The sequence below is a fragment of the Dendrobates tinctorius genome, unplaced genomic scaffold, assembly GCF_039654945.1.
Source record: "Dendrobates tinctorius isolate UK_male_01 unplaced genomic scaffold, ASM3965494v1 ptg000034l, whole genome shotgun sequence".
NCBI classification, from domain to species: domain Eukaryota; kingdom Metazoa; phylum Chordata; class Amphibia; order Anura; family Dendrobatidae; genus Dendrobates; species Dendrobates tinctorius.
The window spans coordinates 2,882,151-2,954,239 of NW_027361702.1; the positions used below are offsets into that span (position 1 = coordinate 2,882,151).

At 45.7% G+C, this 72,089-nt stretch overlaps 1 protein-coding gene across 1 annotated transcript; it reads left to right on the top strand.

The window, feature by feature from the left end:
• Window positions 1-624: 624 nt before the first annotated feature.
• Window positions 625-57,803, top strand: LOC141087484 (adrenodoxin-like). Its single transcript, XM_073573035.1, has 4 exons — window positions 625-846; window positions 52,899-53,026; window positions 53,156-53,285; window positions 57,383-57,803. Exons 1-4 carry the CDS (start codon window positions 683-685, stop codon window positions 57,498-57,500), a joined length of 540 nt encoding a protein of 179 aa, XP_073429136.1. The 5' UTR covers window positions 625-682; the 3' UTR covers window positions 57,501-57,803.
• Window positions 57,804-72,089: the final 14,286 nt, after the last annotated feature.

Consider the following 72,089-nt stretch of genomic DNA (forward strand, 5'->3'; position numbering starts at 1 on the left):
ACTGATATTTGTGCCACCTGAGTGTGGCTCAGTATCAAAGCAGTTTCAAAGCACAGGAGGCCTTCACCGATCCCTCACCCACCTCGTCTTACTTTGACGTTCAATTGAAAGCTGTGAATGCTGTCTCAGACCCCGATACCTCATGCCTGGCTGAGTGCTGCAGTGATATGCTACAGTTTGTACTGTGGATGAATTGGGGCCACTTTCCTAGTGTCTGTCTGTCCCTCATTTGATGAGTCTTGGCAGCATTTGGGGCCATTATAAGGTGTTGTGTATGCGTTTTTTGCCTCCCATTGACTTTAATGACGTTCGACTATGTTCGGCTAATATTGGCTAATATTGCAAATTTGGAGATCGTAATCTGAACTGAACATTGAAATATTCACTCATCTCTACTAATTACCCAATAACTTTGTACACTGTGTGTGTATAATATATATATATATATAATTTCTGTATGTCTGTATGTACACCCATATATAAAATCCAGTCTGTTTGATTTTTAGATTAGCATTATTTTACTGAAAAGTGTAATAGTGTGTAAGTTTGTATGCTAGATGGATGTATCCTACATGAAGTCACACCCATAGTGGGATGACCCAGTCTGACAAGTATTTGCTAGTCTTTATAGCTGAGCTTTCATTCGGTTGTAGAAACAATTTGCAGTCAGGATTTCTGCCCTATGATCATGGCTCGCTCAGTCTCAACACTCTTGAGGACCTTTTATAGCCGAATTCATGTTCCTATGTGTTGTAAGAGTTATATATCAACGCAGGCACTGTCCAAGAACTACACAAGGAGCTTCACTACTTCTGCCAAATATCAGGATGCAAAGTCAAACCCTGGGTAAGACTCTTCTGTAATGACTGGGAAAACTTTTCCGAATGCAATTGTAGCATTCTCCTTTGTGTTGTCTTTTTCTGCTTATTAGTTTTAATACTTTTGCTGAATGCCAAGATGCAAAGTACAAACTGAATCAATAATCAAGAATCAATACTGTAATGACTCGGAAAACTGCGCAGAAGAGTTTGTATCACTCCCCTGGCTTTTCCTTTTTATGGTCATTATATATATCTACTGCATGTTGTTGTGCTCTTTTTAGTAAGGTATACCAAGACAAACATTTCTGTATTTTTAACTTAGGGCTCATACTCACTTGCGAAACTCACACAATTCTCGCGCGAGCCTCTCGCATGAAAACCTGGCACTGCCACCGGCACTGGGACCGGAGCGTCGGCTGCATAGAAATACATGTAGCCCCATGCTTCGGTCCGAATGCCGGTGGCAGTGCCAGGTTTTCATGCGAGAGACTCGCGCGAGAATTGTGCGTGTCTCTTGCAAGCGAGTATGAGCCCTAATACAGATTATTTCTTTACACACTGGGCTTTTTAGTATTATGGGATGTTTTGAAAGAGACAAAAATTGATCCAAGGAAGTAATGAAGGATAAATATGTTGATGCATAAAAATTCCTGTCTATGAGCTTTTTAAGATGTCATACTAAATATAATTTAATTTAGTGGTTATTTTCATCCTCTATGATGAATATTGTTGGAAAATTGCTTCTAAACACAAGCACTTTACTAACTTACATCTTTTTTATTGATTTTCCTAAACACATGGCCTGCCGAGATACAAAAAGAGCACAATCTGCGCCAACCAACACAATTAGTACTAGTCAAAACAAACGCAACAAAAAAAAAGTATGTTGGACGAGGTCAGATGTTGCATCAGAAAGGGTTAAAATTTCCCTTTGTCTCCATGATCATTACAATCATGCTTTGTATTGCTTATGGGTTATTTCTAGCAGCAGTGAGCAAACATCAGCAGTGCAAACTGTCACATCTGTGTCTGAACATACTACTGCACCCCCTGTCCTAGTCACGAGACAACGGCAGTGTGTAACTGCTGAGAATACTGTACTTGTCCCTTTCTTGTTCTCCTGTGTTTTCCTGCAGTAAGGATAATGCATAATGGTAGGATTATGTGTGAAAGTTGTGCTGTGGTCGGTTGGCGACTGAAACCCTATCGACAATCCTTATAACGATCATGTGTACTGTAGTCCTACCCTAAAGGTACAGCGCGGTGGCTCAGTAGTTAGCACTGTTACCTTCTGGTACGGACTGGGGCTGAAATTCAGCCCTGGCATTTGAAATCACATAGTCCCATGCTGTCCCCGTTCATGAGCACCAGATGGGGGAAGGCAAGATTTACTATAAGACCAACATTTCTAATGACTTCCGTGGGTTGCCGCAGTAACTGACGGAGTCAGTGACTTTGTGCTCTGTCACAACTCTTAACAGTATGGGGATCTTGAGAACACCGATTCTGTTAACTACATAGCAGACAAGGCGGCCCATGACCAAACAGGCTCTTCTGGCATTTGCCAGAATTGTCAGATGGCCAGTCCGGCCCTGGTTACCTTGCATCGCTGGCGTCCTGGATTCCAATCCCACCAAGGACAACATTTGCAAGGAGTTTGTATGTTCTTCATGAGTTTTCTCTGGGTGCTTTAGTTTCCTCCAAGACAAGCTGATAGGGAATTTTTCCTTGTGAACTCCAATTACCGTATATTGCCATATAAGTAATAAAAATAAAGTTTCAGCTTCAACACTGAGCACCACCTGGCACTTTTAAACACTGCGAAATTGTTGAAGGTCCTCCTCCTAGGTATTTGATGACTAACAGACAGCTGTTTCATCCAGTTATACTTATTATTATGTAGCCAAAGAATGACACACAAAAAATAAAAAAGTCTCATTAAATTACCATGTAGCGTGTAAAATTATCAAATATACAACTACCAAATATAGACAGTATAAGGGCAATTCATCATTAATTCATCTTTTTTTAGTGATTTTTTACTATTTTTATGTTGTTTTTCCCACATCATCTGTGTCGTGCATTGTTTGCCACTTTTCCCTTTGTTCTTCAGTTTGGGTGTGGTTTGCCAGTTCCAGAAGTTATTGCCCAATTCATTATTTGCGACTTTCGAAAAAGTTGCAATTTTTAGCACAAGATGTGCTCTAGTAATCCCATTAGAGATTTCATTGTAGCATTTTTTGGGCAGTTAAAAACTAACATGCAAGATTTTAAAGGATTGCCGTAACCATGGATGCCTACGTTACTGCAATGCCCTGCACATGGGGTAAGTGACAGCGAATTTGAAGAACTATACTACACCACTAATTGGAGGTATTTGCTAATATTATTATCACTACATCTACTACATATTGGGATAGATAGGATATTGGAGATGGGAATACCCCTTTAAGAAAAAACAACAAATAATAAATCAGGGTCTTTGAATCGGCACTACAGTCCAACAGTCCTCATTCTTCATAACTGTCTAATAAAATAACCTGGCTTCTTGCAAATGTAGGGAAACCAAGGAAACCACTGAGCATGTGTGGTAAAGGCAGGTACGCGGGAGGCAGTGACTAGGCGCGAGACGGATCATGCTTTAAGGTGTAACTTTTATACATATAGATGCCAATAGGGGCTATCTCGAGCAACCAAACAAGGTAACAACAGTTGTCCTCGCAGGGACCAATCACAGAAATACACTGATTATATGAACACGACTAACCCGGCGAAGGTCGGTCACTATAGGACCGCGGTATGGCTGACTACAGGTCCTTAATTACTAAGTGTCACTTAGCCCTCCTGACTTCTGACGGCGGGCTGTTCGATGGTGCTTTGGCGCCGGCAGCCGCTGGGCCCAGCCGATGAGGATCTTTCGAAGTCTTCGGGTGTTCCTACGCCCAGGCGAGACGGAGGCACAACAGGCCCCTGAAGAGTTCATCTGTGGGATAACCCCCAGCGGGGGCGGCGTGACACCGCCTGAGAGCGGGATAATGGAGGCCGCAGCCCCCGGGCAGGGACGGCCCGCAGTAATGCTGAATGGCGGCAGGAGAACCGCGGATGGCAACTCCAGCTGCGGGCAGGAGTGTGGCAGAGGTGACCGCGGAGGGCGCCAGGCAGGCCGCAGCCGCGGGCTGGAGTGAAGCGACAGCGGCCGCGGGCGGCAGCGGACAAGCCGCAGCCACGGACTGGAGTGAAGCGGCAACAGCCGCGGGCGGCAGCGGGCAGGCCTCAGACGCGGGCTGGAGTGAAGCGGCAACGGCCGCGGGTGGCAGCGGACAGGCTGCAGCCGCAGGCTGGAGTGAAGCGGCAACGGCCGCATGCGGTCGGGTGGTGTTCCTCTGCTGGACGGCTTGACGCTGTCTCCCGTCTGCCCACAGTGAGTCTCTCTTCCGTCCCTCCTGTCGCTTTCCTCTCTGGTTGCTGTTGGAGACTCTGGCTCTCAGGCGCCCTCTCCGTCTCCTGCCTGTTCTTTCCTGTTCTGCTGACTCACTCTGGCTCGCGTCTCCCGCCCCTTTTATATAAGCTCATCCCTGAACCGTTCTGGAAGCCTCTGCGGTCTGCTCTCTAATTCTGTCCCCCGGAAACAGGAACCTTGGTGACGGTCCCCTTGGTTCCGGCCCAGACATGCGACGGGGGCCCCTCCTCCTACACTTAGATCAAAACAGAAATTAGATATAGGGACAATAGTAACTATAGATGGTGAAAAAAATGCTTTTATTGAAAGATGAATGGCAAAAGTTGGCACTGTGTACAAGAGTGCCCGAACAATGAAAAGATAAATTACAAAGATCAATAAAAGGTGACAACTATGTACAACATACACATGATACAAACGAATGGGGGACCACAAAAAGGATGTTATAAAAAAGATGTTATACAAAACATGCTAGATTAAGGTGCAAAGGATCACTGTTCCTATGGCGGGTAATACCAGATAAGCAAGGATAAATCGGAATGTCTGGGTAAAGCCTGTAAAATAATACTAGATCAATCACCTCAATTCCACAGGGAAATAATCATAAGAACGAACACCTGCGGCATATGAATTGAAAAAAACGTATTGTTAAAGGGAATCTGTCACCCTTTTTTTGGCCTTTCACCTGCCGGCATAGACATCAGGGGCTTATCTACAGCATTCTGTAATGCTGTAGATAAGCCTCCGATATAACCTGAAAGAGAAGAAAAACACGTTATATTATACTCACGGAGGTGGGCGGTCCAGTCCGATGGGTGTCGCCGTCCCGTCCGGCGCCTCCCTTCTTCATGCGATGACGTCCTCTTCTCCCGTCCTGTAATGGCTCCGGCGCAGGCGCACTGCTCTGCCCTGTTGAGAGCAGAGTCCTGCAGTGCGTAGGCGTCGGGAGAGGTCTGGTGCCTGTGCACTGCAGAATTCTGCTCTCCCCTCAACAGGGCAGAGCAATGCACCTGTGCCGGAGCCATTTCAGGACGGGAGAAGAGGACGTCATCGCATGAAGAAGGGAGGCGCCAGACCGGACCGCAACACTCATCGGACCGGACCGCCCACCTCCGTGAGTATAATATAACGTGTTTTTCTTCTCTTTCAGGTTACATCGGAGGCTTATCTACAGCATTACAGAATGCTGTAGATAAGCACCCGATGTCTATGCCGGCAGCTAATAGGGGAAAAAAAGGGTGACAGATTCCCTTTAAAGGTAAAATAACGATTTGCCCAATATGATATGCATGAAAACCAAGCAAAAAATTTTTTTGATTAAATAATCATGATATAGTAATGCTAATCAATGTCCTAATTTAAAGGAGGAATAGTCATGAGTAAGAGATATGCTGACTGCATCATGCACATACATTAGAGGTAAGGGTAGTATGTATCACATAAGAAAATTACCTGGTGGTGTTCTAGGGGTGGTCCCTGGTTTGAGGTGCAACGCACGCCCTGATGCGCATTTCAGAGCTAAAACCCCGATGAAGGACTTAGTTCCGAAACACAGGTGACGGGGTCAGCATATCTCTTGCTCATGAGTATTCCTTGTCACGCTGCTGCTATACAGATAGATGCATGCTCCACTAGATGGCAATAGAGTGGAGGGAGGACTGCGCACAGCAAGGGTAGACCTGCAGCGCAGCAGTGACGCTACGGGGAGGTGGCTGCAGAATAGTCAAACAAGCTGAGTCGATATTAGTCTGTAGCGCAGTACCAAAGGAATAAACAAACACACAGAGTCAGAACAAAGCCAAATGGTTCAGTTCCAGTCAGGAGCAGATATGCCAAAGACAAGAGACAAACAGCAGGTCAGGGACACTGCCTGCAGGATGCAGTGAAGAGAAATATCCAGCCTGGCACCAAAATGAGGCAGAGAACAGTTAACCCTTAACATGATCAGACTGGTAAAGGGAGACAGGATACAAAACCCGGCCTGGATCTTGACATTCCTCCTTTAAATTAGGACATTGATTATCATTACTATATAATGATTATTTAATCTCTAAAATGTTTATGTTGCTTCAGATCTGGCCTCACATGGGTATATTGTAGGGTAGCATTATAATCTGCATTGCTTGGTATTCATGCATATCATATTGGGCAAATCGTCATTTTACCTTTAACAATACGTTTTTCAATTCATATGCCAAAAGTGTTCTTTCTTATGATTATTTTCCTATGAAATTGAGGTGATTGATCTAGTATTATTTTACGGGCTTTAAGGGGGTTTTACACTAAGCAATATCGCTAGCAATATCGCTAAAACGTCACTGGTTTTGTGACGTCATAGCGATATTGCTAGCGATATCGCTATGTGTGATACTTACCAGCGACCGGCTCCCCCGCTGCTCATCGCTGATCGCGCGAGAATGTCCGGCTCCATTTCTCGTCGGGCGCTTCCTGCTGAGACTTCCTGCTGTGACGCCAGCGACGCGTGGAGGCGGGCGGGAGGACGCAGGATCGCTGTGTGTGAATGGTAAGTATCGTGCGCTGCGTCGCTGCTGCATCGCTGTGAGATCTTTCTGTATGAAAGCTCACTAGCGATCATTTAGCGATGCACCAGCGATCCTGACCGGGTCGGATCGCTGGTTGGATCGCTGGTGCATCGCTAAATGTAAAAGGGCCTTTACTCAAACATTCTTGTTTATCCTTGCTTATCTGGTATTACCCGCCATAGGAACAGTGATCCTTTGCACCTTAATCTAGCATGTTTTGTATAACCTCTTTTTTATACCATTCTTTTTGTGGTTACCCATTCATTTGTATCATGTTTGTTGTACATAGTTGTCTCCTTTTATTGTTCTTTGTATTTTATCTTTTAATTGTACAGGCACTCTTGCACACAGTGCCAACTTTTGCCATTCATCTTTCAATAAAGGCATTTTTTTACCATCTATACTATTGTCCCTATATCTAATTTTTGTTTTGATCCATGCTCAGTTTCCTCGGTTTCCCTATTCGCGAATGATCTGCCATTCATTGCTCAGGACGTACATGCTACTATGATTCATGATAGATGTTCAGATATGGACTTCTTTTTCTGTTTGTTCTTGCAAATGTAGCGTGGCATGGAAGCCACGGGCGAGGCACTCATCTCCTTTTACACCCTGGCGTATTATATGAAAGTTTGGGTCTTGGCTGTGTGTGTGAACTAGTGCTGTGAGGGCCTTGTGCCTGCGCAGGCTACATGTAGACGGTGTTGTCGGCTGGTCAGTACTGTAGGTTTCACAGTTCAATCAAAGAGACCGCCATTCAAAAATAAAGTCTTTACTGAACAGTAACTTGGTAAGGGTTATATCAAAGGGATAGTGGGTGTGTAAAGGTCGGCCAGGGCAGGAGTCATGGCTGAGGTTGTTGGGCATTGTATACTCTGGCCTCCCTCTACAGGAAAACGTTACCTCTTCTCTTACATGTTACTATCGGTACCCACGATGCTGTCAGCGTCTTCTTTGTTGAGCTGACTTGAAGCTGGTCCGGGATCCCAAAGAATAGAGACACAGTCCAGGGCAACTCTTAACTGAACAAATGTATTTACTTCGTGACACAGCACATCCACGTAGTTTCCAGCATTTCCATCACAGTAAAGATGGCACATTATTTTATCTTTCCCTTCACTGTTCCTTGCGTCACTAAGTGTTTCAGTGGGATGGAGCGTCTCAGACGACTCCTCAGTGTCCTCCCTGTCAAGCGTCACCACAGTGAAGTGTTCTCCCATCCGTTTCACCCTGGACATCAGAGATCCAGCCCACGAGGCTATCCGCCTCATTCTGGAGTGACCTGCCCGTACACTTTTACAGTGACCTTCAATCTTCCTCTACTTCGTTCTTTTCCTCTCTACTGATGTTTCTGCTGTACCTTGTTCCCGTGGATGGCTGGGAAAACTCTTTAACGTTATGGGGTTTATAGGCAGGTCAGGCATATAGCCCACCCGAGCACACAGGAGTCAGGCCCCGACTGACTACTACAGGAAGATCTTCCTGACTTATTCCCCAGCTAACCCCTCCTACAGTTAACTCCTATATGTCCTACAACTATATCAACTATGCAGTGAGCTCAGTTCCCCCATCTAGTGGCCATAACATAGACTGCACTGTCCTTATCATATACATGGTGGAGAAACATAACAACACATAATATATAAATAATACAGCAACATGAATTACATGTTAGTACGCTAAAACAGTATAAAATATATATACATATATACAGTTGTGGCCAAAAGTATTGACACCCCTGCAATTCTGTCAGATAATACTCAATTTCTTCCTGAAAATGATTGCAAACACATATTCTTTGTTATTATTATCTTCATTTAATTTGTCTTAAGTGAAAAAACACAAAAAGAATTGTCCTAAAGCCAAATTGGATATAATTCCACACCAAACATAAAAAAGAGGGTGGACAAAAGTATTGGCACTGTTCGAAAAATCATGTGATGCTTCTCTAATTTGTGTAATTAGCAGCACCTGTAACTTACCTGTGGCACCTAACAGGTGTTGGCAATAACTAAATCACACTTGCAGCCAGTTGACATGGATTAAAGTTGACTCAACCTCTGTCCTGTGTCCTTGTATGTACCACATTGAGCATGGAGAAAAGAAAGATGACCAAAGAACTGTCTGAGGACTTGAGAAACCAAATTGTGAGGAAGCATGAGCAATCTCAAGGCTACAAGTCCATCTCCAATGACCTGAATGTTCCTGTGTCTATCGTGCGCAGTGTCATCAAGAGGTTTAAAGCCCATGGCACTGTGGCTAACCTCCCTAGATGTGGACAGAAAAGAAAAATTGACAAGAGATTTCAACGCAAGATTGTGCGGATGTTGGATAAAGAACCTCGATTAACATCCAAACAAGTTCAAGCTGCCCTGCAGTCCGAGGGTACAACAGTGTCAACCCGTACTATCCGTCGGCGTCTGAATGAAAAGGGACTGTATGGTAGGAGACCCAGGAAGACCCCACTTCTTAACCCGAGACATAAAAAAGCCAGGCTGGAGTTTGCCAAAACTTACCTGAAAAAGCCTAAAACGTTTTGGAAGAATGTTCTCTGGTCAGATGAGACAAAAGTAGAGCCTTTTGGGCAACATAGAGTTTACAGGAGAAAAAAAGAGTCATTCAAAGAAAAAAACACGGTCCCTACAGTCAAACATGGCGGAGGTTCCCTGATGTTTTGGGGTTGCTTTGCTGCCTCTGGCACTGGACTGCTTGACCGTGTGCATGGCATTATGAAGTCTGAAGACTACCAGCAAATTTTGCAGCATAATGTAGGGCCCAGTGTAAGAAAGCTGGGTCTCCCTCAGAGGTCATGGGTCTTCCGGCAGGACAATGACCCAAAACACACTTCAAAAAGCACAAGAAAATGGTTTGAGAGAAAGCACTGGAGATTTCTAAGGTGGCCAGCAAGGAGTCCAGACCTGAATCCCATAGAGCACCTGTGGAGAGATCTAAAAATGGCAGTTTGGAGAAGGCACCCTTCAAATATCAGGGACCTGGAGCAGTTTGCCAAAGAAAAATGGTCTAAAATTCCAGCAGAGCATTTTAAGAAACTCATTGATGGTTACCGGAAGCGGTTGGTCGCAGTTATTTTGGCTAAAGGTTGTGCAACCAAATATTAGGCTGAGGGTGCCAATACTTTTGTCTGGCCTATTTTTGGATTTTTGTGTGAAATGATCAATACTTAGCTTTTTGCTTCATTCTCTTTTGTGTTTTTTCATTTAAGACAAATTAAATGAAGATAATAATACCAAAGAATTTGTGATTGCAATCATTTTCAGGAAGAAATAGAGTATTATCTGACAGAATTGCAGGGGTGTCAATACTTTTGGCCACAACTGTACATTATATACATGGAGATTTAAAGGGATAACACTTTCAACCCCTTACATTTGCAAAGTCTTATAAATGTTTCCTCTACTGTTAAAAGCATTTTCTTTCAATCAATAGCTTTCCTTCTTCCTCTGTAGTCTACTCCAGGACTTGTGAAGCACACTGTTTTGCCCTACTTCCCCACAACTCAGCTTTAACGCTACATGACCCTGATGAGCAAGACTCCTTACTTGCTCAGCGGTAGTGCACCCTATTCTTTCCACTTCTGGTGCCCTGGATATATACCGCTCGCTACCCCCACCAGTCCCATGAACTCAGTCCTGTTTAGGCCTGTTACCTTCTGCGTTACAAGCTCTGGTGTTCATGACTCAAAGTCTCCAAGGACCCTTCTCAAGATGGCCACTTTGTCTCTTCGGTTACTTCTCTTCAGAATCTCGCTATCCCTAACCTTTGGTCCTGGATCACCCATTAGGCAGCACTGCTCGCTTTGCACTCCAAACTCCAACTCCCCAACTATCAGGAAGCAGTTTCTTGCCCTAACACTAACCCCACCCCTGTGGGCTAGACTCAAACATTAACCCTATGGCCGGGGTAACACATGCGAGAAACTTGCATGATTCTCATGCGAGTCTCTCACATGAACACCTTGCACTGCCGCCTACACTCGGACTGGAGCGTTCGGCAGCATGAATTTCTATGCAGCCGCACGCTCCGGTCCGAATGCTGACGGCAGTGCCGGGGGGGTTCATGCGAGAGACTCGCACGAGAAAGGAGCAAAAGAGAACAGAGGACGTGGGTTAGAAGAGAACCCTTCCTAGAAGTTCTAAGCGCAAGGCCGGGGCCCGGTCCCCGAGGTTGTATGGATACTAATGGTCCTGCAGCAGACACCGGAGGAATAGAAGTTGTCACCACTTTATTCCCACATAAGACTTGGGGGCACAACAGCACCAGAGGAGTGAGCCGGGACTAGGTAGCAAGTAGTCCCCGAAGCAGGCTACAGCTGTCTGCCGTACAAGTAGAGTTCATAAGAACAACGGACAGGAGGAACTCCAGTGTAACTCAGTACTGGGAGTACTTCATTTATAGGCGCTATAAGAGGAGACTTTCAGAAAGGCACATGTTGGTGGAGTGATGGAAAGGAGTATTCCATCTGGCCTGGAGGTTGACTGAGTCCCTGACCTGGAGGACACGGCACGGAGGCAGGCACCTGTTTGTACAACAGACTGTGAGTAAAGCTTTGGAACTACATGCCCTGGTGTCCTCCACTCATTCCTGCGCCAACACACCCGGCACTGCTACATCTCAGTGCCCAACACTGCCTCACCTACGCCTCTCCTTGGCCTTCACATCTACACTGCCCTGGGACTATAGCTTCACCTGTGGGGAGCTTTAACAACTTTGCTGCACCATACCATCAGTCCCAGAGGATCTGCATGCAGCGTCGGCTTAACACCTCCCTTGCCGAACACCACAGGTGGCATCACGAACTATTCATCTAATCAACTACATTCCACCATTCAATCCCCCTTTTACTTGGGCGCCCAGGGCCACGGTCTGGGTCACCGCTGCTGTGACACCAACTGACCTGAGTTACCGGCCCAGTACCGAGTACCCCACAGCCCTGGGAGGGCGACCCAACTTTGGCGTCACGAACAGGATGACGAGACCCGATGCCATCGGGTTCTGTGTGCCTGAGACTCAAATCTTTTGAAAATGTGCAGAAGACCCAATTTAATAGACTGTGAAATGAACTTTAAAAATGGCCGCTGGCGCAGTGAAGAAGGGCATGACAACATGGGTGGTCCTAAGAAAAGACCGCGAACTGTCCTGGGCCTCCCCTGTCTGAACTATGCAACAGCAACATGGCCCATACCCCGAGGGGTTCGTATACTGGCCTGGTATGGAGGAGTAGGAAAAAGACGCCTCCCTCAGAAGGAGGGGCGAGAGCCAGTGGCGGGAAAAGAGCCCAGGCAGGAAGAAGAACGCCAGAACGCCATATTGGAAAGAGAAGGGAAGAGGCCTGCGGAGCGCGAGGAGCTTAAGCTGAATCTCCCCGGCACCATGGCTGAAGGCTCTGACCCCACTTCCCGAATGAACCGCCGGCAGCTGGAGGAAGAGATTACCCGGCTAACACACCATCTGCAGCTGAGGCAGGAGGCGTTATGGAGGATGAACTGGCAGCACGCCCTGGAGGGGCCTACACCAGCGGTACCCCTGTCACCGGTACCCGTCGCTGCTGCACCGGATCTACCCCAGACAGACTCTGTGGAGCTTGCGGCCCCTGCCATATCACCGGCAGCATCTATCGCCCGCTCCCTGCCGTCACCGCCGCGGAGTGAGGTCTGTCCGGAGGAATTGTATGAGGCCCTGGGAGCCGGAGCAGAGGAAGAGGAGCTCCCGTCCAGACCTGACGCGGCTGCGCAGGTCCCACCGGAGACCCCTGCGGACCGGGAGTCACCATTTTCTGCCACCACTGTCACCAGGACCCGCACCGTGCCTGTACCGAACCCGGGACTACACCGCCAGGAGGCACCAGGTATAGATGGTGGCTGTTATGAATGGGTCACCGAGGAGGAAAAAACAACACAAGCCAAGTCTCAGAAAACCAGAGGGGTTGGTAACTATGCAGATTGCAGATCCCTGATCTTACCACACAACTAGCAGCAGTCGTGAAGCGTACCTACGATGATCCTAGACGCCTCGTCACAACCGGAGAGCTACATAAGCCTAAAGCAGGAAAAGAGGAAAACTAACTGCCCCAGAGCAGACCCCAAAGGAAAGACAGCCCCCCACATGTATTAACGATGAAACAAGATGAAAACACAAACAAAGGCAGAAAAATAGGCTGAGCAAACGATGGGGCCCGACTAACTAGAAAGGACAGGAAAGGAAAGACACTGTCTGCAATCTGCCAAAAACCCTACCAAAATAATGTCCAACACTTCTGATAGCAAAATAAACCATGAAGTCACTAGACTTCTCCACCTATATCAGCACTCTGAAATATTCTGAGACATAGCAAAAAGAGGCTAATCTAATAAGGGACCAAAAGGCAAATACAGATAAATAGGAGTGGAAATTCAGCACAACCCCAGCAGGGGCTGGCTGACCACAAAAAACTGAATTGACCAACAAGAGCAAGTGTGAACAATAGCAAAAACAAATTTAACTTGAGAAGTCTGGAACAGAGCTGAAGTCCAAGACCTGAGAAACAGACTGAATCACCAGCACCAGGATAGGGCGTCGGCTGTCTTATATCTAGTCTGATACTCCAGAGATCCAATCGTTATCCTCCTCATCAGGTGGCAGATCACTACCAATTAAACCAACCTCACTACCTCCTGTCACCACCAGAGGGAGAGCGGAAGGAGGAGCAGAAAATGAGTTCACAACAGGTGGCCCTCCTAACGGGCTACCTCTCAAATTCTCACTGTCGGAGGCTGGCCTGCTGGAGCTTGAAATGGGGGTGTTGGACGAGTCATCCGGGGGCACTAGGCTGACAGAGATGGGGAAATGGAAGAAACCCCTGCTGAGGAGGGTACGGTTGCAACAGGCGCGCACTATTCGACACCTTCAGGGCTTGGATGAGTCTAGGCCACTTTGGGATATTGAAGCGCACCACGGGTTCTCTTGGCCGCAGCTACAAAACCCCTGTGTAGCCTCCTACCAACGCCAACAAGCCACGGCATCCCTAGATGTTAGACCAAGGACCAGAGCAGCAGTACCCCCTGAGGATGGAGAACCTTTCCACTGGTACCAGCTGCCACTCCTACCGACTTAATGGTGGCAGAGACATCACCAGCAACAGCTGATATGCCTACCCCAATGAGCCAAGCTACGTCTGTAACCAATCCAGCATCCCTTGGTACAAGTCACCGCCCCAGCTGTACCTCAGGCAGCATCTCCAACCACTGCCATCGCATCTAGTGGACACCCAGAGCATCTCCCCTGGAAGCAGCCCAAGCAACCAGCTTCCAGAACCCCAGGAGGGGATAACTAGTCAAGATGTTGATTTAAACTAACTTTTGTTACCCAGGAGGGTATTTGCACCTTTGTGCCTGTTTTTCAATTTTGGTTATCATGTTTTTGTTTTTCCTGATTTTTCCAGTTGTTGCCTAGTTTAATTGGCAGCCCTTTACATTTGAACTGTGGAGATCATGGACGCTGAGAGATCCAGGACTGTTACTGTACATAGTTTGCACCTCTTTAGGTGCTTTCTCTTGGTTTTACATAGGAACCTCACCTTGGAATAAGGACTACCTCATTATAGGGACATTTCCAGACATGATGGCCGGTCCAGTGTCTACTCTTTGCACTTATGAATAATGTTTCGTATTTTTGAATAAGAAACTAGAAAGTGATAGTGTGTAGTGAAAGTATTAATGACAGATTTTATAAGGTTTAATTGAGACAGAAATATAGTGAATGTTTTACAATGTTTGAATAAAGATGTGAGAATTGAATTAAAATGTGCAGATGACGAACCAGGCAATAGCGGTTGTCACTCCTAAGACAAAAGAAAAAGAAGAGAGTAGAAAATGTGAAAGATAACAGAAAAGAAATGTGTTGCTAGAAAATGTGTTACTCAAGCTGATAGTGAATTTGCTTCCATAGCACTTTAAATTAGGTAGCATAACTTTAAATATAGATAGACAGTTAAATTGTTTGTAATGTTCAACAAACAGTGCCTCCCACATTGGGAAGTTTAGTGTAAGACATGTTCATTATGCAATATAAAAATTTTGTATGATCCTGTATTGTTTGTCTCTGTTTAACTTGCAGCCCGCAGACATGCTGTGTTTAATGGGGGGGTATGTGGCGCCCCTGAGGCTCAGTCGCCACAGAGGTACTGCACCTCCTCCTGAGGTGTGGTACCCCACCATCCAGGTAAGGTGGAGACTCCTGACCACATTCCAACACCTGCACCCCAAACCACAAAGTAGTGTAGCAAAGCACCTTCGGCGGCTCCCTGCTTGGAGTATAGCAAAGCACCCATTGGTGGCTCCCTGCTTGGAACACGAAACGTGCTGGGAAGTGGGTGGAGCTTAGTTTACATTAAAAGAGCGGGAAGAGTTTAGGATTTAGTCATTCAGTCATCCGGTCATTCAGTGATTCAGTCACTCAGTGATGGAGACAGTCAGTGAGTGAGGATGCAGAAGGACAGAGAGTGAGACAGAGAAGATCCCCGGGAGAGGGATGGATGAAGGAAGTGCTGCAGCAGGCCACGGTGACCTGGGTCTACTGGCACAGGAAAGAGACATAGAAAAAAAACCTGATTTTCCATAGAAAGAAAGGATTAGTGCGGAACGCGAGGAGCAAAAGAGAACAGAGGACGTGGGTTAGAAGAGAACCCTTCCTAGAAGTTCTAAGCGCAAGGCCGGGGCCCGGTCCCCGAGGTTGTATGGATACTAATGGTCCTGCAGCAGACACCGGAGGAATAGAAGTTGTCACCACTTTATTCCCACATAAGACTTGGGGGCACAACAGCACCAGAGGAGTGAGCCGGGACTAGGTAGCAAGTAGTCCCCGAAGCAGGCTACAGCTGTCTGCCGTACAAGTAGAGTTCATAAGAACAACGGACAGGAGGAACTCCAGTGTAACTCAGTACTGGGAGTACTTCATTTATAGGCGCTATAAGAGGAGACGTTCAGAAAGGCACATGTTGGCAGAGTGTTGGAAAGGAGTATTCCATCTGGCCTGGAGGTTGACTGAGTCCCTGACCTGGAGGACACGGCACAGAGGCAGACACCTGTTTGTACAACAGACTGTGAGCAAAGCTTTGGAACTACGTGCCCTGGTGTCCTCCACTCATTCCTGCGCCAACACACCCGGCACTGCTACATCTCAGTGCCCAACACTGCCTCACCTACGCCTCTCCTTGGCCTTCACATCTACACTGCCCTGGGACTATAGCTTCACCTGTGGGGAGCTTTAACATCTTTGCTGCACCATACCATCAGTCCCAGAGGATCTGCATGCAGCGGCGGCTTAACACCTCCCTTGCCGAACACCACAGGTGGCGTCACAAACTATTCATCTAATCAACTACATTCCACAATTCAATCCCCCTTTTACTTGGGTGCCCAGGGCCACGGTCCGGGTCACCGCTGCTGTGACACCTTCCCCCCTGAGTTACCTGCCCGGTACCGAGTACCCCACAGCCCTGGGAGGGCGACCCAAATGCACTGTGGCCTGTATCATCCCACTGACTGGCGCTGACTCTAATACTAAGTCCCTATCCACACACGTGATATCAGAGGGAGGGGAGTCTTAATGAGTCATTCGCAGGCACATGCATCCGTCATCATTCACACAGGTAGCAAGTAGAGTCTATACTAGCGCATGGCCGAGCGGCCATGCGGGCCTTTTATAGCCGTGCGCTTCCGGGATCTTCCAGATCTCTGAGATGGACCAATCAGATCAGGAGAAGGACCTGAGCATGTGACTCCCGATCTCCACTGGGAGATCATCTCGTGAGCATGCCCAGTAGCGTGGCGCGAGAACATAGCCTCTGGAGTGGCTTGCTGCAGAGCAGGCTGTGCTACTATTGCTAGTCCAGAGGTGGCAGCAACAACCAGACCCAGAGAACTGGTCTGAGCAGGGCGTCTGGTTTGCTGAGATTGCTGTGCAGGTGTCATGGTTTATTCAGGATTCTGGACAGGTGATGCAGGGGTTAATAGGGAGAGCCTCTCTTTGGGGCCAGGGAGGATTTTTATAGCTTCAGGTGAGCACCCCTCCCTGTCGTTTATACTCCTAATTTGAGTGTGCCCAACCCTGCATCGCTAGTGCCTCTCGCCTGTTCTCGTACGTTGGTTGGTGTATGATCTGTTCTGGACTTGGTTTACGTCTCTTGGTTTCTGATTTGGTACTGTACTGCTTGACCCGTGTTTGACCCTCCACTTCTCCTGACTACTCTCTGACGTTCTAATACTGTACTGCGTTGCCCGACCCGTGTCTGACCCCCTGCTTCACCTGGCTATTCTCTGATATTCTGATTCGGTACTGCGTGGCTCGATCTGTGTATGACCCCCTGTTTTGGCTGACTACTGCCACTGTTCAAGCCCCTGTGTAGCTGTGTCCCCTGCCTGTCACCGCTGCATCCCGGAGGAAAGCTCCGCCCTCTCCTCTGACACGCGGTCACATGGTGGAAGGTCCTGCGGGCACTGAGCGCTTCTCCGTCGCTCCTCCCCCCCAGCAGGTCCTAGGACCGGCTTTCTGACATCAGACGCTGCGCTCCTGCCCGGTCACCGAGAGGAACCTGCCTCCTGTGTCTCTTCATCTGTACTGGGACCGCTGACACTTGCCTGTCACACCACTCCTGACAACTATACCGGTGAGCGTGACATTATAAATGACCATACCGTTCTTTTCCTTCTCTCCTCTTGTTTCCCTCTGACCTGATGAGTGTGTGTGTGGGGGCTTCTGCTACAATCATGGATCCTATGCAGACACTATCTGAGCAAGTTAAGCAGCTCTCATAAATGTTCCAAAAAATGAACGTGGAACAACGCAGTCTGGCCCACGCCCAGCAACAGCTGGTCAATACTGTGCAAGGGGCTATGGCTCCAGAATCTTCGGTGAAATTACCCGATTTCTTTTCCGGAGACAAAAAGGAGTTCAGGGCTTTTCAGGAGGGATGCAAACTATTCTTCTCCCTGAGGTCCTGTTCGTCTGGAGGAGACTTTCAACGGTTGGGGGTAGTTATTTCCCTGCTGCGGGGTGCCCCACAAGCCTGGGCATTTTCGTTAGCACATACTGCACCCGAATGTATGACTGTAGATGCGTTCTTTGAGGCCTTGGGCCGTATTTATGACGAGCCTGACAGAGTACGCCTAGCGGAGGACATGGTGATGAGTGCACGTCAGGGTCGGCACTCTGCGGAGTGGTTTTGTTCGGAGTTTCGGCGGTGGTCAGCTGAAGTGACTTGGGATGATGCTGCACTCCGAGGACTGTTTCGTAGAGACCTGTCGGAATGCCTTCAGGACGCTCTGGCCCTGCACCCGCCCCCCGATACTCTGGACGAAGCCATGACCCAGGTGGTGCGGATGGATCGCCGGCTGAGAGCCAGAGGAGTGATGCACTCCGAAACATCTCTGTTCTCTGGAAGCAAGGAGATGGAGGCCAGCTTATGCCCATGGAAATTGGCGCCACCTCAATCAGAGAAAAGCAGAGGAGACGCCGGCGTGATAAACAACTATGTTTCTACTGCGGGGAATCAGGACACTGGAGGAGAGACTGCCCATCTTGTCCAGCATCTGCCAAGCCGTCGGGAAACTACTAGGTCTGGGTAGTGATCAATGAGGCTGCCCAGACCCTCAGGTACTTTTTTCATCATGCCCTAAATTTTTGCTTAATGTCGAACTGGTGGTAGACAATACTCGTTTTATTTCTACAGCCTTGGTGGGCTGCGGTTCATCCTTGAACTTGGTCAGTTCCAGCACCGTCTCCAGGGTCAAGATAGGGACAGTCAGGTTGGAGACCCCCCTGAAAATTGTGGCCATTGACTCTTCCCCTCTCACCTGTTCGGGTATTCGTTGTGTTACCAATAATTTTGTTTTACAGGTTGGTTCCTCCCATGTTGAGGAGATGAGATGTCTTGTTATGGACAATCTGCCCGAAGGGCTGGTGTTGGGCATGCCGTGGCTTCAACGGCACAACCCGGTTATTGATTGGAAGAGAAGAGTAATTGTTAAATGGGGCCCGAAATGTATTGACTGTTCCTATAAAGCTGTGTGTTGTGTTTCCCCTGCAAAACCTCTCTTTGAGTCTTCTGTTTGTCTGGAGGGTATTCCGGAATACCTTAAGGACCTTGAGGACGTGTTCTCTGAAAGCGAGACCGAGGCATTACCCCCCATAGGCCATTTGACTGCACCATCGACCTGATTCCAGGGGCCAAATTACCCAAAGCCCGGTTGTTTAATTTGTCTGGACCAGAGCGTTTGGCAATGAAAGAATATATAACGGAAAGTCTCCGTAAAGGGCATATCAGACCTTCGGTTTCCCCGATAGCAGCGGGGTTCTTTTTTGTCAAAAAGAAAGATGGTGGCCTGCGTCCCTGCCTCGACTTTTGGGAGCTCAATAAAATTACCATCAAGAATGCATACCCCTTACCCCTGATTCCAGATCTGTGCAATCAACTTTCGGGGGGCAAAATGGTTCTCCAAATTAGATCTTAGGGGGGCTTATAATTTGATAAGAATAAAAGAGGGGGATGAATTGAAAACTGCTTTTCTCACCACTGAGGGGTTATTTGAGAACCTTGTGATGCCATTTGGTCTGGCTAATGCTCCAGCAGTTTTTCAAAACTTCATCAATGTATTATTTGCGGACCTAATTGGCCGCTTTGTTGTCATTTATTTAGACGATATTTTGATTTATTCAACTGACGAGCACTCTCATTTATCACATGTAAAAACCGTTCTTCAGAGACTCAGGGAGAATCAATTGTTTGTCAAATTGGAAAAGTGTACATTTTTTGTCCAGGAGCTGTCCTTTTTAGGGCTTATAATTTCTCCACAGGGGTTTCGGATGGATCCCAAAAAAGTGCAGGCCATTGCAGAGTGGGTTCAACCCCAGGACCTAAAGGGTCTTCAGCGCTTTTTGGGATTCGCAAATTATTATGGGAGATTTATTAAGGGCTTTTCACAGATAGTGAAACCCCTCACTGATCTCACATGTAAAGGGGCCGATATCAAAAATTGGTCTCTCCCGGCCAAACAATCTTTTTTGATTCTGAAGAATTGTTTTATGTCTGCTCCGATACTGGTACAGCCTGATCCATCCCTGCCATTTGTTGTGGAGGTCGATGCTTCCGAGGTGGGGGTGGGGGCTGTTTTGTCTCAAGGGCCGGCTACTCTGACTAATCTCAGACCCTGTGCATTTTTCTCCAAAAAATTATCTCCGGCGGAGAGAAATTACGATGTGGGGAATAGGGAGCTCCTGGCAGTAAAGTTGGCGTTTGAAGAATGGAGGCATTTTTTGAAGGGGGTAGAGCACCCAATTACGGTCATCACTGACCAAAAAAATCTGGAGTACATTAAAACAGCGAAAAGATTGACTCCCAGACAGGCCCGGTGGTCACTTTTTTTTTCTCGGTTTCAGTTCTCTATCACTTTCCAACCTGGATCTTAGAACGTGAAGGCGGATGCTTTGTCACGAAGTTTTGAACCATTGTCTGCCCCTGAGCCACCATCATCCATTCTTCAACCCGGGGTGGTTATAGCTGAACTTTCGTCGAATTGGAGCGGGAGATTGTGGGGGCTCAATCTTTAACTCCAAGGGCCAAGCCTCCTCATAGATTGTTTGTACCACAGCATTTACGTTCCGAGCTTTTACGGAAGTTTCATGATTCTAAGTTGGGTGCTCCCCCAGGGATTGCGGCCACATGTGAGGCAGTAAAAAGAGTGTTTTGGTGGCCATCAATGTCTGCAGAAATTAAGGAGCATGTCACAGCCTGTGGGGTTTGCACCCATTCAAAGAGCTCTCATTTCCGGCCGGCCGGGGAATTGGTACCCTTGCCAATTCCGAGAAGACCATGGACTCATCTGTCCATGGACTTCATCACCAATCTCCCTCCATCCCGGGGTAACACGGTGGTCTGGGTAGTCGTGGATAGATTTTCAAAGATGGCACATTTCGTACCCATGGCCAAATTACCCTCAGCCGAGGTTCTTTCAAAGCATTTTCTTTCCCAAATCATTCGTCTCCATGGGGTACCGACTAATATTGTATCCGATTGGGGGACACAATTTATAGCAAAATTTTGGCAAGCTTTTTGTAGGAAGTTGGGGATTTCTGTCTTTCTCCTCAGCCTACCACCCGGAGAGCAATGGACAAACGGAGTGCACCAATCAGTCATTGGAACAAATCCTCCGGTGTTTGACTTCAACATTGCAAGATGATTGGTGCGACGCATTGCCCTTGGCGGAGTTCTCTTTTAATAACCGGATTAATCAATAAACTGGTAGGTCACCTTTTTTCATTAATCTGGGATTAAATCCTAATTTCGGTGAGTTTTCTCGTTTGGATTCAAACTGTCTGGGGGTCGAAGATTCGGTCAGACAGATTAGTGATCTGTGGGCAAAAGTTCGAGCTAGTATTGAGAAGGCGCAGGAAAAGTACAAACACTTCGCTTATAATAAGAGGGATCCGGGTCAGACCCTACACTGTGGGGATAAGGTATGGCTCTCGACACGAAACATAACTTTAAAACTGCCTTCCGCGAAGTTGGGCCCCAAATTTATTGGGCCCTATGTGATAACGGAAGTGATTAACCCGGTGGCTTATTGCTTGCTCCTTCCGTCCTCTTTGAAATTGCATAACGTTTTACATAGATCCTTATTCAAACCTGTAGGTTCTGTGCGGGAGGAACCCACACCTTTACCGCCCCCGGTATCGGTGGACGGTCATATGGAATTCGAGGTACAAAACATCGTGCAGTCTCGATGGGTTCGCAGTTCTCTGCAGTATCTCGTACATTGGAAGGGATATGGTCCGGAGGATCGATCATGGGTACCGGCCAGGTCAGTGCACGCAGATCGTCTGGTCAGGGCGCATCATGCGCAATACCCGGGGAGACATTGGGGTCCGGAGGCCCCCTGTTGAAGGAGGGATACTGTCATGGTTTATTCAGGATTCTGGACAGGTGATGCAGGGGTTAATAGGGAGAGCCTCTCTTTGGGGCCAGGGAGGGTTTTTATAGCTTCAGGTGAGCACCCCTCCCTGTCGTTTATACTCCTAATTTGAGTGTGCCCGACCCTGCATCGCTAGTGCCTCTCGCCTGTTCTCGTACGTTGGTTGGTGTATGATCTGTTCTGCACTTGGTTTACGTCTCTTGGTTTCTGATTTGGTACTGTACTGCTCGACCCGTGTTTGACCCTTCGCTTCTCATGACTACTCTCTGACGTTCTGATACTGTACTGCGTTGCTCGACCCGTGTCTGACCCCCTGCTTCACGTGACTATTCTCTGATATTCTGATTCGGTACTGCGTGGCTCGATCTGTGTATGACCCCCTGTTTTGGCTGACTACTGCCACTATTCAAGCCCCTGTGTAGCTGTGTCCTCTGCCTGTCACTGCTGCGTCCCGGAGGTAAGCTCCGCCCTCTCCTCTGATGCGCGGTCACATGGTGGAAGGTCTTGCGGGCACTGAGCGCTTCTCCATTGCTCCTCCCCCCCCGCAATGGCGTTAACCTCAACCTCATCCAAAGACAAGTCTGATGAGCCGGCAGATGACTCGGAGAACCGGGCCATGTGAACAGGCTTGAGAAGGGACACGTGGAAGACGTCAGAGATGGCCAAATGTGGTGCAAGAGCCAGGCGGTAGACCACCGAGCTGATTCGCTTAAGAACCTTAAAAGGTCCGATGTATCGCGGCGCAAACTTGGTAGACTCGGCCCGCAGCTTGATATTTCGAGCAGAGAGCGACACCAAGTCGCCGGAGGAAAAGGTTGGAGCAGGATGCCGATGCGTGTCGGCGGATGCCCTCATTCTTTCTTTAGAGGCTCGAATACTATCCTGGGTGTGAACCCAAATGTCGTGAGCCTCCACTGCCCAGTCTGCCACCCTGGAATCAGTGGAGGACACTGGCATCGGGACAGGGACGCGTGGATGCTGGCCGTAATTAAGAAGGAACGGCGTCTGACCAGTGGAATCAGCCACTGAATTATTCAGGGCAAATTCAGCCCATGGTAGCAAGGATGCCCAGTCATCCTGCCTGGCAGAGACAAAATTATGCAGGTACGTGACCAAGGTTTGGTTGGCTCTCTCAACCAACCCGTTCGTCTGGGGGTGATAAGCGGAGGACAGGTTTAGCTCAATGCTGAGTAGGCTGCAGAGCTCTCTCCAAAACCGGGATGCGAATTGGGGACCTCGGTCACTGACAATTTTGTCCAGCATGCCATGTAAATGGAATACATGTTTTATGAACAGTGTGGCAAGACCACGAGCGGAAGGCAACCACGCGAGTGGCACTAGATGCATCATTTTAGAAAAATGGTCGGTGACCACCCAGATGACCGTACTGCCACCAGACTTGGGCAGGCCAACCACAAAATCCATGCCAACCATCTGCCAAGGTCTGTCTGCCACCGGCAGAGGATACAATAACCCAGCCGGCCTCTGTCTAGAGGACCTGTTCCACGCACACGAGACGCATGCCTGTATGTATTCCTTCGTGTCTCGAGCCATGTGCGGCCACCATTAAGACCTTGCCAGGAGTTCTGTGGTTTGCTTATTGCCAAAGTGACTACCCACCCTGGATGCGTGTGCCCATGTGAGAACCTCCGGTCGTAGCTGAGGAGGGACAAAGGTCTTGCCCGGCGGCACTGACTCGAGAGCAATGGTCCTAAAATTCTCAGTAGGGAGAATTAGCCGAGGCTCAGCCTCCTCTTCCTCCGCTGAAACCACCGAGCGCGAGAGAGCATCTGCACGGACGTTCTTCTCTCCAGAGAGATAATGCAAGGTGAAGCGGAAGTGGGAGAAGAAGAGTGACCACCTAGCTTGACGAGAGTTCAAGCGCTGGGCCGTTTGTAAATAGACCAGATTTTTATGGTCTGTATACACCTGGAAGGGAAACCGGGCTCCCTCCAGGAGAGACCCCAAGATAAAACACAAAAGATAAAGTGCTAGTGCTAATATAAGCCGAAATGCACGTCAGGGCTGGCACATCCCGGGGACGCCAGCAGCATAAGAGGTATAGCACTGTGCTTGCACATTTAACACTTTTATTTTGCCTCTAGAGTTCATTTTTGAACATTTAGTACTTCACTATTCCTCAGCACTGCACTATATTTACTTGTGGTCATTTTCAGATGTTCATTGCTTGCTGCACAGATTTTTATGCATTTGCACTTTATATAATATCATGAATTAGTGGTTGTTTGCACATCAATGTTATATTAGCACTAGCACTTTATATTTTGTGCTTTATCTTGCTCTGTGTGATATTATTTTATACAGCATTGTGCTTACTATTGTCCCCGGTTGTGCCTTATCCATGGCATTGGCCTTCCCCCATTTCTTTTATATTATATCATATTATTTTATATTAATTTAGTAAACTTTAATTACTGGACGTTTCTTCGGTTTCTTTCGTTGTTTGTTTTTATTATCGGATTTGTCCCTTTAATTTTCCACGAGTGCGATATTTTATTGTTATAAGGTAATCTCATACTGCACTTTACCGTGAGTTATTGTAATTTAAATATAATATAATGGCTCACATTACCCTCCATATAATGTCATGTGTCCCACATAGCCATCCATATAATAAAATGGTCCCACATTACCTTCCATATAATATAATGGCCCCACATTGCCTTCCATGAATTATAATGGCCTCACATTACCCACCACATGATGTAATGGCTCCACATTGCCTTCCATATAATGTAGTGGGCTCCACAAATACTCACTGACTAAAAAAAAAAACAATACTCCTCTCTTCTCATCCACCCCCCGACCCTGCTCAAGTTTCCTCAAGGTGTATTCTGCAGTTCTGCTCCGCTGAAGATCCCTTCTACTTCATTGCTTTCAACTCTATCAGCATCAAGATAGAAAGAGAGGACCCTGCTGCTCACAAGGGCTTACACTCTACAGAAGAGAGAGAGAGAGAGAGAGAGAGAGAGGAAACCACTGACCATAAGAGCTTACACTCTACAGAAGAGAGAAAGAGAGGACCCCACTGACCATAAGAGCTTACACTCTATAGGAGATAGAGAGGATCCTGCTAACCATAAGAGCTTACAATCTATAGGAGAGAGAGAGGACTCCACTGACCATAAGAGCTTACACTCTATAGAAGAGAGAGGACCCCACTGATCATAAGAGCTTACACTCTACAGGACAGAGAGAACCCGACTGACTATAAGAGCTTACACTCTACAGGAGAGAGAGGACCCTGCTGACCATAAGAGCTTACACTCTACAGGAGAGAGAGAGAGGACCCCGCTGACCATAAGAGCTTACACACTAAAGGAGAGAGAGAGAGAACCCCACTGACCATAAAAGCTTACACTCTACAGGAAAGAGAGGACCCCGCTGACCATAAGAGCTTACACTCTACAGGAGAGAGAGGTCCCCACTGACCATAAGAGCTTACACTCTACAGGAGAGAGAGAGGACCCCGCTGACCATAAGAGCTTACACTCTACAGGAAAGAGAGGACCCCGCTGACCATAAGAGCTTACACTCTACAGGAGAGAGAGGTCCCCACTGACCATAAGAGCTTACACTCTACAGGAGAGAGAGAGAGGACCCCGCTGACCATAAGAGCTTACACTCTACAGGAGAGAGAGGTCCCCACTGACCATAAGAGCTTACACTCTACAGGAGAGAGAGAGAGGACCCCGCTGACCATAAGAGCTTACACTCTACAGGAAAGAGAGGTCCCCACTGACCATAAGAGCTTACACTCTACAGGAAAGAGAGGACCCCGCTGACCATAAGAGCTTACACTCTACAGGAAAGAGAGACTTGCCAAATGACTCTGGAGATGGAAAACAACTGCCATACAAACTATGCTCCAGCAAGAACTGCTGATCTGTGATGTTCCGAGTACTGGCCACCACTGTACAAGGTATGATAATCTGTAAGATGACAGCTACAGGGCATTATGGGGAAGCCAGTGCACCAACGCAGAATGACATTATCCTGCTGTCTAATGTATCAGCAGTGTAGGAATTGGTGAAGTGCTTCTTTGTTTTTTTTTGCGATCGAATCTCAAAAATGTTCGAATTTCATGAATTTAGACTCAAGTTCAATGTTCTGCGGATCGATCTGTTCATTTCTTATAGCAACGGTTTTTTTTTTTGCTTGACAGGGGAATATTTGTTAAAACTTACACGCTTTATTCCTGATTGCCAATGAGAAAGTTTAAGGTATAGAAACAACCAGTATACAGTAAGTCCAGATAAAGAAGCCAATTTAATACGATATACATTGGTTTTTACAGTATTTTTCTTCTGCAATGTATTACAAGCATATTACAGATAAAGAATTCAGGGTTACAATAATACATCAAGGTCAGACGGCAACAAAACATCAATGTCGGGAGATTCAAGGCTCTCCAGAAATGATAACAGCATTTATAAAATTTCTGCAAATTCAAAGTTTTACCCCTTAACCCCTGGAGCTTTTTTCGGTTTTGCATTTTCGTTTTTCACTCCCCTTCTTATCAGAGCCATAACTTTTTTATTTTTCTGTCAATATAGCCGTGTGAGGGCTTGTTTTTTGTGGGACAAGTTGTAGTTTTCAGCAACACCATTGGTTTTACCATGTCATGTACTAATGTACTAAAAAATGGTAAAAAAAAATCCAATTGCAGTGAAATTGCAAAAAAAAAGTGCAATCCCACACTGTTTTTCTGTTTGGCTTTTTTTGCTAGGTTCACCAAATGCTAAAACTGACCTGCTATTATGATTCTCCAGGTCATTACGAGTTCATAGACAGCAAATATGTCTAGGTTCATTTTTATCTAAGTGGTGAAAAAATATTCCAAACTTTGATTAAAAAAAACTACATTTTCCGATACCCGTAGCATCTCCATTTTTTGTGATCTCGGGATGGGTAAGGGCTTATTCTTTGCGTGCCGAGCTGATGTTTTTAATGATACCACTTTGGTGCATATACAATCTTTTGATCGCCCGTTATTGCATTTTAATGCAATGCCACGATGACCAAAAAAAAACGTAATTCTGGTGTTTTGACTTTTTCTCGCTACGCCGTTTAGCGATCAGGTTAATCCTTTTTTTATTGATAGATCGGGTGATTCTGAACACAGTGATACCAAATATGTGGATGTTTGTTTTTTTATTGTTTTATTTTGAATGGGGCAAAAGGGGGGTGATTTGAACTTTTATATTTTTTTATATTTTTAAAAACATTTTGTTTTTTACTTTTGGCATGCTTCAATAGCCTCCATAGGAGACTAGAATCTGCCAAAACCTGATCAGCTCTGCTACATAGAGGCGATGAACAGATCGCCTCTATATAGCATAATTACTTACTTGTTATGAGCGCCGACCACTGGGTGGCCCTCACAGCAAACTGTCACTGACAACCAGAGAGGTCTCCAGGAGACCTCTGGCTGTCATGCCAATGAACCGGTGACCCGCGATCACGTGACGAGAGTCACTGGTGGGTGGATTTCCAGTGCGATTGCCAGAAGCGCTTGTTAAATGCCGCTGTCAGAGTTTGACAGCGGCACGTAATGGATTAAAAGCCGCAGGTGGATCGCGATTTCACCCGTGACTGTTCCAGGCACATGTCAGCTGTTCAAAACATACTTTGCAGCTGCTAGACAGCCTGAATACATGTGGGGATTGCCTGAGCATGCTTGGAAAACTTGAGTAACAAGCATACTTGCTCATCACTAGTGTATTTTTTAACCCCTTTACTCCCAAGGGTGGTTTGCACGTTAATGACCAGGCCAATTCTTACAATTCTGACCACTGTCCTTTTATGAAGTAATAACTCTGGATCCCGGTGATTCTGACATTGTTTTCTCATGACATATTGTAGTCCATGACAGTGGTAAAATTTCATTCATATTCACTAACGTTCAAAAGTTTAGGGTCACTTAGAAATTTCCTTATTTTTGAAAGAAAAGCACAGTTTTTTCCAATGAAGCTAACATTAAATGATTCAGAAATACACTCTATACATTGTAAATGTGGTAAATGGCTATTCTAGCTGCAAACATCTGTTTTGTAATGCAATATGTTCATAGGTGTATAGAGGCCCATTTCCAACAACCATCATTCCAGTGTTCTTATGGTACTTTGTGTTTTCTAACTGTGTAAGAAGGCTAATGAATGGTTAGAATACCCTTGAAAAACCTTATACAAGTATGTTAGCACAGCTGAAAACAGTTTGGCTGATCAGAGAAGCTATAAACCTGACCTTCCTTTGAGCTAGTTAAGAATCTAGAGCATTACATTTGTTGGTTCCATTAAACTCTCAAAATGGCCAGAAAAAAAGAACTTTCATGTGAAACTCGACAGTCTATTCTTGTTCTTAGAAATGAAGGCTATTCTATGCGACAAATTGCCAAGAAACTAAAGATTTTCTACAACGGTGTGTACTACTCCCTTCAGGGGAGAGCACAAACAGGCTCTAACCAGAGTAGAAAGAGAAGTGGGAGGCCTCGCTGCACAACTGAGCAACAAGGCAAGTACATTAGAGTCTGAAGTTTGAGAAATCGACGCCTCACAGGTCCTCAACTGGCAGCTTCATTAAATAGTACATGCAAAACGCCAGTGTCAACTTCTACAGTGAAGAGGCAACTTCGGGATGCTGGCCATCAGGGCAGAGTGAAAAAGAAAAAGCCATATCTGAGACTGGCTAATAAAAGGAAAAGATTAATATGGGCAAAGGAACACAGACATTGGACAGAGGAAGATTGGAAAAAAGTGTTATGTACAGACGAATCCAAGTTTGGATCACACAGAAGAACATTTGTGAGACGCAGAACAACTGAAAAGATGCTGGAAGAGTGCCTGCTGCCATCTGTCAAACATGGTGGAGGTAATGTGATCATCTGGGGTTGATTTGGTGCTGGTAAAGTGGGAGATTTGTACAAGGTAAAAGGGATTTTGAATAAGGAAGGCTATCACTCCATTTTGCAATGCCATGCCATACCCTGTGGACAGCGCTTGATTGGAGCCAATTTCATCCTACAACAGGACAATGACCCAAAGCACATCTTCAAATTATGCAAGAACTATTTAGGGAAGAAGCAGGCAGCTGGTATTTTATCTGTAATGGAGTGGCCAGGGCAGTCACCAGATTTCAACCCCATTGAGCTGTTGTGGGAGCAGCTTGACTGTATGGTACTCAAAAAGTGCCCATCAAGCCAAACCAAATTGTGGGAGGGAATTCAGAAAGCATGGATTGAAATTTCTCCAGATTACCTCAGCAAGTTAACTGCTAGAATGCCAAAGGTCTGCAATGCTGTAATTGCATTCTTTGACGAAAGCAAAGTTTGGAGGAGAAAATTATTATTTCAAATAAAAATCTTTTTTTCGAACCTTGCCAATGTCTGGACTAGATTTTAAATTCATTTGGCAACCCATTTTATTAATAAAAGCATGAGTTTTCATGGAAAACACAAAATTGCAAGGGTGACCCCAAACTTTTGAACGGTAGTGTAACTTGCATTTATTTGGGAAAAAAAAAATTTGGTGAAAAATTTGAAAATTTCACAAATTTCCAACTTTAAATTTTTATGCCCTTAAATCACAGAGATATTGCACATAAGAAACTTAATAAGTAACATTTCCCACATTTTTACTTTACATCAGCACAATTTTGGAACCAAAATGTTTTTTTTGTTAAGAAATTATAAGGGTTAAAAGTTGACCAGCGATTTCTCATTTTTATAACACCATTTTTTTAGGGACCACATCACATTTGAAGTCACTTTGAGGGGTCTATATGATAGAAAATACACAAAAGTGATACCATTCTAAAAACTGCACCCCTGACGGTACTCAAAACCACATTCAAGATGTTTATTAACCCTTCAGGTGCTTCACAGGAATTTTTTGAATGTTTAAAAAAATGAACATTTTTCACAAAAAAATTACTTCAGGTCCAATTTTTTTTATTTTACCAAGGGTAGCAGGAGAAATTGTACTGCAAAAGTTATTGTGCAATTTGTCCTGAGTACGCTGATACCCAATATGTGAGGGGAACTACTGTTTCGGCGCATGGCAGAGCTCGGAAGGGAAGGAGCGCCGTTTGACTTTTTCAATGCAAAATTGGCTGGAATTGAGATTGGACTCGCTCTCCATGTCACGTTTGGAGAGCCCCTGATGTGCCTAAACAGTGGAAACCCCCCACAAGTGACCCCATTTTGGAAACTAGACCCCCCAAGAAACTTATCGAGATATGTGGTGAGAACTTTGAACCCCCAAGGGCTTCACAGAAGTTTATAACGTACAGCCGTAAAATTAAAAAATCATATTTTTTCCCCAAAAATTATCTTTTCACCCTCAATTTTTATTTTACCAAGGGAAACAGGACCCCAAAAGTTATTGTGCAATTTGTCCTGAGTACGCTGATACCCCGTATGTGGGGGTAAACCACTGTTTTGGCGCATGGCAGAGCTCAGAAGGGAATGGGCGCCACTTGACTTTTTCAACTCAGAATTGGCTTGATGCCATATTGCATTTGGAGAGCCCCTGATGTGCCTAAACTGTGGAAACCCCCCACAAATGACACCATTTTGGAAACTAGACCCCCAAGGAACTTATCTAGATGTGTGGTGAGAATTTTGAACCCCCTTGAGCTTCACATAAGTTTATAACGTACAGCTGTAAAATTAAAAAATCATATTTTTTCCACAAAAATGATCTTTTCACCCCCAATTTTTATTTTCCAAAGGGAAACAGGACCCCAAAAGTTATTGTGCAATTGGTCCTGAGCCGCACATGTCGGGGCTCGGAAGGGAAGTAGTGACGTTTTGGAATGCAGACTTTGATGGAATGGTCTGCAGGTGTCATGTTGCGTTTGGAGAACCTCTAATGTGCCTAAACTGTGGAAACCCCCCACAAGTGACCCAAATTTGGAAACTAGACCCCCTAAGGAACTTATCTAGATGTGTACTGAGCACTTTGAACCCCCAAGTGCTTCACAGAAGTTTATAACGTAGAGCCATAAAAATTAAAAAATCATATTTTTTTCCACAAAAATAATATTTTTGCCCCCAATATTTTATTTTTCCAAGGGTAACAGGAGAAATTGGACCCCAAAAGTTGTTGTGCAATTTGTCCTGAGTAGACTGATCCCAATATGTGGGGGGGAACCACTGTTTGGGCACATGGCAGAGCTTGGAGAGCTTGGAAGGGAAGGAGCACTGTTTGACGTTTTCAACGCAGAATTGGCTGGAATTGAGATCAGATGCCATATTGCGTTTGGAGAGCCCCTGATGTGCCTAAACAGTAGCAACACTGAGCAGAAGCACAAATGCTACTCATGTGGCGAAAGAGTGGTCAGACTGGCTGAGTCAGAAACAGGAGCAGAAGTACCACAGATTACAGCAGTACAGGTGGTCAGAAACAAGCCAGGGGATCAGTAACAGTAGGAAGCGGATAAGACAAAAGACAAAAGCAGGTCTGAATGCAAGTCAAGTCAAAATCAGGGAGTCAACAAACTTATAGGGAAATACGGAGTCAGGACAGACAGAGGGTATAAACATACATGGGGCAAGTCAGGGATCACAGCAGGACTAATCAGGGTATACCAGAGTCAGATACACAAGCCTAAGGCAGAACTATAACTGACACCACCTGCAGGATGCAGCAGCTAAATAGCAAACCTGAGAACAGACTGAGGCTGAGAAAGATTAGCCCCTGAGATGATCAGACCGGGAACATCGAAAGACAGGAATCAAAACCCGGTCTGGATCATGACAGTACCCTCCTCTCAAGGTGGGGGGCCACCGGACTCCCAGTCTTCCCAGAATAAGGTGTATGAAATGCCCGAACCAATTGATCAGCATGGACAGAAGATACTCAGGACCGTAACCCCTCCAATGGACCAAATACTGAAGTGAACTGCAGACCATGCGAGAATCCACAATCCGTTCCACTTCATACACAGTCTTACCATCCACAGAGACAGGAGGCAGAGGGTATGGGGACCCAGCAAAGGATGATACAAATGACTTAAGAAGGGACTTATGGAACACATTGGGGATCCAAAGCAACGGAGGAAGGCATAAGCGAAACAACTGGATTAACAACCTCAATGATCCCGTAAGGACCAATAAACCTGAGACCTAGCTTAGGAGAAGGAACTTTTAGACAAGTGATCTTATCTCCTACCAGCAACCTAGATCCTACAGACTGTTGCTTATCAGCAAAATGTTTGTTTGCCCTCAGCCTCCCCAATGTTCTTCTGGACCTCCCTCCACACCTCCGCCAACCGTATCAGCCCTGGTCTTCCTGAATCCAGCCTGGAAAATTCCCCAAAATGGGGGTGAAAGCCATAGTTACAGAAGAACGGAGAGGTGCCAGTGGACTGGTTAATCCGATTGTTAAATGCAAACTCAGCTACAGGCAACAAAGAATACCAATCATCCTGCTGAGATATAGCAAGACACCGCAAAATCTGTTCATGTGACTGATTGGTCCGCTCCGTCTGACCTTTAGTTTTGGAATGGTAGGCAGAGGAGAAGGTCCAGCAAATACCCAATCTTTTACAAAATTCCCTACAAAATTTAGACACAAATTGTATACCTCTATCAGAAACCACGCTCATAGGCACACCATGCAGCCGTACAACCTGCTCAACAAACAACTTAGATAGTGCTTCTGCATTAGGTAATACTGTAAAAGGTACAAAATGCGCCTGTTTACTGAATCTGTCAACCACTACCCAGATAACAGTTTTGCCATTGGAAGGAGGGAGATCAGTGATAAATTCCATGGACAAATGATTCCAAGGTCTATCTGGAATTGGCAATGGCACCAATTCCCCGGCCAGCCGGTTATAGGAGATCTTAGCACAGGCACACGTATCACAAGCAGGCACAAACCTAGCAACATCAGGGGTCATGGAGGACCACCAAAACAGCCTAGCAATGGCTTTTCGGGTGGCCGAGATCACTGGGTGCCCACTGAGACCAGAATCGTGGAACTCCCGGAGAACTCTCAACCGGTACTGAATCGGGGCAAAGAGCTTATTATCAGACAAAGATGGAGGAGCAAGAGACTGAGTCTCCCGAATTGCACGCTCTAATTCAGAGGATACCCCAGCAACCACCACCAACCCGCGCTGAAGAATGGAGGAAGGAGGTTTGGGGGTGATGTCGGATCAAAACTGTGAGATAAGGCATCCGCCTTGACATTCTTGGAACTAGGCCAAAAAGTGATAGAAAAATGGAAACAAGGAAAAAAAAGTGACCACCTAGCCTGTCTAGGAGTTAACTGCTTGGCAGATTCAATGTAAGACAAATTCTTGTGGTCCATAATCACCGTGATCTGATAAACCGCCCCCTCCAAAAAATGCCCCCATTCTTCAAAAGTCAATTTTATGGCAAATAACTCCCGGTTACCAACATCATAATTCGTCTCTGCAGAAGAAAACTTCCTGGAGAAAAATGCACATGGTCTTAAATTGGTCAAAGTAACGGGTCCCTGAGACATCACCGCCCCCACTCCCACCTCCAATGTGTCCACCTCTACAATGAACTGTTCTGATGAATCGGGCTGAACCAATACAGGAGCAGACATAAAACACTTCTTTAATGTATTAAGTGCTTCAAACTCCAAGGGTGACCAGACTTTGAGATCAGCCCCCTTGTGAGTGAGATCGGTTAGTGGCTTGACCACCTGAGAAAACCCCTTGATGAATTTTCAGTAATAATTGGCAAAACCCAGAAAAAGCTGCAGACCCTTGAGGTCTCTGGGTTGCACTCAATCAACAATGGCCTGTACCTTTCCGGGATCCATCCGAAACCCATTGGTAGAAAGGATGATCCCCAGAAAGGAAAGCTCCTTGAAAAAAAACAAACATTTCTCGGGTTTAGCAAACAGAGATTTCCCCGTAACCTATGAATAACAGCGCGTAAATGACCAATGTGGGATTTCTTGTCAGGCAGAAAAAAACAAGAATATCATCCTCGTATACAACCATAAAGCGCCTGATAAAATCAGAAAAAACATCATTCATGAAGTTCTGAAACACCGCGGGTGCGTTCGTGAGACCAAAGGGCATGAACAAATTTTCAAACAGACCCTCGGAGGTGAGAAATGCTGTTTTCCACTCATCCCCTTCCCGAATGCGGATAAGGTTATATGCTCCCCTGAGATCAAGTTTGGAAAACCACTATGCCCGTGACAATTGGATATAGAGATCAGGAATGAGTGGGAGAGAGTTGGTATTTCTCACCGTAATTTTATTTAGTTCCCAGAAATCGAGGGCACGGGCATAAACCACCATCTTTTTTCTTGACAAAAAAGAATCCAGCGGCTACAGATGAGACAGAAGGATGGATGTGACCTTTGCGTAATCTATCATATAGTTTTTCATAGCGGTACGTTTCAGGCCAGAAAGATTGTAAAAATGGACTTTGGGCAATTTAGAATCCGGAATAAGATTTATGGTATAATTACGATGTGGTGGCAAGACCTCAGCCTCTTTTTTGGACAACACATCCCCAAAGTCCTTCAGGTACTCCGAAATACCATCTAGATTAATGGCAGACACAAAAACAGCAGAAAGACAAGCATTGGAACAATTAGGATCCCATTTATCAATATCACAAGATCCCCAGTCTATGAAAGGATTATGCCTCTGTAACCAGGGGAACCCCAACACCAGTCCCACAGAAAGATTATTCATAACATAACATGAAATTTGTTCATGGTGCAAGGAACCCATATTGAGGAGGAACTCCTCAGAGACAAATTTAATAACATTTTTAGCAAATGGTGTCTTATCAATGGCAATGATATGGATGGGAGTCTCGAGCCTAACTCAGTCCACAAAAGCCAAAGTGGATGCAAAACTACCTCCATAACACAGTTCCACCTCTTACAAAACTTTTTGAAATGATGGAAATGGTACCTGAGAGTCTGGGAGACCTCCTCACCAATCACCAAGACTCGGCAGCTTGTTACTTGACGGACAGTCCTTCTTCCAATGTCCCAGATCTCTACAATAAAAACATAATTTCCCATCATGTCGTCGCTTCCTCTCTTTCTCCTTGAAGTTGGTGACACCACCTCCATTGACTCCGTGAATGGCATCACCTCAGACTTAGCAGGCAATATAAGAATCTCATGCTGGATAATTCCTCTCTCCCGTAACCTTCTGTTCATAAGAATGGCCTGGGTCATGGCATCCTCCAGGGAACTTGGTGGCAGATGGCGGGCTAGCGCATCCTTAACCCCTTCCCAATCTGTGACACCACGTAGGCATCATGAAAGTCGGTGCCAATCCGACCTGTGACACCTATGTGGCGTCATGGGGAGATCGCATTCCTTTGGGTCGGGTGACCGGGTTCACTGAAAGGTCACCCAACCCACAGGTACAGGAGGACTTGTGCTTCACCCCAGGGGGGTGGCTTTGTCCCCCTGTGGCTATGATCGCTCTGATTGGCTGTTGAAAGTGAAACAGCCAATCAGAGCAATTGTAGTATTTCACCAATGAAACTTGGTGAAATATTACAATCCAGCCATGGCGGATGCTGCAATATCATCGGCCATGGCTGGAAACCATGATCTGCCCCTGCCACCAACTGATGGGGATGATCTGCCATCGACTGACGATGGCGATCTGCTGCTGCCGTCAGTATTTGCTCCCCTCTTCTGCCCTCCGCTCCCCCCGCCATCTGATTCCACCCCTTCCCCCGCTACCTCCCGAGTCCCGGTGTCCCTCCTGGTGTCCCTCTGTCTTCTCTCATGGGCGCCGCCATCTTCTAAAATGGTGGACGCATGCGCAGTGCACCCGACAAGTTCTTCCGGCCGGCACCCGGCAGATTCATTCATTTTGATCACTGTGATAGACCCTATCACAATGATCAAAATAAAAAAATAGTTAATAAACTCCCCCTTTATCAGCCCCATAGGCAGGGAAAAATAATGAATTAAAGAAAATATATTTATTTTTCCGTTAGAGTTAAGGTTAGGGTTAGAATTAGGGTTAGGGTTGGAATTAAGTTAGGGTTGGAATTAGGGTAAGGGTTGGAATTAGGGTTGGGGTTAGGGTTGGAATTAGGGTTGGAATTAAGGTTAGGGTTGAAATTAGGCTTGGGGTTGGAATTAGGGTTGGGGTTAGGGTTGAAATTAGGGTTATGGTTGGAAATAGGGTTAGGGGTGTGTTGGGGTTAGTGTTGGGATTAGGGTTAGTCTTGTGGTTAGGGTTATGGTTAGGGTTGGGATTAGGGTTAGGGTTGTGTTGGGGTTAGGGTTGTGGTTAGGGTTAGGGGTGTGTTGGGGTTAGGGTTGGAATTAGAATTGAGGGGTTTCCACTGGTTAGGTACATAAGGGGGCCTCCAAATTTGACATGACAATCTCAGAATTGCTAGGATCCATTGACGCGTTCCTGAGTTATTACCTCATAAAGGGAAACTGTCAGAATTGCAAAAAATGGCTAGGTCATTAAGGTCAAAATAGGCTGGGTTGTGAAGGGGTTAATAATCAGAAAGTCCTCTCCTGAACTGGCATCTCACACCAGAGTCATCCCAAGACACCTCAGTAGACCACCGTCTAAACTCAGAATAATACCGTTCAGCAGTGAGTTTACTCTGGGAGATACCCATGATTATGTCCTCTGCTACCCTGACCCGGTCTGGTTCGTCATAAATCAGTCCTAAAGCCTCTATGAACCTGTCCACAGATTTACATTCAGTGGCAGAAGCAGGTAAAGAAAAAGCCCATGTAAGAGGCCCCTCCAGAAGTAATGAAATAATTATCCCCACCTGGTCTGCCTTCTTCCATGTATGATGCTGTGTGGATTCCAGCATACGGCTTAACCTTTCATCCACTCCCAGAAACAAAACTGTATGGATGCTTAAGTCTATCTTTATTGGGATGATATGGACAACAGTGGGAGATGATAACAGATGGTATAGTAGAACACAGTAGTAGATGAGATCAGGGGTTGTTGTACAAAGTTGTAGATGATTCAGAGATTGTTGAACACAGTTATGGATGATTCAGGTAAAAACTATGAGACAGCTAAAGCAGCATGTCAGTACTGGTAGACAATATACAATACATCAGTACTGGCAGGTAATCACAGCAATACAAGGTATTATCACAACAGTAGCAATGATACAGGATGCTGTTATATCAGTAGCATGCTTTATATAGAAGCTGAGCAATATAACATACACAGCAGTAAAAGAGAAAGAAATAACTAACAACTAATTCCTGCCAGCTTTACACTCACTGAAAAGAGGATGCATAACTATCATGCAGTGTACTAGCATTACAGAAGCTGAACATGCATTGCAAACATCATGAGGAATGCATAATGGCCAGCTAACAGAGATGCATAACATATATTCATAGATGCATTAAACCTTACCGGAATCCGCTTGTTATAAGCAATGGTTTTGCAGAGAGCAGAGCTGAGCAAATGTGAGATACTCAGAAGACCGGCAGGAATGGTTACATGTTGTTGACCAGGGCAGGAAGAAGGGGCGGTTCTGAACCGTTAACCATTTGGGAGAACAGAAGATTCAAAATGCATGAATAAAAAGAGAAGGGCAACTTATGACACCTACTGGTAATAGCTGGAACAGCACTTAAAAATATATTGCTGCACCGAATGGGCAGAACACCACCCATTGACTCTCATCTCCAGAGGACCTGGGTCTAAGGGAAAACAAAGCTTACAACTTTCTCTGAATGCAAGAAACCTCTCCTTTTCTCCAGAGAAAGTATCAGGGAGCCTGACCGTAGGTTCAGGAGAGTGTAAGGATACATCAGTGGGGTTAGATTGCCTAACAGCTGATTTAGTCACGGAACCCTGAAAAGATTTTACAGAGTAAGCTCCCGCTGGAGTTGGTTGTGAGAAGAAGCAAGAGCCCTATGTTCCACTGACAAATCCTGCATAATTTGTGTCAGATTGGACACCTGATCCGCCAAGTTATGAAGCGGATCCATGACCAGAGAAAAAAAATGCAAAATCCCTTTAAATGTATGGGTCAGTTATATCATGCTACTGCATTGCAGTATAGAACAACCTCTACCAGGGGGTGCTGGTGAGGGAATAGAGGTTCAACACACATTATTATTAAAAGGAATCTGTCACCCCTTTTTTCGAATATGAGCTGCCGGCACCGCCATCAGGGGCTTATCTACAGCATTCTGTAATGCTGTAGATAAGCCCTGGATGTAACCTGAAAGATAAGAAAAAAGAGTTAGATTATACTGACCGGGGGGGAGCGGTCCGGTCCGATGGATGTCACGGTCCGGTGCCTCCCATCTTCATACAATGCCATCCTCTTCTTTCCTTCCTGTCGTGTTTCCGGCGCAGGCGCACTGCTCTGCCCTGTTGAGGGCAGAGCAGAGTCTTGCAGTATGCAGGCGCCTGGAGAGGTCTGGCGCCTGCGCACTGCAATATTCTGCCCTCAACAGGGCAGAGCAGTGCGCCTGCGCCGGAGCCACAACAGGAAGGAAAGAAGAGGGCGGCATAGTATGAAAATGGGAGGCGGCGGACCGGACCGCGACACCCATCAGACCGGACCTCCCCCGGTGAGTATAATCTAGCTCTTTTTTGTTATCTTTCAGGTTATGTCGGGGGCTTATCTACAGCATTACAGAATAAGCCCCTGATGGCGGTGCCGGCAGCTCATTCAAAATAAGGTATAACAGATTCCCTTTAAGGGGGTTGTTTAGTCTTGGGGTTAAAGTCTGCAGTCACCAATGCAGTCACCGCACTGTTGCTGAAAATAATCTCTATATAAAGACCAATATTGATATTACCGCCATATGGTCAGTGATAGATCTCAGTCCTAAATAACATATAAGAGACTACAGCAGAGTTACAGATAATGACTTACCGCTGACGTTATTTCTGATGGAGTCGTTCACTTTTCCCGTCTTTTCCATCTGGCCCAGACTGACCTGACAACTTCTTCCAGCCAAGACTTGGCTGCAGAGATTACAACAAAGACACATTTCAGGTCTAATATTTTCAGCACTGTCCCCAATGGGACTATTCCCAACCTGCACAAACTCCTCATCCTGCTGATATCCCAATGCTGAGCCGCTGCTGCCATATATGTCCCTATTACTTCACCTACTGTGTGGTTCTGTGTGACCTGTAAATTCTAAATCAACCCTCTTGAATATAGTAATGCTGGGTACAAGTGACTTAGAAAACAGTGCCCAAATTTTGTCCCCTAAAAAGTAATATTGCCCTGTGTCCCCCTTTGACAGTCACAGTAACCTGAGTTCCCCTAAAACAGAGATGGCGAACCTATGGCATGCGTGCCAGAGAGGGAACGCGGCATTGCCTGATCCTTTTTCCGGAGCTCTGAGCTGCAGCTTCCTGCCTCACACATTGAGCGGCGCAGCTGCGGCTGGATGACATCACCATTCAGCTCCGCAGCCGCTGTGGCAGTGAGATGAAGGAAGCTGCTGGCGCGCAGAGTGGTGAGTGTGGCCACTGTGCCAGTGCAGCTGCTGTGGTGTGTGTGCCAGTGAAGCTGCTGTGGTGTGTGTGCCAGTGAAGCTGCTGTGGTGTGTGTGTGTCAATGATGGGGAGAGGGCCAATGAAGGGAGTGATGGGGAGAGAGCCAATGATGGGGAGAGGGCCAATGAAGGGATTGATGGTGAGAGGGCCATTGAAGGGAGTGATGGGGAGCTGTTGTAAGTTCATTTTCCCCTTCACCATTGAGGTCTGATAAACTCCCTCTTCTGGTGAAGGAAGGTAGTGAGGCTGATTACCATGCACCTGAGCAGAATGATGATGACTGGGTGACTGGAATTGCTGACTGGATATAAGGCAGCCGACGCCCTTCTGCCTTGCGGGTGATTTCTCTGAGGGATTCTAGGAGACCAGTCTGATTCCTGCTTCTCAAAAGCTAAGTTTTCTTCTATGCTTTTTGCATTTGTTTTTTGGTTTTGTTTTGCCTTGTTTTTCTGGATTTCTGCCATTCCCTGCTGGGGTGAGCTGAATTCCTTTTTGCTCAGTCTTCAGAAAATACCTGAGTACTGATATAGTCTTTTTGAAGCCTAGCGTCTTCAGGGCTTTTTTCCCTATCAGTCTGTTGGCTCTTGTTTCTATAGGGTTTTGGCGGATTGCAGACAGCAGCTTTTCTATCCTGTCCTATTTAGTTAGCTTGGTCCCCATCATTTGCTCAGCCTATCTTTCTATCTGTGTGAGTGTTTTTTCATCTTGCTTCACCGTCATTATATGTTGGGGGCTGCCTATTAGTTTGGGGTCTGCTCTGGGGCAGTTTAGATTTCCCTTTCTGTCTTTAGGATATTTAGTTCTCCGGCCGTGATCGAGGGGTCTAGGGCACAGTAGGATCCCCCCACGGCTGCTGCTGGTTGTTGTTGATAGGTTCAGGGGTCTGCAATCCGATAGCTGCCAACTTCTCTGGTTTTCTGGACTTAGCTAGTATTTCTGTTTTTGCCTCCTACGGTGACTCATTCATGACAGAATCACCCGCCATACCGCAGATCCTAGGGTACTCAATAGCAGGAAAGAATTGTAAAAAAAAAAAAAAGTGTGTATATTTTTTCCTCTATATCTCTGAGGCCGTAGGGGGATTTTTTTTTTCTCTCAATGGAGATAAAGCAATTGTCTGATCGTGTGGAGCAGCTCGCTGCTGAAGTGCGGGGAATTTCCGCCTACCTTGCTCATTCACATGCTGCTGAACCAAAGATTCCTACTCCTGATATGTTTTTTGGGGATCTGTCTAAATTTTTGAATTTCAAAAGTAATTGTAAATTATTTTTTGCCTTGAAGCCTAACTCGTCGGGGAGCTCCGCGCAGCAGGTTAAAATTGTCATCTCTTTGCTGTGTGGCGATCCCCAGGATTGGGCGTTTTCTCTGAAACCAGATGATCCTATTCTGACTAATGTGAACGCATTTTTTCAAGCCTTGGAGTTGTTGTATGACGAACCTAATGCTATTGATCAGGCTGAAAAGACCCTGTTGGCATTGAGCCAGGGTCGAGATTCTGCAGAATTGTACTGTCAAAAATTCCGAAAGTGGGGGGTCCGTACTACCTGGAATGATAATGCCTTGGCAGCCCTCTTTCGGAAGGGTTTGTCAGAAGCCGTAAAAGATACTATGGTGGGATTTCCTGTTCCCTCTGGTCTTGACGATTCTATGTCATTAGCCATTCAGGTTGATTGGCGTTTACATGAACGCAGGACTGCATGAGAGGTGTTGCCACCTGTTGAACAAGTGTCTGAACCTTTGCAATGTGATAGAGTTTTGTCCAGGGAGCAACGTCAGGAGTTCAGAAGGCATAATAAGCTGTGTTTTTTTGTGGAGATGCCTCGCATATTATTTCTGTCTGTCCTAAACGAGAGAAACGTTTTGCACACCCGTATTCTGTGGGTGGTGTTCAACCTAAGTTTCTTCTGGCAATTACTCTGATCTGCTCCCTGTCCACATTTTCCGCCAAGGCTTTTGTGGATTCGGGAGCAGCCCTGAACCTAATGGACTTGGATTTTGCTAAACGTTGTGGATTTCCGATGACACCTCTGCGGATGCCTATCCCTTTGAGGGGGATTGATGCTACTCCTTTGGCGAAAAATAAACCTCAGTTTTGGACCCAGGTGGTAATGCGGGTCGCCCCAGACCATCAAGAAAATTGCAGATTTTTGGTGTTGCATAATTTGCATGATAACATTGTTCTGGGGTTTCCCTGGTTGCAAATTCATAATCCAGTTTTGGATTGGAAATCTGTGTCTGTGGTGAGTTGGGGTTGTCGGTGTGCCCTTAGTGAGGCTCCGGTTTTTTCCACCTCTCCTCAGTCGCCTGATGTTCCTGACTACCATATTTTTCGCTTTATAAGACGCTCCGGATTATAAGACGCACCACAATTTTTGAGGAGAAAAATAAGAAAAAAATATTTTTTAATAAAATGGTGGTGCCTCTTATAATCCTTGCATCTTATTGCTTACCGGGGTTGGTGGCTGCGGTGTAGAGGGGTCCCAGGCTCGCTGCTGGAGGAGGCAGGCGTGGAGTGATGCTGCAGGCCGCATTCAGGGATGAGGGGGGGCTCCGATGTGTGCTGTTGCTGCTGCAGAGTCTTGTGCTGGTGTCAGGTTTCTCCACTTGTCCGGCGGTTGGAGGCCGGTGCTGCGGGTGCTCCGGTGCGGCGTTCTGTGCCCATCGATGCCCGGGGCTCTGCCGACATTGTTCGACAGACCAGAGCCCCAGCATTTCCTCGGTTCCCTGTATATGTGCGCTGAAGTGCCGGTAAAAAAAAAATGGCCGCCGGCGCGTGCGCAGCAGCCATTTTTTTGCAGGCACCACCGCGCGCACACAGGGAACCCAGGGAAAATGGCCGCCGGCGCGTGCGCAGATGGGATCTCGGGACCCACCTCTCGAGAGATGAGATTTCAAATCTCATCTCATCTCTCGAGAACTGGGTCCCGAGATCCCATCTGCGCACGCGCCGGCGGCCATCTTTTTACCGGCACACAGGGAACTGAGGAAATGCCGGGGCTCTGGCCTGTCGCACAATGTTGGCAGAGCCCCGGGCATCGACGGGCACACAACGCGGCACCGGACACACCCGCAGCAGCGGCCAGCAACCGCCGGACGCCCCCGATCACAGCCTAGGTAAGTCATGTCCGCTTTGTAAGACGCACCCCTGTTTTCCCCCCAAATTTTGGGGAAAAAAAGTGCGTCTTCAAAGCGGAAAATACGGTATTTGGCGGACTTTTATGATGTATTTAGTGAGAATGAGTCTGCGTCTTTGCCTCCTCATAGGAGTAATGACTGTGCAATTGAACTGAGCCCGGGGTGTAAATTTCCCAAGGCTCGGCTCTTCAATTTATCTGTACCCGAGCACGAGGCTATGCGATCCTATATTAGAGGTGCTTGCTGGTTTACCAAGCTTGACCTCAGGGGGGCGTATAATCTTATCCGCATTAAGCATGGGGATGAATGGAAGACGGCGTTTAATACTCCAGAGGGACATTTTGAGTACCTGGTGATGCCTTTTGGGCTCACTAATGCCCCTCTGTCTTCCAGTGCTTCATGAACGACATTTTCCGAGACTTTGTGGATACATTTTTGATTATCTATCTGGATGATATTTTGATCTTGTCCAAGGATTGGGATTCTCATGTGGAACATGTTCGGACTGTGTTCCGGATCTTGAGCGAGAATTCCCTGTATGTCAAAGGATCGAAATGCCTTTATGGGGTACAGAGGATTTCATTTTTGGGATTTATTTTGTCTCCGTCAACTATTGAAATGGACCCGGCCAAGGTACAGGCCATTTATGATTGGGTTCAGCCCACTTCTTTGAAGGCCCTCCAGAAGTTTTTGGGCTTTGCTAATTTTTATCGGAAATTTATAGCAAAATTTTCTAGTATTGCCAAGCCTTTGACTGATCTGACTAAGAAGGGTGCTGATGTGTTGAATTGGTCTCCGGAGGCTGTTTCTTCCTTTCAGGAACTGAAGCGAAGATTCAATTCTGCCCCGGTTTTGCGGCAACCTGATGTCTCACTCCCGTTCCAGGTAGAGGTGGACGCTTCTGAGATTGGTGCAGGATTTGTTTTGTCCCAAAAGGATCCTGTAACATCCAAAATGAATCCCTGTGCTTTCTTTTCCCGAAAGTTCTCTCCATCTGAACGTAACTATGATGTGGGGAATCAGGAACTGTTATCCATGAAATGGGCATTTGAGGAGTGGTGACATTGGTTGGAGGGAGCTAAACATCAAGTCGTGGTCCTCACTGACCACAAGAATTTGATTTACCTGGAGTCAGAAAAACGGTTGAACCCTAGACAGACTAGGTGGGCCTTGTTTTTTACACGTTTTAATTTTGTGGTCTCTTTTCTTCCTGGCACTAAGAATGTCAAGGCAGACACCCTCTCTAGGAGCTTCTTTGCTGATTCTCCTGTGGTGACCAAGCCTGCTACCATCTTAGGCGAAGGGGTAGTTCTTTCTGTCATCTCGCCCGATTTGAGACGTGCTCTGGAAGAGTTCCAGGAGGACAAACCTGAGCGTTGTCCCAGTGGAAAGTTGTATGTTCCTGACCAGTGGAGGAAGAGAGTGATGTCTGAAGTTCATTGCTCTGCATTGGCTGGTCATCCAGGTATTTTTGGTACTAGAGACCTGGTGAGTCAATCTTTTTGGTGACCCGCCTTGTCTCGTGATGTTAGGAATTTTGTGCAGTCCTGTGGGACTTGCTCCCGGTCTAAATCTTGTTCTCGCTCTTGTGGGTTGTTGATGCCTTTGCCGGTCCCCAGGAGGCCATGGACCCATATTTCAATGGATTTCATCTCTGATATGCCTGTCTCTCAGAGAATGACTGTTATTTGGGTGATTTGTGATAGGTTCTCTAAGATGGTTCATCTTGTACCACTCCCTAAGTTGCCATCTTCCTCTGAGTTGGTGCCCCTGTTTTTGCAATAGGTGGTTCGCTTGCACGGGATTCCTGAGAACATTGTATCTGACAGAGGAGTTCAGTTTGTGTCTAGATTTTGGAGGACTTTCTGTTCCAAGCTGGGAATTCAGTTGTCCTTCTCCTCTGCTTTTCACCCTCAGACCAATGGGCAGACGGAGAGAACAAACCAGACCTTGGAGTCGTATTTGAGATGTTTTATTTCCGCTGATCAGGATGATTGGGTTTCATTTTTGCCCTTGGCCGAATTTGCTTTAAATAATAGAGCTAGTTCTGCCACTTTGATGTCACTTTTTTTTCTAACTTTGGGTTTCATCCTCGATTTTCTTCGGGGCAGGTGGAGCCTTCTGCCTGCCCATGTGTTGACACTGTGGTGGAGAGAATGCACCAGATCTGGGACCAAGTGGTGGATAAGTTATCTCTCTCCCAGGAAAAGGCCCAGCGGTTTTCCAACCGACATAGGACCATTGGCCCCCAGTTTAAGGTTGGTGATATGGTTTGGTTATCATCAAAAAATATCGCTATGAAGGTGGCTTCTCCTAAGTTTAAGCCTAGATTTATTGGACCTTACAAGATTTTGGAGATTATTAATCCGGTCTCTTTTCGGTTGGCTCTTCCTGTCACATTTAAAATCCATAATGTGTTTCATAAGTCCTTGTTGAAGAGGTTTGTTGAACCAGTAGTTCCTGGGGTGGTACCTCCGGACCCTGTATTGGTTGAAGGTAACATGGAATATGAGGTAGAGAAGATACTGGATTCCCGTCTGGCTAGATGGAGACTCCAGTATTTGGTTAAGTGGAAGGGTTATGGTCAGGAGGATAATTCCTGGGTCTCTGCCTCTGATATTCATGCCAAAAGATTGTTGCTTGCCTTTCATCGGGCTCACCCTGATCGCCCTGGTGGTGTGGATGAGGGTTCGGTGACCCCTCCTCAAGGGGGAGGTACTGTTGTGAGTTAATTTTCCCCTTGACCATTGAGGTCTGATGAACTCCCTCTTCTGGTGAAGGAAGGTAGTGAGGCTGATTACCAAGCACCTGAGCAGAATGATGATGACTGGGTGACTGGAATTGCTGACTGGATATAAGGCAGCCGACGCCCTTCTGCCTTGCGGGTGATTTCTCTGAGGGATTCTAGGAGACCAGTCTGATTCCTGCTCCTCAAAAGCTAAGTTTTCTTCTCTGCTTTTTGCATGTGTTTTTTGGTTTTGTTTTGCCTTGTTTTTCTGGATTTCTGCCATTCCCTGTTGGGGTGAGCTGAATTCCTTTTTGCTCAGTCTTCAGAAAATACCTGAGTACTGATAGTCTTTTTGAAGCCTAGCGTCTTCAGGGCTTTTTTCCCTATCAGTCTGTTGGCTCTTGTTTCTATAGGGTTTTGGCGGATTGCAGACAGCAGCTTTTCTATCCTGTCCTATTTAGTTAGCTTGGGCCCCATCATTTGCTCAGCCTATCTTTCTATCTGTGTGAGTGTTTTTTCATTTTGCTTCACCGTCATTATATGTTGGGGGCTGCCTATTGCTTTGGGGTCTGCTCTGGGGCAGTTTAGATTTCCCTTTCTGTCTTTAGGCTATTTAGTTCTCCGGCTGTGATCGAGGGGTCTAGGGCACAGTAGGAACCCCCCACGGCTGCTGCTGGTTGTTGTTGATAGGTTCAGGGGTCTGCAATCCGATAGCTGCCAACTTCTCTGGTTTTCTGGACTTAGCTAGTATTTCTGTTTTTGCCTCCTACGGTGACTCATGCATAACAGGGAGCGGACCAATGAAGGGAGTGATGAGGAGAGGGCCAGTGATAGGGAGAGGGACAATGATAGCAGTGATAGGGAGAGGGGCAATGATGGGGAGAGAGCCAATAATGGGAGTGATGATGAGAGGGCCAATGATGGGGAGAGGGCCAATGATGGAGGTGATAGGGAGAGGGCCAATGATGGGGAGAGGGTCAGTGATAGGGAGAGGGCCAATGAAGGGAGTGATGGGGAGGGGGCCAATGATGGGAGTCATGGTGAGAGGGCCAATGATGGGAGTGATGGGGAGAGGGCCAATGAAGGGAGTGATGGGGAGAGGGCCAGTGATGAGGAGAGGGCCAATGATAGCAGTCATAGGGAGAGGGACAATGATGGAGAGAGGGCCAATGAAGGGAGTGATGGGGAGAGGGCCAATGATGGGAGTGATGGAGAGACGGCCAATGAAGGGAGTGATGGGGAGAGGGCCAGTGATTGGGAGAGGGCCAATGATGGCAGTGATGGGGAGAGAGCCAATGATGGGGAGAGGGCCAATGAAGGGAGTGATGGGGAGAGGGCCAATGAAGGGAGTGATGGGTAGAGGGCCAATGAAGGGAGTGATGGGGAGAGGGCCAATGATGGCGGTGATGGGGAGAGGGCCAATGATGGATAGAGGGCCAATGATGGAAATGATGGGGAGAGGGCCAGTGATGGGGAGAGGGCCAATGATGGCGGTGATGGTGAGAGCGCCAATGATGGGAGTGATGGGGAGAGGGACAAAGATGTGGAGAGAACCAATGAAGGAAGTGATGGGGAGAGGGCCAGTGATGGGGAGAGGGCCAATGAAGTGAGTGATGGGGAGAGAGTCAATGAAGGGAGTGATGGGGAGAGGGCCAATGATAGTGGTGATGGGGAGAGGGACAATGATGGGGAGAGAACCAATGAAGGAAGTGATGGGGAGAGGGCCAGTGATGGGGAGAGGGCCAATGATGGGAGTGATGGAGAGTGGGCCAATGATGGCGGTGACAGGAAGAGGGCCAATGATGTGAGTGATGGGGAGAGGTACAAAGATGGGAGTGATGGGGAGAGGGTTAATGATGGTGGTGATGGAGAGGGCCAATGGTGGGAGTGATGGAGAGAGGGCCAATGATGGCGGTGACAGGAAGAGGGCCAATGATGGGAGTGATGGGGAGAGGGCTAATGATGGTGGTGATGGAGAGGGCCAATGATGGGAGAGATGAGGAGAGGACCAATGATGGGAGTGATGGGGAGAGGGCAACAATGATGGTGGGGGAGAGGGCAATGATGGGATGATGGGGAGGAGGAAATGATGGAGGTGGTGGAATGGGCAATTTCTACATTTCTACATGAAGGGGATCATGATGGGGCATATTTCTGCATGAAGGGGATCATGATGGGGCATATTTCTACATGAAGGGTATCATGATGGGGCATTTGGCACATGTTGGCACTTCGTCATAAATAATTGGGTTTTAGGTTGTAGTTTGGGCACTCGGTCTCAGAAAAGTTTGCCATCACTGCCCTATAACAATAACTGCCCACTTTACATTTTATAATGTCCCGAGTCTCCCTCCTGTACAGCTCCCCTATACACAGTATGATGCCCTCTTATACACAGTATAATGCCCCCTCACAGTATATATACTGACCCCTTAACCCCTTCACGACATTTGACATACTCAGGTCACATTATACAGCAACTTTTGGGGTCCAATTTCTCCTATTACCCTTGGTAAAAGAAAACAAATTGGATATGAAGTAAATTTTTTGTGAAAAAAGTTAAATGTTCATTTTTTTAAACATTCCAAAAATTCCTGTGAAGCATCTGAAGGGTTAATAAACTTCTTGAATGTGGTTTTGAGTACCTTGAGGGGTGCAGTTCTTAGAATGGTGTCCCTTTTGGGTATTTTCTATCATATAGACCCCTCAAAGTGACTTCAAATGTGATGTGGTCCGTAAAAAAGTGGTTTTGTAAATTTTGTTGTAAAAATGAGAAGTAGCTGGTCACCTTTTAACCCTTATAACTTCCTAACAAAAAAAAATTTGGTTCCAAAATTGTGCTGATGTAAAGTAGACATGTGGGAAATGTTGCTTATTAAGTTTTTTTGTGCCATATCTCTGTGATTTAAGGGCATGAAAATTCAAAGTTGGAACATTGCAACATTTTCAAAATTTTTGGCAAATTTCCATTTTTTCAACAAATAAATGCAAGTTATATTAAAGAAATTTTACCACTAACATGAAGTACAATATGTCACGAGAAAACAATTTCAGAATCACCAGAATCCATGGAAGCGTTCCAGAGTTATTACCTCATAAAGTGTCAGTGGCCAGAATTGTAAAAATTGGCCTGGTCATTAACATGCAAACCACCCTTGGGGGTAAAGGAGTTATGGTACGTTTCCACGTGCCGTAATCGCAGTGCTTTGGATGGAGTGGAAACCCCGCACTGCCCAAAGCCCCGCCCCCTTCTGTCACCGTGGTGATTCCGGATGTGCTCATTGAACACATCAGGAATTGCCGCAGGGTAGCCATAGAGTAGGCAGTTTACCTTGCGGAGATTGAGCGTCTCCGCAAGGTAAGCCGACATGCTGCGGTCTAAAAAGGTTTAATAAAATCCCCTCCACTATGCAGGAACATCTGGCCACTGCGGATTAAACGCTGAGGCAGGACACAGCGTTCAATCTGCAGCTAATCCTGAATATTTCCGCTACGTGGAAACATGCCCGTAGAGTATGTGCACGCGTTGTGGATTTGGCTGTGGATTTTTCCACGCGAATTTTGCTAAACCCGCAGGTAAAATGACCTGCGTTTTACCTGCAAATTTAGTGCAGATTTCCTGCAGATTTTCTGCAGTTTTTGTGCTGATTTCCCCTGCGTTTTTACACCTGCGGATTTCTATAATGGAGCAGGTGTAAAAACGCGGCTGATTCTGCACAAAGATTTGACATGCTGCAGAAAATAAACTGTAGCAAATCTGCACGGAATTTTCTGCAGCATGTGCACAGTGTTTTTTATTTTCCATTGGTTAAATTGGTACTGTACACCACAGCAGAGGATCCGCAAGGCCAAATCAGCAGCGGATCCGCACCAGAATCCGCAGCGTGTGATCGAACCCTTAAGGTGAGTGAAGAAATCCTTGTTATTTGTCATAATTCTGCTTGCATTAGAATCTATACACCATATTTGCTTTGCAGATGGGCCTGTACTGGCATTGAATGCAACTTCAACACATGCAGAAGCTTCCTTTACAGCTGTTTTAATCCATTGATGACTGTTCTGCTTTGTAAGCTGACTTATTCTTGCTTTCTAAATTCTGCAGTCTGCTTCAAAGTGGCCAGGTATTTTACAGACAAAACATTCACGAGTTTCTCTTAGATTGCTCTTATATTTTGGGAAATACTGTGTCTTTAATCCTGTTTCTGCTCTGGATTCTTTACTGCTGCTTACATGCTGAGTTTTTCTCTTGAATTCATCCACAAGTTTGCCTTTGACATACTCTTTTGTCAGCTTATCATCTGGCCGTGCATCTAGTACAGTCATGAGTGTGTCATAACTCTCTGGAAGACCACTTAATAGAAGTGCAGCAACATGAAAATCTTTATTTTCTTCCCCAATACCCCTGAGATGCTCCACAATCTCTTAGGTGTTTCTTATATAGTCCTGCATATTCTATCCATCACTTAGCTTAAACTGATACAGCTTTCTCATGAGATAAAGCTTATTGATGAGATTTGACCTTTCATGCACTCTCTGTAACTCATCCCACATCCTCTTTGCAGTTGCACACTTGCATATATGCACAATCTGATTATCATCTACACTGAGGGAGATTGTGCTTTGTGCTTTCTGATCCTTCTCCAGCCAATCATCTGGTAATGGATGAGGCACTTGTTCCTGAGTATATTTCCACGTACCTTCTCTTATGAGTAGCATCTTCACCTTGAATTTCCAGGGCTGATAGTTCTGGTTAGTGAGGCTTGGCACTGAGAACTTGACAGGATTGCTGTTGTGAACATCTTCTCTGTTGCTCTGTGCTGCTTTTGCTCTAGGCTTCTATTGCTGTGTTCCTCTGGGGTTCTGTGTCACTCTGGGCCCTGTTGGCAGCAGATTATTCAGGATACTCTCCAAGTGTGTGACAACAGAACTTGTTTATTCAGGAACAATCAGGAACAATGTATGATAAGCTTTATAGATCAAGAATAAATCATTTCTGTGTATCTCTATCTGTGCATCATCTATAGCAGGCTGCTTCTCTCATACAGACACAGTAAAAAAAAGTCACATGTGAGCCCCTGGGACTTTTTTTGTTGTTCTAACTTTATGAACAGCATACAAATCTAGCAACTAAACACTCATAGACAGGAATGGAGTTGTTGCACCAAACATATTCCAACAATTTTTGTTTCAGGAGAGCTTGTGATTTTTTTTTTATTTGTGGGACATGCTTTAAAAAAAAAACATGTGACAAATCATTAAGGGATTTGTGACAGTTCTGGGTCTACTGGAATTTAAATGTAGTTTTTTTTTCCTTTGGTCCAGCAAGAGTTAATGTATGTCTCTTGCTGTCAGATTCTTTCAGGCTGATCAGCTGACGTTGGTTGGTAACCACTCTCACCTCCCTTTAAATAGTCACATGACCCATCAGTTGATCGTCGGTTATAGAGATACTTCTATGCAGGCCAGCTAGGGGTGTGGAATTCTCCTGTGTCAGTCATGTTGTCTCTGTTGGAGTCCTACTTTCCTGGTTCCGTTTACTCTGCTTCTGTGGAGCGTAGCAATAGATTCTGAGCTGAGTTGCATCCTTTCTGTCAGTTCTTTATTTGTCTCTTTCCCTGTGTTGTGTCATCTGCAGTGGTGAAGCTAGCGTCCTAACTGGCCAGTGCACCAGCCTGGATTAGCTGAGGTGACAGTCAGGGACTAGGCACGTGACAGTGGCGGAGAAGGCAAAGACCCGCATAGGGCATTAAGAGAGCTTAGGGACAGTCACAGGTTGGTGTCAGGAGGTGTCCTATCCCTTGCTCCCTACCATTAGGGCCTTCCTCACCCTTTATCATCCTATTGTACTATATGTTGTGCTGTCTGCCGGATGTACCCGTGTGCGGACGTGACAACACAATCACTTTAAGGCTATGTACACACGCTGCGGTTTCACCTGCGGGTTTTTTCCCGCAGAACCGCAGGTAAATCTGTAGGTAAAGTGACCTGTGGTTTTCCTGTGGTTTGGCCTGTGGTTTTGCTCTGCGGTTTCACACCTCTACTATGTTAAAGGTGTGAAACCGCAGCGGAATCCGCAGAAACAATTGACATGCTGCGGGGAAAAAAACGCAGCAAAACCGAGCGGAAAAAAACGCAGCGTGAGCACTGCGGTTTTGAAAACCCATAGGGTTACATGGTACTGTACCATGTCTGCGGAACTGCTGCAGTTCCGCAGGGCCAAAACCGCAGCGGAACCGCAGCAAAAACCGCAGCGTGTGCGCATAGCCTAACGAGGTCTGGCTCCCATGTTCTGGCAAACATTTGCTTTAGTCAGAGGAAATTAAACTAGCTATGCATTTGCCTTAATGTGGTGGATGTGAGGAGGGATAGAAGAATCTTCAAACTATACATGAATAGCCTGATTCTCTAGAAGCTTTCAATGTTATCAATTTTCCTTTTTGACTTATAGGAGGAGGTCCTAAACAGGAACCCCTTGTCTGTATGCCCTAACAGAGTTAAAGAGGACCTGTCAGCATGACTATGGAATCTAAAGTAAATGATACATTTGTGAAATGACTCTGTTTACTCTTCTTCTGCAATCACCAGTTGTAGTTAGATGCTAATTAGGTGCAAGTGCAGCGGGGCTGGACATTGCACTGGGCCTTCTCCTCTCTGCCTGTGTTTGTCTAGCTCATCTGTCTAACTCCAGTCTTTGAATAACAGGTCATTGCTTTTTCAGTGACCTGCCTCCTCTGGCTGAAGTCTCACCCCGGCATCGTCATTGCTGTGGGCAGCGTATGTGCAGTCACTTCTAAATGATGTCACTGAACCATGAAGTCAATCTGAGCATGTGCGCCCATGACAGTGATGGTTTCAGTGCAAGATTTCAGTCTGAGAAGGCAGATCACTAAAAAGCAGTGACCTTTCACTCAAAGACTGGATTCAGGCAGGGACAGGGGAATGCAGAGACAGGAGACGGGGAATGCAGAGACAGGCAGGGGACGGGGAATGCAGAGACAGGCAGGGACGGGGAATGCAGAGACAGGCAGGGGCTGAAGGAATGCAGAGACAGGCAGGGGTTGGGGAATGCAGAGACAGGGGCCAGGAATGCAGAGACCGGCAGGAGAAGACCCAGTGCATTGTCCAGCCCGACTGCACTTCCACATAATTAGCATAAAACTTCAAATGGTGACTGATTACAGAAAAATGGCAAAACATATTTCACAGTGCCATTATTGCATTATTGCAATGTCTTTACTTTGGATTCCAAGTTTGTGCAGACAGGTCTTCTTTACTACACAGACTGTAATAACTTATGTACTAGGCACCATGATATTTTTTTCCATTTGTCTAGTGGTTTTTCCATTTATAGAATGGAAGAATATAGTATCTACACTAAATAACATGCTGTTAAAGGGAACTTGGCAGGGTTAGATGGGAGAACTGGGGTTCAGAAATACTCATGTAAATAGCACTTAGTGCCAGACTGACTTTTGATATTAAGTTTTTCTGCTCTCACGGTTGCATTGGGTATGGGCTCTGGCTCGGTATCGCACTCCGCTTTTGATGCTGAGAGCTCTGCAATCCCTCCACTCTGCACCGGATTTGTGACTGTAGCAGCCAATCAGGAGCCCACTAGTTCTTCTACCTATCCCTGCCATAAGTTTTGAATGGTTAGAGCTGCTGACCGGTGCTGATCCGTAGAATACAGATTTTTATTCCAAAGAAATAATTCACAAATTTTTGCAGAACTTCAGAAGAAAACTTAAAGGTTAATTTCATCAACCGTGATGGCGAGATCCTGACAGCCACAGCTAAAGAAGGGGAAAGTCTTCTGGAGCTTGTTATCCGGCACCATCTGAGCATTGATGGGTTTGGTAAGCCTTTCAGGTCACATAGGTATTGTATAATGGGGCTACTGACAATAGAATAGTTACCATGTAATAGTTGACCTGAAAATAAATTGCTCAAATTGTCTAAACTATTTCCATTCTTTATTCTCTTAGGTGCCTGTGAAGGAACTTTAGCTTGTTCCACTTGTCACCTCATATTTGATCAGAACACCTTTGACCAGCTCAGTCCCATTACAGATGAGGAGATGGACATGTTGGATTTGGCTTTTGGATTGACTAAAACGTATGTTCTCATGTATTTATGAACATAAGGCAACTTAAAGGGGTTGTCCAGTCCAAACCGATAAGTCTCCAGTCACTCTGTGTACAGGGATTTGCATATATAAGATCCAGTACTGGAGGGTATATATGAGTTATACATGCTCCTGGGCAGGGAGCATGACCTTGCTCTCCATACACTTACATGGAGTGAGGCCAAGCCCTCTAGTCAGCCATGGCCACTGGGAAGCCACATCACTAGACAGGGCACAGACTCACACAATGCAAGTGTAAGGAGTGAGGCCACACCCTCTAGTAGGCCACACCCACTGGTCACCCACGTCACTAGATGGGGCACGGTCTCGCTCATTGCAAATGAATGAAGACAGATGTCGCGCCAACTGCCTGGGAGCATGTGTAACTCATACATACTCTTCGATCCTGGGTCTGAAACAGGTGAATTCCTGCATTGCACAGTGCATGCTCTGGGGGGATTCATAAGTCTGTAGTCACACAGAGTGACTGCAGATTTATTGACTGGACAATAAGGCTCTTCTCCCACGATTGCTCAGTTTGGTTGGATGGCCAGGTCTAGGAAGACTTCTGGTGGTCCCAAACTTCTTCCATTTAAGGATTATGGAGGCCACTGTACTTTTAGGAAACCTGAGTACTGCAGAAAGTAACCTTGGCTAGATCTGTGCCTTGCCACAGTTCTGTCTCTGAGCTCCTTGGCCAGTTCCTTTGATCTCATGATTCTCATTTGGTCTGACAAGCATTGTGAGCTATGAGGTCTTATATAGACAGCTGTGTGTCTTTACAAACCAAGTCCTATCAGTTTATTTAAACACAGCTGGATACCAATGAAGGAGTAGAACCATCTTGAAGAGGATCACAAGGAAATGGACAGCATGTGACTTATATATGAGTGTCTGAATACTTATGACCATGTGTTGTTTCAATTTTTATTTTTGTAATAAATTTGCAAATATTTCTACATTTCTCTTTTTGTTCAGTCAAGATGGGGTGCAGATGTACATTAATGAGAAAAAAATTAACTTTTTTGAACTGAAAAATGTAAAGGCGTCTGAATACTTTCCGTACCCACTTTACATGCAGTTGAATAGCTGTTTTTTTATCATTTTGTCAGTCAAATCATATTTGCCCCTATGTAATGTGGAGCCTTATTTTTATGTATTTTTTTTACTGATTTAGCAAAAATGTAAAGAAAAAAATTAAATATGTTTGCTTTTCACCATTTTGCTTTTTTATGATCACAAAGTGCCATTAAATTCAAATTGTGTTTGTCTTACCATTACAATTGTTTTTATACATAGTACATGAGAATATGAGGATATTTTGTGTTATAAACTGTGGTTAGCATTGGCTTTTCTTTCCTTCCCTCCGTCCTTCATTCCAACCCTTCCTTATTCCCACAATGCCTTACTTCCTCCTTCACTCCCTTCATTCCTTCCTGTCTTCCTCCTTCCCTACATTTGTTCCTTTTCGCCTTACTTTCCTTTCTCTTTTCATTCCACATTTCAAAATTAAAATACATTTGTTTTAATGCTTATCACCCCTGTAACTGGGGTTGGTCCATTGTTGCAGGGGAAATTCAGCCCTCTTCTTTCACTACAGAGCTGATCGAAAGAAGCTAAGACCTAGCAGCTCCCAAACACTCTTGGTGCCAGGTGATCATATCATCACTAGGACAAGAGGAGAAATGTTTATGCTTCCTAACGTGTGTACACAGCTTTTGATCAGTGCTGTGAATACAGAATTCAGGAAGGCAGAGATGGTAATAACCAATCTCTGCCTTCTATGGGGAATCCAGCCAACTCTACTAGATGTCTCCCTACTTTTGTAGCTGCACAATCTCCCTCCAGCTGCTGACTCCATGGTACCATACCATTATAAAATGTTCCTGCAGTCATATGTAGACCAGCTGAATATTTTTTAAACTTTGGGCAAGTTCTTAATTACTACATGTTCTTTGATTTAATAAAATAATATTTTACTGTTAAAATTATCTTCTATTAAATTAGAGACTCTAATAAATATACGTATGTAATGGGATGGTAGGGACTTTGATATTGGTGACCAGTCCTTATATTCCACAGATCAGCAGTTTACTACACATCAGGTTCTGCATTTTAGCTCCCACTGAAGTGAATGGAAGCTGAGTTGCAATTCCAAGAATGGCCACTACATAGTGTACAGGACTGTGCTGCTCTGGCTTCAGCCACTGTATACATCTGGCTGCTGCGGAGTTGGCAAACAGCTGATCAGTGGGGGTAGCGGGAGTCGAAACCCACCAATGTTATATTGTCATATTGAAGACTTATTATCTAACTCTTGGACGACCCCTTTAATGAATATTGTACTGAGTTGTTGACTAATATTACAATATTATTTCAGCAGTAAAATAGTTTGTTTTTAACAAAATGAATAACAGATAAACAAACATATGATATAAAAGGTAATAAACCTCATCTAAAACATCCAATATCCCTTTAAAAGAAATTAAAAATGTTGTCCACTACTTGATGATGACCTATCCTTAGGATAGGCCTTCAATATGTGATCGGTAGAAGAATGACCCCCGACACCTCCCACCGAACAGCTGTTCTCGATGTTGGCATTGGCCGGACCTGACCAGTTATGGAGCTGCACATCACAGCTCCCTCTGCTCTTTAGTGGCCACAGTCGGGTATTGCACATCACATCCAAATCAATAGGAGGTGGATGTGCAGTCACAGCGGCAACCACTATAGAGCAGAGGGAGCTGTGCAGCTCCATAACAGGTCAGGTCGAAAACAGCTGATCGGCTGGGGTGCTGGGTGTCGTACCCCCACTGATCACACATTGAAGACGTATCCTAAGGATAGGTCATTAATGATAAAGTAGTGGACAAACTCTTTAACTCCCCTTTAGTTAGCGAGTTTACAGGTTCTGGTTGTACAGAGGTTTTTGCCTTGGAATCCAGAAATCTTGTTGATTGAGTAGAGTGAGCCTTGATTTCAGCCAACTCCTATGAATCGTAACCTTCTTGTACATTGAAACTAACCAAAAAGTGTAAATTAGTCGAGAATATGGTCTGACCAAGGTTTCAATATTTCTTTGCTGCCTTTATCACCACACTGATAGCTTCCGATATGTTCAAGTGCTGCCAAGCTGGGAAAAAGACTTAAATGGTGCAGCCATTTTCACTTTCACTCTACAGCTTTGTGCACACTGTATCTGATGCCTACAGTGAAGGTATAGATTGGGAGAATCTCCAAGAATATACTTGTGGTGGAAGGTTCTAACATTCGGTGTACAAATACGGTACATTGACCATACCTCATCTATTCATGCCCTTTTTGAAGTCACAAGATATCCCACCATGGTTTTCACATCCACCAACATTCATGGCTCAAGCCCTTTAAATTTGAGTCAAAACTGCTTCTACGCAATCTGGCATTAACCCTATAACGAAGGCTAGAAGACAATGATTATTTATGATTATAAATTGCAGTATGTACTGTACTTGCATGTTTTCCATGTGCCCTTCTACTTGCATGCATACACTTACAGACCATTAGGCTGTGTGCACATGGATTTTTTTTTTTGAGGCATTGAAAAAAAACTATGAATATTTAAAGTGAAAACTGCTTCACAAAACACTCCTTTTTTGTGGAGTTTTTGGAGGAATTTTTCTTTTACTGAAGCTGCATTAAAGCATTTTGGAAAAAAAAAAATTCCCAAAGTGTTTCTGAAGCCATTTGATTGGACAGTGCATACTCGGAGCCTGTTAAAAAATAGACCTGCACTTATTTGTTCCTATCAAGATTTTTTTAAACTCTAAAGGTAAAGAAAAAACACTCAAATCTATGTATGAACAACAAAGAGGATTGATATTGAAATGGATATGACTCTAGCGTTTTCTAAGCAATGTTTGTGGTGTTTTTAGTTGTGAATACAGTGCAAAAATAACTAAAAAACCCTCCATCTGCACATAGCCCGATATTTGCTGAGTTCGGCACAGTTGCCATTGTATCAGTGTCTTCAATATTTGATTCATTGAGAAAAATGATGTTAACATTTGTTAATAAAATCCCGAAAAAGACCTTTGTTGTGTTACAGGTCTCGCCTGGGATGCCAGATATGTATGACCCAAGCCATTGATGGAATTACAGTTCGAGTTCCAAAAGATTTATCTGATGCAAGAAGAGACCAAGTTGAACACAAGAGAAAACAATAACTAATGACGGAATATGTCAGCACATATAATTGGATGTCTGCAGCAGATGTTCTACTTGATTAGGACGAGGATTCCAGCGCTTCTGTCGCAGTGTCTGACATTATACACCACCATTCCACACAGTTTATACGGAAGATGTGAAAAGTGTTTGAAAAGATGTAGATGTTATATTATCAATGAACTTAGTAACAGATACGTTGTAGGACAAGTTCATTATCACACTGTGCATTTTATTCTATATGTGTGTGATAAATCTATGTGTGTGGACTTATAATACATAGAATATAATATACGTTACTACCACTCTAAAGCCTCCTGACTTGTATTTTATCAATTATTCCAGTGCTAAATAGGTTAATCAGGTTGTAAACATCGATGGTGGTATAGGACATCAATATTAGATTTAAGCTACTTTCACACATCAGTTTTTTGCCGTCAGGCAGGATCCGGCTATTTTTAGAAAAAACGGATCCGGCATAAATTTTGGAGAACTGTAGAAATGGATCCGTTTTTCTGCCGGATCCGTCTAGCAGGTTATATCTGTTTCCTGGGGGCTGGCCAATTGGATCTGAGCAAGCGCAGACTTAAAAAAACGGATCCGGTGGCTGGATCCGTCTTTTTCTGGATCCGGCGCATTCCGCCGCCCATAGACTTTCATTGTGGCAAAAAGCTGTAAGCGTCGGACCCGGCGCTTCCGGCTTTTTCGTCGGAGACAAAAAATGTTACAGTAGCCGTTTTTTCCAGACGCCGGAATGAGACAAGTAGCCGGATCCGGCAAAAACCGGATGAAACGCAATGCCATCCGGGAAGATCCGGCGCTAATGCAAGTCAGTGGGGAAAAACAGGATCCGGTATTGCATTTCGCCGGATCCGGTTTTACAAAAAAAAGCCGGATCGCACCTGACGGCGAAAAACTGATGTGTGAAAGAGGCCTAACAGTCACACCCAGTAATTAGTAGTTTAAAAAGGGCCACGGAGTGCAGCAGATTTATTGTTTAAATCTTTGCATTGGACATGGAAATTTTTTTTGTACTGATTGTGCTCGGTTTGACATAGGTTAAAAAAAAAAAAACGCTAGTTGTTTCTTCATTATTATATGGAGTAAAAAAAAAAAAGAATTACTTGAAAAAGACAGTAAAAATAGACAAAAAAAACCATGGGAGAACCCTCACTAAAATAACCAAAAAATGCTCGCAACTGAAGAAAATGTCACCAAATATTTCTGAAAGCATCTTCTTCTTGATCAACTTGGTGGGTTCACCGGAGTCTAGATACGTTGGGTGCACAACTCAGGCTATCTGCACAAAGAGCTTTTTTTGCCGAGTTTTTGTAGCAGAAAGTTCTGAGGAGGAGTATAGAGTTCAGTTTATGTTCCAAAATCTCCTTAAGAAACTGCCTGTGCACATAGTATAAGCCTTTCCCTACGAGGCTGAAGTTGGTTTCTTATTCAGCAATTTTTTCTTTTCTGTTTTTTATAGGTTTAACAACAAAAAATAATCATCACAATAATAAAAAACAATGCAGTCAGGCGCCCTGATGTGAATACACTTAAAATCAGTGACAAAAATTATAAAACTGGCAAAAATATGGGCATCAAAGTGGGCACCAAAGGGCATTAATGAAAGGGTTAAATGACTCTGGGTCACTGATATCACACTACAGACGTATAGAACAGGGAGCCCCATATAAAAAACAGGTCTCTCCAGCCTGGCCCAAATGGGTTCTGGGCATCAGAACTGGCATCAAAGTGGGGACACAGTCGATTTTCACAGGTTTGAACAAGTAACTGATGTTTTTAAGGAGTTAAACGACTTTGGGCCACTGATCTCACACTATGAGTACACAGATAGTGATGCCCCTCATCAAACCCAGGTCCCTCCAGCCTGGCCCAAATATGTTCTCGGCATCAGAATTGGCATCAAAGTGGGCAAACAGCCAATTATCGCAGATTTGAATAAGTAACTGACGTTTTTAAGGGGTTAGATGACCTTGGGCCATTGATCTCACACCACCATTACATACACAGTAAGGCTGGAGACACACTAGTGATCTAAAAATCGGTCCAATTTTGATGCAGGAGAGTCGGACGAGTGTCATGCGAGTGTCATGCATTTTTTATTCGAGTACAATCCGATTTTTCACACCTAGCATCTGATTTACATTCGAATGCATTGTTACTGCTATCAGACTGCAATGCGATTTTAACCAGAGCTTTTACATAGAGAAATGTCCTAAATCATTTACACATACAGTGGGGAAAAAAAGTATTTAGTCAGTCAGCAATAGTGCAAGTTCCACCACTTAAAAAGATGAGAGGCGTCTGTAATTTACATCATAGGTAGACCTCAACTATGGGAGACAAACTGAGAAAAAAAAATCCAGAAAATCACATTGTCTGTTTTTTTTTCATTTTATTTGCATATTATGGTGGAAAATAAGTATTTGGTCAGAAACAAGCAATCAAGATTTCTGGCTCTCACAGACCTGTAACTTCTTCTTTAAGAGTCTCCTCTTTCCTCCACTCATTACCTGTAGTAATGGCACCTGTTTAAACTTGTTATCAGTATAAAAAGACACCTGTGCACACCCTCAAACAGTCTGACTCCAAACTCCACTATGGTGAAGACCAAAGAGCTGTCAAAGGACACCAGAAACAAAATTGTAGCCCTGCACCAGGCTGGGAAGACTGAATCTGCAATAACCAACCAGCTTGGAGTGAAGAAATCAACTGTGGGAGCAATAATTAGAAAATGGAAGACATACAAGACCACTGATAATCTCCCTCGATCTGGTGCTCCACGCAAAATCCCACCCCGTGGGGTCAGAATGATCACAAGAACGGTGAGCAAAAATCCCAGAACCACGCGGGGGGACCTAGTGAATGAACTGCAGAGAGCTGGGACCAAGGTAACAAGGCCTACCATAAGTAACACACTACGCCACCATGGACTCAGATCTAGCAGTGCCAGACGTGTCCCACTGCTTAAGCCTGTACATGTCCGGGCCCGTCTGAAGTTTGCTAGAGAGCATTTGGATGATCCAGAGGAGTTTTGGGAGAATGTCCTATGGTCTGATGAAACCAAACTGGAACTGTTTGGTAGAAACACAACTTGTCGTGTTTGGAGGAAAAAGAATACTGAGTTGCATCCATCAAACACCATACCTACTGTAAAGCATGGTGGTGGAAACATCATGCTTTGGGGCTGTTTCTCTGCAAAGGGGCCAGGACGACTGATCCGGGTACATGAAAGAATGAATGGGGCCATGTATCGTGAGATTTTGAGTGCAAACCTCCTTCCATCAGCAAGGGCATTGAAGATGAAACGTGGCTGGGTCTTTCAACATGACAATGATCCAAAGCACACTGCCAGGGCAACGAAGGAGTGGCTTCGTAAGAAGCATTTCAAGGTCCTGGAGTGGCCTAGCCAGTCTCCAGATCTCAACCCTATAGAAAACCTTTGGAGGGAGTTGAAAGTCCGTGTTGCCAAGCGAAAAGCCAAAAACATCACTGCTCTAGAGGAGATCTGCATGGAGGAATGGGCCAACATACCAACAACAGTGTGTGGCAACCTTGTGAAGACTTACAGAAAACGTTTGACCTCTGTCATTGCCAACAAAGGATATATCACAAAGTATTGAGATGAAATATTGTTTCTGACCAAATACTTATTTTCCACCATAATATGCAAATAAAATGAAAAAAAAAACAGACAATGTGATTTTCTGGATTTTTTTTTCTCAGTTTGTCTCCCATAGTTGAGGTCTACCTATGATGTAAATTACAGACGCCTCTCATCTTTTTAAGTGGTGGAACTTGCACTATTGCTGACTGACTAAATACTTTTTTTCCCCACTGTATTTTTAAAACAAAATATTCTTCAAAACATTATATTTATATATATATACACTCACTGGCCACTTTATTAGGTACACCTGTCCAACTGTGTGTTAAGACTTAATTTCTAATCAGCCAATCACATGGCGGCAACTCAGTGCATTTAGGCATGTAGACATGGTCAAGACAATCTCCTGCAGTTCAAACCGAGCATCAGTATGGGGAAGAAAGGTGATTTGAGTGCCTTTGAACGTGGCATGATTGTTGGTGCCAGAAGGGCTGGTCTGAGTATTTCAGAAACTGCTGATCTACTGGGATTTTCACGCACAACCATCTCTAGGGTTTACAGAGAATGGTCCGAAAAAGAAAAAAAATCCAGTGAGCGGCAGTTCTGTGGCCGGAAATGCCTTGTTGATGCCAGAGGTCAGAGGAGAATGGGCAGACTGGTTCGAGCTGATAGAAAGGCAACAGTGACTCAAATTGCCACCCGTTACAACCAAGGTAGGCAGAAGAGCATCTCTGAACGCACAGTGCGTCGAACTTTGAGGCAGATGGGCTACAGCAGCAGAAGACCACACCGGGTACCACTCCTCTCAGCTAAGAACAGGAAACTGAGGCTACAATTTGCACAAGCTCATCGAAATTGGACAGTAGAAGATTGGAAAAACGTTGCCTGGTCTGATGAGTCTCGATTTCTGCTGCGACATTCGGATGGTAGGGTCAGAATTTGGCGTAAACAACATGAAAGCATGGATCCATCCTGCCTTGTATCAACGGTTCAGGCTGGTGGTGGTGGTGTCATGGTGTGGGGAATTTTTTCTTGTCACTCTTTGGGCCCCTTGGTACCAATTGAGCATCGTTGCAACGCCACAGCCTACCTGAGTATTGTTGCTGACCATGTCCATCCCTTTATGACCACAATGTACCCAACATCTGATGGCTACTTTCAGCAGGATAATGCGCCATGTCATAAAGCTCGAATCATCTCAGATTGGTTTCTTGAACATGACAATGAGTTCACTGTACTCAAATGGCCTCCTCAGTCACCAGATCTCAATCCAATAGAGCATCTTTGGGATGTGGTGGAACGGGAGATTCGCATCAGGGATGTGCAGCCGACAAATCTGCGCCAACTGTGTGATGCCATCATGTCAATATGGTCCAAAATCTCTGAGGAATGCTTCCAGCACCTTGTTGAATCTCTGCCACGAAGAATTGAGGCAGTTCTGAAGGCAAAAGGGGGTCCAACCCGTTACTAGCATGGTGTACCAAATAAAGTGGCCAGTGAGTGTATATATATATATATGTATATATATATATATTCTAGATAGATAGATTAAAAGCCGGTAAATGATCTGCCTCGTACATTTTAATCACAGAGTGACACGCTAGATTACAATGGAGTAGAGATATACACATAGAATACATGCATGTATATATAAATTGTAGGGATTCGCTCTGGTAGGTGTTGTGAGCTCATTTTCTCGTTCACCTTTGATGTCCGATGAACTCCCTCTGCTGGTGAAAGGAGGTGGTGAAACTGATTTGGATGGGAGAGACCTGTCACCTGAACAGGTGGATTGCGATTGGACATCAGCAATCTCTGAGTGGATATAAGGTAGCCGACGCCCTGTAGGGTTGCTGGTGATTTCTCTGCTCTGAGATCTGGCCTCCAGTTCAGTTCCTGTCTTATAAAGCTAAGTTTTGCTCTGTTATTGTTCCATGAGATTTTGTCTGATTTGCTTAGTTTTTTGTTCAGCTGCCCCGGCTGAGGCTTTGCTGAATTTCCATTTTTGTCCCTGATCGGTTTAATCTCTTTTGCTCTGTCTTCAGAATATATCGGAGTGCTGATATAGGCATTTTGAAGTCAAGTGACTTCAGGGCCGTTTTTCCTATCAGACGTGTTGGAACATTTTTGATAGGGTTTTTACGGATTGCAGCCAGCATCTTTTCTGTCCTATCTAGTTAGTTGGGCCCCATCATTTGCTCTGCCTGTCTTTCTGTCTGTCTTTGTGTTTTCATCTGTTTTCACCGGCAATACATGTTGGGGGCTGTCTATTGCTTTGGGGTCTGCTCTGGGGCAGTTTAGATTTCCCCTTTCTTTTTTTAGGCTTATGTAGCTCTCCGGCTGTGACGAGGCATCTAGGACCACCGTGGGAGCGCTCCACGGCTACTGTTGGTTGTTGTGAATAGGATCAGAGGTCTGAAATCCGCTAGCTACCAACCTCTCTGGTTTTCTGGACTTAGTTTGCATTTTTTGCATTCATAACAGAATCACCAGCCATACCGCAGATTCTAGGGTACTCAATAGCAGGAAAGAATTGTAAAAAAAAAAAAAAAAAAAAGTATCAGAATTTTTTTTTTGTTAGTATGTTGTGAGGGATTGTGAAAAATTACACAGAGACGTTAAGTAAAGTAGACAAATATTTAGTTTTGTCCTTTTTTTTTTTTCACTTAAAGGCAAACATAATTTTGCCATAAGACAAATTTGGCAATGGCCAAAATGACCCTTTGTGCCTTCTTTAACTTGTTGTAAAATAAACATAACAGAACAAAACAGCCACAAACATTAGGCCAAAAAAACATTGCTGCATCACTAGATTAACCTAGATTTGCCAACAAAAGGTGAGCTCCATCACCAAAATAAAGGCAACAAGATAACACTCACATTTCCACATAATGTTAGCCAAACATAGAAAGATTCCACCATGACAGGCAAGGCTACCTCACAGCTTTCACACAGATATTACCTGTCTGTACACCAGACAATATTTAACCATGCTATACCGGAAAGGATGAAAATACAAAACTCACTTGTTAATACATAGAGAAAGCGGGTTATTCTGAATGCTTGTCGCCTAGAAATTTTGTCGTAGAGATTGCTAACAAAAAAGGTGACTACTTAACTAAGGCGAGCACGCCTTTCCTATGCGTTTGCAAGTGAGTAGTGTATTTTCATCCTTTCAGTTTACAGCATAGCGCATTTAAAGATTCTCTTTTCTACACACATGTAATATCTGTCTGAAAGGCGTGAGGTAGCGTTGCCTGTCATGATGGATTGTTTCATATGTTTGGAAAACATTATTTAAAAATGTGAATGTTACATTATGTTATAAATGTTGGTGAAGGAGAACACCTGTTTTTACATTTAGATTAGGAGCACCAGTTACATCTGACTGGACATCTCCAACCATCATAATCATAAATCATCATATGTTGGGGAAGGGGAACGTGGATCAACAGCCTGTGGGTGCTGCTGGACATTGTGGCCAACATCGCCCTGTGTGGGGCCATACTTGTGCCCATGATGCTGGAATTGTCCAGCCTCCTGGGACTGTTGGGGATACTGGCCAGAGTACTGATGATGGTGAGGGGCTTCTTGTTGGCTCTGGTAGGCCCGTGGCTCATACCCACCAAGATAGCCAGATCGTCCCCAACCAGGTTGGGACCAGCCTCCAACACTGGGTGGGTACAAGTGGCTATATTGGTGGGGTTGGCTTGAGGAAGACATTTGGTGCTGCGGTATAGACGGTTGGGTAGGGGGAGGAAGGGGTTGAGGTGTTGGCCCACGTATTAGGGGCTGTTCAGACCCTGCTTGAGCAAGCATCTGTGTAGATGGTCTCATGCGCATTAAATTTCATGGTGAGAGCTGCCACCTCTCCAGAAATTCAAAAACCTCATATGGGGTATTGGGGGGGTGCTTGCATCAAGCAGGATCTGAATACATCCCCTAATACGGAGCCTGACCTCACGAGTAAGGGCACGGAGATAAAGAGTGAGGCTACGTGCATAGGCCTCCTCACCATCATCTGTTGTTACTCTGGACAAATAATTTAGCACCCCTGTGTCCACATTGGTCCTACTCTCTTGAAGAGTGACCTGGCGCCTTCTTCTTGTTCGCCGTGATACTACAGCAGCCTGTGGGGAGGACCTGATCTGGGCAGTTGGGCTGCTGCTCAAGTTGCCTGGCTCTTCCAGGATGGGTGAGGTGGCAGCAGCAGACCGTCCTGGTGGTGTGGTGTGTAGGGCAGCCATTGTGTGGTCTTGTGATGCCTCATCTTCAGCCATCCTTCTTGTAGGGGGAGAAGATGGGCCAGCCACCTCATCCCCTACAGGATCTATAATGGGCTCTGCCTCTGAGGCCGTTCCTCGATCCGTAAGGTTGGATTGAGTTCTGTTATGAAATAGAACAGAGGCAAAAATACATCAATATTTTTGTCCCTGTAAAGTATTTGTGTAATGTATTTGTGTAATGTGGTGTGAGCTATGTACTTACGGTCTTAGATCCAGAATTGGGGCGAGGAAGTTCAGCCGGTCATAGTAGATATATTTTCTCTTGACATGCCCAGCATCCCCACTCCTGCACCGCTGCTGGCGTTCCCGGAGGAACTGGTCCCTGATGCTTTGCCAGTGTTTCATCACATCTTCCACTGCAATGTGACAGGAAAGATTGTCAAAATCACATATTTGAGAGGTCACATTTTCGAACAGCAGTCTAGGCATGGGGCCTTCTGGGGTGTGCTTTCTACCCATGGTGGCATATGTAATTGGGCCGATACACAGGGTCTCATTAGCTACACTTAAACTAATTTTATTGGCTAGGAGGATGAGGAGCTTGTGGCCTAACCCCTAATTATGGCTGTGTGAAGCCACGTGTCACATCCAAATGTAACGGCCTCATGAGGCTAATAAAATTACATGCCCAGGAAGGGGGGTGCTGATTGTAGAATCATTTTGAAGCGTGCGCTAAGGTTAATGATGTTTTTATGGTTGCAATTACGAATTTTATGCTACTCATCACGTGGTCTGTCCCCAAAGTCATGGTACATCTGGCGACAGATGCGCCTCCTTGACGCCTCCTTTCTTGTCCGGTTCGCATAATTAGCATCGCGTGGGTCCCATATTTCGGGACGCTCCTGCACCAGCACGATGAGCATCTCAACGTTAATATATGTGGACGCCATGCTGCTGCTGTACTCCGTGGAGGCGTACTTCCTAGATGTCTGGAGCGGTTTTTGAGCTCATTTGCAGGTCTAGGCTTCCTGATGATGGATTGGCCCATTTCCTGTCACCAGCCAAAAGACCTGCGTATTGCTCGCAGGTCACACATGTGTTCCGTGCGGAATCCGTATTTTTTGTGCACCCATTGACTCGCATTGGCGTACTACGGGCGTAGTACGCTGACAATCGCAGCATGCTGCGATTGGCACGGAGCGTAGGATACGGAAGAGAAAAATACGCCTGGTGCGAGTAACCCCATTGAAAATCATTTGTCCGTGTGTAATGCGTGTTTTTTGCGCCTCTCACGCGCCCGTATTCCTCGCCAGTGTGACTCCGGCCTAAGGGAAGTCTTCAGGTAGCTGGAAAGGCAGGCGGAACCAGCTGCCTACCAATCCACCCAGGGGTGTGTCTGAAAACGCTGGTAGTAAAAGACTATGTGAGTGTAAAGGACCTGTGATGAGGTCATAGCCATGTGACCCGATGGGCGTGGCTACGGACCATATAAGGTGGCCAGGGTAGGTCAGATGGAGTGAATGCTTGGACCGGTTGGTCCATTGTGGAAGGTCCCGCTGGGAGATGGGGCTTCCTGCCTGACAGCACGTGAATGCTTTGAGTAATGGCTGCAAGCGTCTGACAGTTCCCAGGGGAAGTGTCATGATCCATGATGGATTATGACAGGTTTTGAATAAGTAACCTTTTTTTTCCTTCGAGCTTGTTGATTGGAGTTGGTTTTGCCCCCGGTGGCCATTGGGGTTATTCCACAGTAGTGTCTTTTGTTCTAGTTTGCCCCCGGTGGTGGTTAGTGTTATTGCACATGATAATGAAGCAGGTGTGATTCCTTGGGTGCTGCCTATAAAGGTGTAGCAGGTGGTTTCACTCACTGTTGGTGATATTGGTGTTTTCCAACCATCCTTGGTGAAGGAAGGAGCTGGCAGCTCAGTCAGAATCCTGGAGTGGCAGCTATGGTGTCAGCGAGGAGTTCTGGCAAAGCTTGGAGGAGTGGCAGCTATGGTGTCAGTGAGGAGTTCTTGTAAAGCATGGTGGAGTGGCAGCTATGGTGTCAGCTAGGAGTTCTTGCAAAGCTTGGTGGAGTGGCAACTATGGTGTCAGCGAGTTCTGGCAAAGCTTGGTGGAGTGGCAGCTATGGTGAAAGCTGCACTCAGATGCTGGACTCTGTTGCTGGAAGAGAGCTGCACTCAGATGCTGGACTCTGTTGCTGGAAAGCTGCACTCAGATGCTGGACTCTGTTGCTCGAAAGCTGCACTCGGATGCTGGACTCTGTTGCTGTAAAGCTGCACTCAGATGCGGGACTCTGTTGCTGGAAAGCTGCACTCAGGTGTTGGATCTGGTTGGAGGAAAAGATGCACTCAGGTTTCGGACTCTGTTTCTTGGAGCATTAGCAACAGAGCAAAGCTAAGTGGTGTTTCCCTGTTTGTCACTTTCCTCAGTGTGTGTTTTAGTGCAGTGGTGGGATTAGTTTCTGCACCGTCCACTTCACTAGTAAGGGATTGATTCAGGGCGAGCTAGGGATTTCAGGTATCCTGATCGGCGCCCGGTGCGGAACCGACCTAGGGATCGTTAGGAGTGTAGAGACACTGACTCAGGGGAGTGCAGGAGGTCTCCACTCCCCCGTTCCCTATCGCAGGTCCATTGTAATTGTTTTCCTGGTTTTCCCCTTTATTCTGAAATTCGCCCTGCTGGAGGCGGTGTATCCAGACATACATGTACTACTGAAATTCACCTGCTGGAGGCGGTGTATCCGGCTGCACGTTCTATTATAGAATTCACCCTGCTGGAGGTGGTGTATCCAGGGTCACGCGTGTCATATTAATTCGCCCTGCTGGAGGCAGTGTGTCCAGTCATACTTGACCGTGACAGGAGAGAATGAACGTCTGGAGTCTGAAGCAACCATGAGGTAACCCTGATGGGGTGAGATAACTGTGAGGCTGAAGAGCCTGAGTACTGGACATTGCATAACCTGTGTGTCCACAGGCATAACAGAGGGAAGCTCTGTCATGAACATGATGCTATGGATATGAACTTTATGTTGCTGCTGTGGGTTTATGATGCCTGAATAAACCGCGTGGACTGTTATGGTTTTATGGAAAATCCGTGCTGGATCTGATTATTTGGCTGCCAAGCGTGTGTCCCCAACCTTGAATGACAGCGCTACCTTACAATGCTCATATCTGTGCGTGCTCCAAGTTTGGCCAGTTTAGGCAGGTTTTCCTTTTTTATCCTGTGTGTCACTGTACTTCTATACAACACTATTTAGCCAAAAAATAAAAAAATACAGGCCACACATTTGTACGTGTGGTATCTCTGTGTCAGCTCATATCTGTGTGTGCTCAAAGTTTGTCCAGTTTAGGCTGTCTTTCCATTTTTGTCCTGTGTGTCACTGTACTACTATACCGCACTATTTAGCCAAAAAAGCAAAAAATACAGGTCACACATTTGTCGGTGTGGTATCTCTGTGTTAGCTCATATCTGTGCACGCTCAAAGTTTGTCCAGTTTAGGCCAGTTTTCCTTTTTTATCCTGGCTGTCACTGTACTACTATACTGCACTATTTAGCAAAAAAAGCAAAAAATACAGGCCACACATTTGTCGGTGTGGTATCTCGTGCCAGCTCATATCTGTGCGTGCTCAAAGTTGAACCAGTTTAGGCCGGTTTTCCTTTTTTGTCCTGTGTGTCACTGTACTTAAATACAGCACTATTTAGCCAAAAAAGCCAAAAATACAGGCCACACATTTGTCGGTGTGGTAGCTCCCTAACAGGCCTCATTTATCAGTGCCAAAAAGTTGGCCATTTTAGGCCTACATATTGTATTTTTTTTGCAGTCTGTTAACGTACTTATTGACACAAATCTGATAAGGCAAAACACGTTTTTATCTACAGTCCAGAGAAGTGAAAGTGTGGTTTTCCAGCACACGTATCACATACAAGTTGCCTCCCATATCAGCCATTTGTAGTGAAAGTGTATAATATTCTAGTCCATTTACAATGGGCAAGGCGCGTGGTAAGGGACGGGGAAGTGGACGTGATGGTGATGGTGCAGGACGAGGCCGAGGCCGTGGGCAAGCTGAAAATGGGCCACTAAAGAAAACACACATCTTCTCGCTGGACTTTGGTGGCCGAAGTCCTAGGGGACCTCGGCAAGACAGCACTATTGAAGCTTGAGCAGTGTAAAAAGGTTGTTGGTTCGATAGCGGATAATACTTCAAGTTACTTATCCACCACCACCAGCACCTTGTCTTCCACACAGTCAAGTCACAGTAGCCGTGACTCTAGACAGCATATTTCTTACCATGATCCTCCGTCCTCCCGCCATGCTGAGTGCCCTGAGACAACTGTTCCCATACTCGGACACTCCAAAGAGCTGTTCAGTTTTCCATTTGGATATTCGTGCCTCTTGCCCGGTCCACTTGAAGTGGGGCAAGATGATATTCCTTGTAGTGATGCACAAATATTTGAGCAGCCACGGTCACAAGAGGTGGACGACGATGAGACACAATTGCCAGAAAGTCAGGAGGAGGACCAGGGAGGGGAAGTGGAAGATGAGGTAGTGGATGATATAGTAACAGACCCAACCTGGCAGGAGGACATGCAGAGCGAGGACAGCATCACACAGGGGAAGGTAGGCATTGCACCACTTCAGGCAGGAAGAAGCAGTGTGGTGGCTGCAGACAGAAGGCTTGCAACCGTTCCCTGTAACACCAACATGACGGAATTTGCCAGTCCAATTGTTAGGTCTTCCCGAATCTGGTTATTTTTTAAAGACTCTGCCGATAACCCCAAACAGGCCATTTGCAACACCTTTTATGCCAGCATCAGCAGGGGTAGGAAAACTACCATCCTTACCACCACCAGCATGATCAGGCACATGGCAGCAAAGCACCCAACTTTGTGTGCCCAACCCCATGCTGTATCTGCTGGTGACACCAAGAGCTTCTTCCACTGTTGTGTGTGCAAGCCAATCCCCTGTTCATGGTGCATGCGAAGATGCCTCCTGCCCTGCACCTGCCATTGCCCACAGTCAAATAGCACCATCATCAAGCACGTCCACGTACTTGTACCAGCGCAGCCTTCAGTTGTCCATACCCCAGTCATTGGAACGTACCGTAAGCGTACATACGCAGCCAACTCCCCACAGGGCACAGTACTCAATTCTCACATTTCTTGTCTGTTTGCACTCGAAATGTTGCCTTTTAGGCTCATGGAGACGGAAGCTTTCCACAACCTGATGGCGGCGGCCATCCCAAGGTACTTGTTCCCCATCAGCCACTATTTCTCCCGCTTTGCCGTCCTGGCATTACTCAAGCATGTGTCCCACAACATTACCCGTGCCCTCAACAATGCAGTTAGTTGGAAAATACACCTAACCACGGACACGTGGACAAGTGCTTGTGGCCAGGGACGGTACATCTCGCTGATGGCACACTAGGTTAACATAGTGGAAGTCAGGACCCAGTCAGACCTTGGGATGGAACACGGTCTCCCCACGCCAAGGATTGCGGGCCCTATGTAAATCAGGATTGCCCCCACTGTGTAAAGCTCCTGCAACTCATCCTCCTCTTCAGCCTCTATCTCCAAAATGAGCACATCAGTCACAAGCTGGAAGTACTGCAGCACTGCCAAAGCCAAGCGGCAACAGGATGTGCTGAAGATAATTTGCTTAGGTGACAAACCGCACAATGCTGAAGAGTTGTTGACAGCTCTGAAAGAACAGGCAGATGTGTGGCTGACACCGCTGAATCTCCATCCAGGCATGGTTGAGTGTGACAATGGCAGGAACCTGGTGGCGGCTCTGAGGCGAGGCGAACTGACAAACTTACCATGCCTGGCCCATGTGCCATTGTTCAACGTTTTGTTCTTTGTTCTTTGTTGTTTTGTTCATTGTTCAACGTTTTCTAAAAAGCTACCCGGAGCTGCCAGATCTGCAGGTGAAAGTACGCCACCTGAGGGCCCATTTTTGAAAGCTACAGCTTCAGACGCCCTTGCAGTGCTTCAGCAGCGATTGCAGACTCCGGCTTACCGACTGGTGTGTGACGACCCCCCTCTTTGGAACTCTGCACTTCATATGTTGGAAAGGATTTGTGAGCAGAAGCGGGCAGTTGTTGAATATCAGCATCATCAAGGCCTTCGTTTTTTAGGTTTGACTCCACACATAAGACCTCAGGAGTGGACATGGATGTCAGACATATGTAACATCCTCCCAAATTTTGAGGAGTCCACCAAGATGGTGAGCAGCGATGACGCCATAATTAGCGTCACCATCCCGCTCATTTGCATTCTGAAAAGCTCTCTGTTCACAATGAAAGAGGATGCATTGCAGGCGGAGCACGAGGACATGGATCAAGGAACCATACAGGGTGATTACTCACAGCCCAGCCTCATGTCATCCCAATGTGGATTGGTTGACAATGAAGAAGAGGAGGAGGAGGAACAGGAGCTACTTTCATGCGCTATAGATGGAACTACAACCACAACTGTCATACCATCTGTTCAGCATGGATAACCTGAGGACAGGGAAGGAGAGGAAGAGGAGGAGGAGCACACCTTGGTCAATCATCCTGTTGGTGAGGACATGGAAGGCTTGCCTGTTACCAGTCTGGCACACATGGCTGACTTTATGTTGCGCTGCCTTTCCCGTGACCCTCGTATTGTGAAAATATTGGGTAACAGTCAATACTGGCTAGTGACACTTTTAGATCCACGCTACAATAAGAACTTTCAATCTGTTGTTCCAGAGG

What these genes read in the sequence shown, in the direction of transcription:
- LOC141087484 (XM_073573035.1), top strand. Translation starts at nt 683, where the DNA reads ATGATCATGGCTCGCTCAGTCTCAACACTCTTGAGGACCTTTTATAGC. An exon ending in GATGCAAAGTCAAACCCTGG is followed by an intron (nt 847 to 52,898) that starts GTAAGACTCTTC and finishes AAATTTTTGCAG; the next exon opens with AACTTCAGAAGAAAACTTAA. An exon ending in TCTGAGCATTGATGGGTTTG is followed by an intron (nt 53,027 to 53,155) that starts GTAAGCCTTTCA and finishes TTATTCTCTTAG; the next exon opens with GTGCCTGTGAAGGAACTTTA.